Raw genomic sequence first — 72089 nt, 5'->3', positions numbered from 1 at the left:
TAAAAAAAATAAAATAAAAAAATAATGCTAAAAAAAAAAAAAAAAAAAAAGAACGTACTTCTTTGACTCCCCTGCCATGTGAGCTTTAACATACGATGAAATAAACTTTTTCTTCCTGAATTTGCATGATTTCTGCACCATTATTATTTCACAATCTTTCCCTAGTAGATGATGGAATTTTGAAATGTAGCTTTAACGCATTCGGTTTTTGAAATAGATTTTAATTTCAAGAATAGGTAACTATTAATATACAAGCTTATAGTGTTATTGCCAGTAGATATATAATGGTATGCTATAAAATTACTGGCATCTGTTATCACAGGATCTATACTGTTCGTTTTCCTGTCTGGAAAGGTATATTCTATTAAATTTTCATTTGCTGAAAGTGTGTACCTTGTGAAAATAAAGAGGGTATATCAGGGGTTCTCAACCTATTGATACTGTAAACTTTTAGTAAAGTTCTTCATTGTGTGGTGACCCCAACCATAAAATCATTTTTATTGCTATTTCATAACAATAATTTTGCTAGTGTTATAAATTATAAAGTAAATATTAGGGATTTCCAATGATCTAAGGTGACCCCTGTGAAGGAATCAGTTAACACCCAGAGGGGTTGTGGCCCACAAGTTGAGAACATCTAGATTAAATAATCACCGAATGACTCACAATATGATAATATTCAAGAAAACACTGAAACAACATGAACTCTTCTTTCTACATCTACTTTTCATAAGAATATATATATATATATTATATATTTATTTTTGAAAATCACTATAATTTTAAAATTAATATCTTTTAGATATTTTATTCTTCTTTTACATAGTATATCTCAATCTCATTTCCCCTCCCTTTCCCTCTACCACAAAACCTCTTCTCTTTCCTGGATCCAATCATCTTCCATTTCCCTTCATAAAATGGAAGGCCTTACATGGATATCAAACAAACACGGTATATCAAACTGGAATGAAACTAAATATATCCCTCTATTGTAAACTTAACTAGGAAACCAAGGAGGAGGAAATATTTCCATTAGAACTCCCAATATTGGGAGTTTCAAACCTCCCAATAAGGCAACACATAATAAAAGATTAAAGTAAACACCAGGATGCAATTTTTTTCTGCTTCCATAAAATATACCTCATCTTCAATGATAGACACCATCTTCAGATAACACAAAGAAAAACATATTTTAAGTATTCAATAAAGTGAAGATTTATTTCTGTGAAAAGATCAACAAGACTGACAAATCTTTAGCAAAATGTACCAAAAGAGAAAATAGGATCAAATTAATAAAAGCAGAGAGGAAGAGTAACATATTACAGTGACACTGAAGAAATTTAGAAAATCATACTGTTATACTTTTAAAATCCCCATTCTACTGAATTATAAAATCGGAAGGAACTGAATGAATTTTGCTCTTTTCAATTATGAAATCTGGTACAGAACTAAATAGAGGATTCTTAAGAGAGGAATTTCAAAAGTTGATAAAGCCCTTAAATGGTCAACATCTTTATCCATCAGAGAAATGTAAATCAAAATGACTTCTCTGAGATTCTATCTTATACCCATCAGAATAGCTAAGGTCAAGTATTCAAAGAACAGTGCATGCTGGTGAGGATGTGGAGAAAGGTGTACACTTTTCGGCGGCTGAGTAGAGTGCAAACTTTTACAACCACCCTGGAAATCAATTTGGTGATTTCTTAGAAAATCAGGAATAGTTGTACCTTAGACCCAGATATACCATCTTGGGCATATACCTAAAAGATGACCCAGCATCCAAAAAGGACCCTCTCTCAACCATATTAATAGCAGCTTTATTTGTTCTAGGCAGAAAATGGAAACAACATAGATGTCCCTCAAATGAATTATGAATAAAGAAAATATGTTTCACTTACACAATAGCATACTATTCAGCTACTAAAAACAAGAACAACATGAATTTTGTAGGCAAATGGATAGAACTAGAAAATATCATCCTGAGTGGGGTAGCCCAAACCCAAAAGGACATGCCTGGAATGCACTTAGTGTACTCAGTTATAAGTATCTCTTAGCTGTAAAGAACAGGAAAAACACATTGTAATCAATTGATCCACAAAAAGCCAAATAACAAGGATGATCAAAGGGAAGATGGTTGACTCTTTCACAGAAGGAGAAATAAACTAGATACCAGAGGTGGAAGGAAAGAGGGTACTATGAAGAAAAGGGATGGGGAGGAGGGCAAAGGGAAAAATGGAAATCAGTGGTGGGGGCAATCTATAGTATATGCCATGACCCAGGATGGGGAGAGGCCCTGCAGAGTCAATATGGATGACTCTAACTGAGACTCTAACAGTGGGGGACACAGATGCTGATGTTACCAGTTCCTATAGCCAGGCAGGACTCCCAATGGAGGGATAAAGACATCAACCCACCCACAATACATTCCCTACAAAATGTGTCCTGCCTAAACGATATGCAATTATAACAGAAAGAGGGAATGGCCAACCAATGCTTGCCCTAAAATGAGACTGATCCTACTGGCAAGAAGCAATAACTAACATTTTTAATGATACTCTGTTATGCTTACTGACAGGAATCTAGCATAACTCTTCTGTGAGGCTCTACTCAGCAGCCAATGCAAAGAGATGCAGGAACAAACAGCCAAATGCTTTATATAATGAAATTTTTTAATCTTCTATTTAAAAAGCAATTAGATTTAGGTGCTTTATTCATCTAGAAGATACTACAAAATTTTTAAATTCCAGGGGCTAGGAAAGATAACTCAGTTTGTAAAATGTGAAACAAACACGAGCACATGAGTTAAATTCCTAATACCCATACAAGAAGCCAACACACTTGACTTTCCATGGATCTTGGCTGATGTTATTGGTCTTGACCTCAAGAGAACTTAAGATGAGTTTTCTGGGCAGCCATAAGGAACAAGGGCATTTCACCACCTGGTTCCTGGTAGCTAACATGAGGTACAGAACACACGTGTTGAGTGTACCTCTTCCTGAGTTCTCAGCATGCTATTTGATTTGGAAACCTGGGTGTTGCCCACTGACTCATTCATTTTTAAGTGTGTATGGAGAATTTTCTCGGGAATATTATGTAATTTCTTGTCTCCTTAAGCTGGATATTCTAAACATAATTTAGCCTTTAGCCCTTCCTTATATACTCAAGGCACACTAACATGAGCATTAGCTACAGTTAACAAGCCTGTAAGACAGTATGCTCTTGAGGGCTGTTGAAGTACATAGGGCCATTTTTAACCTACATTGGGAGTGGTCCCAGTCATGCTGAATCCATGTGTCTGATTTAAGCTGGAAAGAACCTAGATGTCCCTCAACAGAAAAATGGTACATTTACACAGTGGAGTACTTGCTACTCAGCTAGTAAAAACAATGACTTCATGAAATTCATAGGCAAATGGATGGAACTAGAAAATATCGTCCTCAGTGAGGTAACCCACCCCCCCCAAAAAAACACACATGTTATGTACTCACTGACAAGTGGATATTAGTCCAAAAGGTAAGATTACCCAATGATACTATCCATAGACCACATGAAGCTCAAGAAGAAGGACAACTGAAGTGCAGATATGTCAGTCCTTCTCAGAAAGGGGAACAAAAATATTCATAGGAGGAGATATAGAGACAAAGTTTGGAGGAATGACTTAAGAAATGGCCATTCAGAGACTGTCCCACCCGGAGAACCAGTTCATATATAGCCATCAAACCCAGACAATATTGCTGATGCCAAGAGGTGCATGCTGAGAGGAGCCTGATATAGCTGTCTCCTGAGAGGCTCTGCTAGAACATGGCAAATACAGAGGCAAATGCCGGCAGCCAACCATTGAACTGAGAATGGAAAGCCCACTGGGGGAGAAATGATTGAAGAAGCTGAAGTGGTTGGCAACTCTGTAAGAACAACAATACTAACCAACTGGAACTCCCAGGGAATGAACCACCATCCAAAGAGTACACCTGGGCAGACCCATGGCTCCAGCTGCATACAAGGATGGCCTTGTTGAGCACCAATGGGAGGAGAAGCCCTTTGTTCATCCAAGGCTGGACACCCTCCCCACCCCAGTGTAGGGGAATGTCAGGTCAGGGAGGCAGGAAAGGGTGGCTGGATGGGTGGGGGAACACCCTCATAGAAGCAGGGAAGGGGATAGGGTCTTAATGGATGGGAAACTGGGAAAGGGGATAACACTGGAAATGTTAATTAACAAAAAAAATTCCAGAAAAATAAAGAAAAGCCTACAGCCAAATATTAGAGTTTGTGAAGTCATATGAAGAATTTTGGGGGAAGATTAAGGAATCCAAAGAGTACAGAGGTTCTACAGGAAGACCAATAGAGTCAACTTACTTTGGACCTTGAGGGCTTCTAGAGAATGAACCACCAAACAAAGAACAAACACTGTCTGGACTTAGGCCCCATGTCACACATGTAGCAGATGATCTGCTTGGTCTTCATGCATATTCCTCAACAACTGGAGAGGGGGATGTCCTTGAATCTGTTAACTGCCTGTCTATGGATCCCATTAAGCTAATTTGACTGCCTTGTGTGACCTTAGTGGGAGAGGTTGGGACTAACACTGCAGTGACTTGATAGGGTGAGAAGTGGGTGTGAAAGTGAGGAAGGGTGAGTGGGAAGGTTTAGGGCAGTTTAGGGTAGTAATATACTTAACAAAGGAGAGGAAAGAAAGGGAAGAGAATCTGTGTGAGGGGTTACTAAGAGAAGATAGTGGGCTGATATTGGGATATAAGGTGACTAAATAAATATACTTAATAAAAATAAAACACTAATTATAAAAAGAAAATAGATGATTCTCTTCTTTGAATTTTTACTCAATTTGTGACAGTATTTTCTTTCTTAACTAATAAACCTACCTACTAACAGAGATAACATAGTGAAAAATTTAACGTGTAATTTGATTAGTATTTTTATGAATATATTCTTACATGCTAGGCTTTTACATATCCTTTGTCATTAAAGAATTCACGTTATGAATTTTTCCTGTGAAATATGCAAAATTTAGTTTCACTTGAATTGTTTGGAAGTATTCATTTCAAGCCTTCATTTACTAACATAGTATTATATTTAATTTTTAACAATTGTGGATTATACAATAAATTTAATTGATATGACTTGAATATCAGTAATAACTATTTTTGTATTCTGAGTAAACATTTTTAGTTTTTGTATTGGTACATGCTGCCTTATCCAATTTATATTTTTATTATAATAATCTCAATTGAAATAAACAGTGCCTGTCCTTTGACAGTTTATCCTATCTTATTCTGATTTTGAATCTTTAGTCTTAAGTCACATTAGAGCAAAATCCTTTTTGACTAAATCTATCCCTAATTCAAAATAGAAAATAACATGAAACCAACTACAAATATTTATTCTTGTTAAAGTCATATTCATGGCAGTGTACCCTTTCATATTCAAATTCTGAGATGCAAGTGACTTGCAACCTATGGCAATACAAATTGAACCCTGGATTTTATAGCATGGTTCTGCCTCTGTAAAATAACTCTGATCTGCTGATCATCAGAGTTTCCTTTTTCAAAATATTCTTATTTCTATTATTTTTTCTGTTATTGGATTTTTTATTAACATTTCGAATGTTATTCCTTTTCCCGGTTTCCTGGACATAAGCCCCCTATTTCATCCACATCCTCTTCTTCTATAAGGGTGTAGCCCTCTGCATCAAGCAGCTCTTCCCTTCCCCCTGACATTCCCCTACACTGAGGGATCCAACATTGGCAGGACCAAGGGCTTCTCCTTCCATTAGTGCCCAACAAGGCCATCCTCTACTACATATGCAGTTGGAGCCATGGATCAGTCCATGTATAGACTTTGGATAATGGTTTAGTCCCTGGGAGTTCTGGTTGGTTGGCATTGTTGTTCTTATGGGGTTGCAAGCCCCTTCAGCTCTTTAAATCCTTTCTCTAATTCCTCCAATGGGGGTCTCCTTCTCAGTTCAGTGGTTTTCTGCTAGCTTCCCCTCTATATTTGACATGTTCTGGCTCTTTCTCTCAGGAGAGATCTATATCCGGTTCCTGTCAGCATGCACTTCTTAGCTTCATCAATCTTATCTAGATTTGGTGGAGGTATATATATATATATATGGGTCACATGTGGGGCAGGCTCTGAATGGTCATTTCTTCAGTCTCTGCTCCAAACTTTGCCTCCATGGGACTCCTATGAACATTTTTGTTCCCGCTATTAAGGAGTGAAGCATCTGCACTTTGGTTGTACTTCTTGAACTTCATGTGGTCTGCAGATTGCACTAGGGTAATTCGAGCTTTTGAGCTAATACCCATTATCAGTGAGTGCATTCCATGAGTGTTTTTCTGTGATTGGGTTACCTCACTCAAGATGATATTTTCTAGTTCCATCCACTTGCATATGAATTTCATATAGTCATTGTTTTTGATAGCTGAGTAGTACTCCATTGTGTAGATGTACCACATTTTCTGTATCCATTCCTCTGTTGAAGGACATCTGGGTTCTTTCCAGCTTCTGGCTATTATAAATAAGGCTGCTGTAAACATAGTGGAGCATGTGTCTTTGTTATATGTTGCAGCATCTTTTGGGTGTGTGACCAGGGGAGGTATAGCTGGGTCCTCCAGTAGTGCAATGTGTAATATTCTGAGGAATCTCCAGACTGATTGCCAGAGTTTTTGTACCAGCTTGCAATCCCACCAACAATGGATCAAGGTTCCTCTTTCTCCACATCCTGGCTGGCATCTGTTCTCATCTGAGTTTTTGATCTCAGCAATTCTGACTGGTGGGAAATGTAATCTCAGTGTTTTTTTTTTTTTTGTTTTGTTTTGTTTTTTGTTTTGAATTTCCCTGATGACTAAGGATGTTGATTGCTTCTTTAGGTGCTTCTCAGCCATTTGGTATTCCTCAGCTGAGAATTCATTGTTTAGTTTTGTACCCTATTTTTAATAGGATTTTTTGGTTCTCTGGAGTCTAACTTCTTGACTTCTTTGTATATTTTGAATATTAGCCCTCTATCAAATGTAGGATTGGTAAAGATCTTTTCCCGATCTATCGGTTGCTGTTTTGTCCTAATAAGAGTATCCTTTGCCTTATGGAAGCTTTGCAGTTTTATGACATCCCAGTTGTCGATTATTGATTTTAGAGCATACGCCATTGGTGTTCTGTTTAGGAAATTTTCCCCTGTGCCCATGTGTTTGAGGCTTTTCTCCACTTTCCCATCTATTAGTTTCAATGTATCTGGTTTTATGTGGATGTCCTTGATTCATTTGGACTTGAGCTTTGTACAAGGAGATAAGAATGGATCAATTTACATTCTTCTACATGCTGACCTCCAATTGAACCAGCACCATTTGTTGAAAATGCTATCTTTTTTTCCAATGAATGGTTTTAGCTCCTTTGTAAAAGATCAAGTGACCACAGGTGTGTGGGTTTATTTCTCGGTCTTCAGTTCTATTCTCTCGATCTTCCTGTCTGTATTTGTATCAATACCACACAGTTTTTATCACTATTATTCTGTAATGCAGCTTGAGGTTAGGAATCTTGATTCCCTCAGAGGTTCTGTTATAGTTGGGAATAGTTTTTGCTATCCTGTTTTTTTTTTTTTTTATTATTCTAAAGGAATTTGGATATTTCTCTTTGTAACTATATGAAAAAATGAGTTGGAATTTTGATGGGAATTGCATTGAATCTGTAGATTGCTTTTGGTAGGATGGACAGTTTTACTATATTAATCCTACCAATTCATGAACAGGGGTGATCACTTGATATTCTGAGGTTGTCTTCAATTTCTTGAGAGATGTGAAGTTCCTGTCTTACAGATCTTTCACTTGTTTGGTTAGCACTGATAAGTGGATATTACCCCCAAAGCTTGTAATACCCAAGATACAATTTACAGACCACATGAAGCTCAAGAAGGAAAATCACCAAAGTGTGGATTCTTCTGTAATTCTTAAAAGTGGCAACAAAATACGCACAGGAGAAAATATGAGACAAAGTATGCAGCAGAGACTAATGGCATGGCCATCTAGAGACTGAAACACACGGAGATCCATTCCCCATGCAGTTGCCACACCCAGTCATTTTTGTGGTTGCCAAGAGGTACATGCTGTCAGGAGCCTGTTATAGCTGTCTCCTGAGAGTCTCTGCCAGAGCCTGACAATTACAGAAGCAGATGCTTGCATTCTGAGAACTGTCCCCAGTGGATGAACTTGAGAAAGGACTGAGGTATCTGAGGGGGGTGTGCAACTCCCTAGGAAGAACAATAATATCAACCACCCACACACCCCAGAGCTCTCAGTGACCAAACGACCAACCAAAGAGTACACATGCATGACTCATGGCTCCAGCCATACATGTAGCAGAAGATGTCCTTGTAGGGCATCAAAGGGATGAGAGGTCCTTGGTCCTGTGAAAGCTTGATGTCCCAGTGTAGGGGAATGACAAGAGGGGAGGTGGAAGGAAGTGAGTGGGTGGGTGAAGTAATACCCTCACGGAGGCACGGGGTGGGAGATGGAATAGGTGGTTTTGGAGGGAAAACTGGGAAGGGGGATGATTTTTGAAATGTAGATAAAGACAATATCAAATTAAAATTGAGAAAAAGCTTAAACCTTACACCTTTAAGCTGCCAAAAAGTAGACTTTGTGGACTATGTTCAAAATTTTATGGCCAGTGCCTCAAACAGTATTTGGCATTGCTTGTAAGGGTTCAATAAATGGTTTCTAAAACATTAATCTACTAAGACTGACATAATAAAGTTATATTTGAAAATTAAAAAAGAAAAGAAGATAAAGAAGAAACAGAAAAGTGCAAAGTTCTATGATAGCTACAGTGAAGATTAAATGTCCCTTTTTAAGATATGGGTGTATATACCCTCAGAACACCACTCTATACCTCCCTTGTTAGACTTTCTGCTCTCTTTTCTTTCTTTCTACGTTCTTCTTTATGGTGGCTGCCATAGTGTTATCTTTCCTATTGTTACCTCTCTGGCTTTCATAAATCATTTTTGAAAACCCTTCCGTGTCAGCTTTTATTTCCTCCATCTAAGAGACCATGAACCTGTTATGAGAACCTGGTAGCCTCATAGTTACAATGCTTCCTGAAAATTTCTGATTATTCATGATGGATCACAATCCTTCATCAACTACTCTCCTCAGAAACTAAGATATTACATCCTATAATTTTTGGAAATTTTTAAACTCCAAGATATTTAAGACATTTTTGTTTCTGAGCTTTGGCTTATTCCTTTTCATAGGACAGATTAGAGAGGCAACCTTGTTACTTTGTATTAATTATTATTCTGTGTGTGGGTAGGGGCAGTGGACAATGCCACCAGTCAGAAAACCTCATTTGGTGGAGCAGATTCAGGAACCCAGCAATTCTCATAATTGAGAATGATAGGCATTTAAATCTATTCCCAACCAGGTTCCTGTCCTGGAACACATGACCAGGAATACCATTGTGAAGAATGTGACAGTCAGTCATGTTGGTACAACACCTGAATGCCTTCGTCGTGCAGATAAGGCATCCCTAACATCTCATAGTAAGCCAATTCAAAGCACCTGCCTTTTGATCACATCCATGCCCAAACTTTATAAGGTCCTACCCTGATGTAATAAAGCACATTAGTTATTTCATCAAAGACCATCTGAGAGTGCCTGTCATTTTGGTCTGTAATAGCATAGGGAAGAATGGTTCCTCTCGAAGCTTTTGTATCTCTACCTTGTCCTGGCTCAATCAGCTTGATACTTGATGGCCTTGACCTTGGCCCCTGCCAACTCTGGGACAGTGTCGCAGCAGTCTACTTTGTTCTTCCTTCTCCTCAGAGAGGGAAAGTCTTTCACCATTCCTTCCAGGTCAGAAGAGCCCTTCTGATCTCTGTAGATAGTGGATAGACTGGCATTTGTGTAGTGGTGTGCGTGTGTGTGTGTGTGTGTGTGTGTGTGTGTGTTAGGTAGCACTTGCTTGCAAGTACAACAGTGCACATGTGGAGGTCAGAGTTCATGCTTTTCTTCCATCATTATGTCCCCAAAAGTTGAAGTCAGGCTGTCAGGTTAACAACACATGAGTTTACCTGCTGAACTACCGAATCATCCATCACACCATTCCTAATAAGTTTTGCTGGTAAGAGCACCAGGTTTTGGGTGTGGAGGGTTTGTTTTTGCTTCTTTACACTGAGGCATGTATACTGCTATTGGACATGGAAGAGAGAAGAAACACATTTCTCTTTATGTCAGAATGTAGAGGGTCTGGGAAAGAGTTTCCACGTTACTTTGGTTGGTGTGTCTGGCAGCACATGTCTAGCTGTGACAAGTAAAGCTTAGTATGATCTTAAATTTTTATTATCATATTGGTTACATTCGTTATGAACCTAGAACACAGAAAATACTATTAAAAAAAATCAAATTTTAAATGTCAGAAAACAAATGGAACTTAGGGAAAGGAAGATTTTCATTACACTGACTAAATAAAATATTTGATTACAAAATAATATGAGGTGGTAAATTTGATAGTCAATTTGATTAGCTCTGAAATGAACTAGTAGACATATATCTGTGTGGGTTCATGAAGATACTTCTAAAAATATTAACTGATAAAAGAACCACTAAAGAGTGGGCAGAAGTTTGGTTGATAGTCCAAATAAAAAAATGTCTGATGTGAAAACAGTTCAGCTGTGCCAGTGTGTACTCTGCTTGCTGGTAAAAACACCAATTCTGCTGCTGCTGCCACAGGCCTTGTCATTGACACTGGGTTTCAGCTTCTTCAGCAGTTTGGCATGGATTAAAGCCCAGCAGATCTCCAGAAACCATCTAGCTCCTCAGCACCAAATTGAGACTTTTGAAGCATATGACCTTATGGACTGAATTGTTTCTGGATTTGCAGCCTCTTTTCACCATACATATAGCCACAGTTGGATTATCCAGCCTCTATTTTGTAAACTGATATAATAAATGTACATATACATATATGTGTGTGTGTCTGTGTATCTGTGTGTCTGTGTGTATTCTATTGTTTCAGTTTCCTAGAGACTGCCGATACAATAATTAACCTTTCCAAACCTTAATTTAAATTGATTTGATAGGATTAAAATGGTAAAACATAGTTGGATTAGCTGAGTGTAGGAGACATTATCTCGAAACATTAAACGAAGTCAGATATTTTAATGGGGAATATATCATTTATTTCTAAAATTGATGTCATTTATGTAAAAATAGACACAATTCTCTAAAAGTGTCAACTGATTTTTTTCTATTTTATAAGCATTTGTTAAGATTACATATTACATATGCAAAGATACAGATATAACTACCCTTTAAAGGAAGTATTCATAGTCAGGGAGCAACAAAAGGATTAAGCCAGTATAACCAAAAACTGAAATATTTAGCTATAGATGTATTCCATCCCTTAATTTGATGTGGAGATAATTAGAGTTGATTGATAATAAACAACGACCTGAAAATGCCACCTCTCTGTCAGATTTCCATGGTTCTTGGTGTGCATTTAATTAGATTATGTTGTTTGCTTATTTTTTGATGGAGAGATTACAAACTTTTCAGGTAGAAAAAATTACTATCTTGGAGGAGAAGACAAAAAGTCATAGTTCTAGAAAAACAATATTTTTCCTCAGATATGTAAAGTAAGTTTTGGTTAGTCAGATCTCGTTTTATGTGAAGGTAGAGAGTGGATAGGCCTGAAACAGCAGACCTTATTGTGCCCCAGGGTGCATGATAAAATGTTTTGATACAGAGATCTCAGAACCGCTTTCTTGTTTTTTTGCAGTTTTCATAATTCTTCAGTAAATGTAAACATGAAAGATGCCATTCACTTTATAAATATGTGATAGTCAGCTTCTATTTGGAAGTATGATGAGAAAAATCCTTTCTTCAAATAAGCTGGTGTCTCTTACAAGACCCGGTGTGGTTTTGACGCAGATTAATTTATCTGAGAAGCTTGTAAGGTAAAATATTAGAATGTCATTTTTTACAAGAAGATCTAAAGTTTCTCATGGAGGAAACTTTTTAGTTTTTTCTTATTCTGCAAGGACTCACCAGCCTTTTGGAAGTAGAGGCAGAAGGGTCACAGGTTTGAGGCAAGTCTGAACAGTGTAGACAGATTCTGAATCAAGAAGCAAGCAAAATCAAAACAAGAAGCAAGCAAGCAAACAAGAAGAAGGAAGACAAAACAAAAAACAAAGTTCCCAATTTTACGTAACTATGATATTTAAAACGCTACTTCAATTTAATTTTTAAACTGACTTTAAATGTATGAGTAGCAGCACTGATACAAACCAGCCCAAATCACAGAGAAAAGGACAGTGGAGCAACGGACAATGTTGGAACTAGAGAGAATCACCAAAACATTCAAGGACAGCTTCACAGTTTGGCCATTGCAATGTCAAGGATATCAGTTTAAAAACGGCAAATCCATAGTGCTCTGGTTCTCGTTCTTACTAAATACACTCATTGTGTGCCATTCGAGAGCCGTGGTTAGTTCTATTTTCAGTCATCATTTTCCTCTCTTACACATAATTGTGCATAGAATATTTGGCAATAAACATGAGGATTTGAAAGCAAAAATGGGAGCATCCATGAGCTCTTGGTATTAAAGTATGAAATAGGTATCCAACTGTTAAAGATAATGTGAAAAACAGCATTATCAGTTCGGTTGGTATACAGTTCAACTTCTGGAGGTGATCCAAAAAAAGTTAATGAGACTAGCTTCTGATTTTAATGGAAATGCTTCAAGTTTTCTCTGCTTTTGAAGCTGTTTATTGTGGGCTTGCTTTATATTGACCTAATTTTTAAAAGATGTGTTCCCTGTATCCCTAGATTCTCCAGGATTTTTATTATCGAGGATGTTGGATTTTTTAAAAGGTCTTTTTACATTCAATGACAGAGACACTCATATGGTTTTTGTCTGTCTTTATGGCCTATTACATTTAATAATATACATTGAACAATGCCAGAATCTCTAGGATGAAAACATTTTAGCTATTGTGGATGACTAATTTTTAAGAATTTTTGTATTTTTAGAAGTATTTTGTTTAGTCTTTAAAATAATTTTAAAACTATATTTACTTCGTGTTTAAGTGCTTTGCCTTCATATGTGTATGTATGTACAGTATATACATGTTACTTGCCCATACAAGTCAGAAAAAGACATTACATTCACTGGAACTGGAATTAGAGACAGTTTTAAGCCAACACATGGGTCCTGGGAATTGAACCTAGATCCTCTGGGATAGAAGGTGATGCTACTAAACATTAAGTCATTGTTCCAGCACTCTACTGGGAATTTTTGTGAGCATGATCAACAGAGATTTTGGCCGATAACTTTTGTTTGCGTAGGGCCTTTTTTTTCTGGTTTTGGTATCAAGATAATAGTGGATTCATAAAATATATTTGGAATATTACTTCATTTTCTATTTGACAAGATAGTTTGAGAAATGCTGGTGTTAGTTCTTCTTCATAGAACCATTAAAATTCATCTGAATCTGTCTCTGGGTCTTTTTTATTTGGTGTATTTTTAATTACTGTTTGGATTTTGTGGGATCTGGGTCCATTTAAGTTATTTATTTCATCTTGAATTAGTTTGGAAGTCAATATATATTTAGGAATTCATCAGTTTCATTTGGCTTCAGTTTGGTGGGAATTCTTTTTGCTTCATATTTTTGAGATTATATTTTAATTACAGTTCTTCCTTCCCCTTCTCTTTAAAACCTCCCATATACTACTTCCTGTTATCTTCAAATTGATGACCCCCTTTTTCAAATTTATCACATGCATATATATATGCATATATGTATATATATATATATATATTTCTAAGTATAACATGCTGAATCCAAATATTGTTGTTTGCGTGTATGCTTTTAAAGATGATTTGGTTCCTGACAACAAAATTATATGCTCTTTCCTGGAAAGAATCACTTCCTCTTCTTCCAGATACACTCAGTTGCCTACAATAATATGTGTAGGGTTGAGGCGTTGTGGTGATTTCCCTGTACAGTTTATTATGTTTTTTTTTTCTTCTGCTCAGTTCACATTGGTTGGTATGTTCATGGTGTCTCTTCAGTCTCCTCACAGCATTAAAACCCTATATGACACAGAAGTTAGTTCTAGCTCCTGGGGTACTGCTGTCATAAATCTGACCATACTTTTGTTTGGAGAAAGAAACTTTGAGTCCTTGGGTTAGGAAATCAGATTAATGGGCCATACTAGTGAAAGCACAAGACAGTGACACTGAAGGATATTTGAACTGTGGGGGCTTAGATCAAGAGGTTTCAGAGAAGAAGAATGGTAGTTTGTAGCTTAGAGATGGTTTTTATGACATTTTGGTAAGGAATATGGAAACTTTGAGCTCCTGTAAAAAAAAAAAAAAACTCAGTCTGAGCCTAAATTGAAGAGTTTGGGATTAATTGCTTTGGCAGAGAAAATTGCAATACAGTTTAGAATTGATTCTGTCCTGTGATAATTACTGTTCACTACTCTGAAGGTCTGTAATGAAAAGGAGCAAGCTGACTAAGCGAAAATATAGTTCAAGGAGAAAAGGGGTACCAGGAAGTGAAATGGAGCTAAATCCTGTGTTCAAGTAGATAGACAGATTAAAGAAAAGCCTGATGTTAAATGAAATAAAGGGAATGGTGACTCAGCGCAAGATCCCACCTAGTTAAGCTTCCAACTTATGAAAAGGCATGAAAGGAAAACTCAGAGCTGGGTATGGTAGTACATGCCTTTAATCCTAACACTGAAGAGGCAGAGGAATGTAGATCTTTGATTCCAAGGCTAGCCTGGTCTACAGACGCAGTTCCATGGAAAAAAGAAAGTTAATGAAGGTGTAATTGATTGAGCAGGGTTGTTCCAGTCTGAGCAATCAGTTGAACTAGGCAGCTTTGTCCATGTGGTTCTGGATTTAGATCCAAGGTTAGAAAAAAGGGGTAATGGAATCTTCCTCTGCAACTAAGGGAATCAACTGAGACCAGTCATGTCAAAGGCATCCCTGCATGGAAGCCTAAAAAAATCATTGTATGAATCCAGATAAAGCCTTGATTACCTTGGAGACACCAACCTATTGGAGATGTCAGAGCTGGGTCATACCTGACAATAAAAGCTGATAACAGGGAGTGTAAGCAGCCCAAGAGAAAGAAGTATGTTTTAGTCAACAAAGATAAAAGGAATTGGTATTCTGAAGACTGTTTTGACATTAGACATGGAGATGCTGAGATTGGAGTTTGCTTAGCTTGTTTTCAGTCTTGCTTTGGCTCAGTATTTTTTCCTTTTTTCCCATTTTTTGAATGGTCATATCTACCCTCTGCCATTGTATGTTGGAACTATGTGATTTACTTTTGATATTTATTTTATAGGGAATTATAGTTGACTGATTGTATGAATCTCCAAAGAGACTCAGAAGAGTTTTTAAAAAGGTTGAGCCTGTTACAGATTATGGAAATTTTAATGTTGGACTGAATGTAGTTTCCATAGGCTATGAGCCTATGGGCCCAAAATGTGGTATATCATGGTTGGAAAGAAAATGGCCCACATAGGCTCAAGGGGAATGGAATTTTAGATGATTTAACCTTATTGAAATAGGTGTGGCCTTGTTGGAGAAAGTATGTTGCAGTCAGTTCCTACTTCCTGGAGATCCAGATTTAGAAAACTGAGCACCTTTCCAGCACCGCGTCTGCCCAGAGCTAGATGTCAAACAAGCTTCTACAAGGAAGAGAGAGAGAGAGAGAGAGAGAGAGAGAGAGAGAGAGAGAGAGAGAGAGAGAGAGAGAGAGAGAGATCACCTTGGGTGGGGCCTGGAAACGAGGACTTCATTGGATCTTAATAATTGTTCTTTCTGTCCACTATCTCCAATCCTGTTATTTTCCTCCTTGTTGCCTGCCTTGATTTTTGCCCTGCCTTTTGTTTCCAAAGCTAGTTTTACTTTTTAATTGTTGTCTGCAAAAAACACATTCTATCATTCCATATTCTCTTGATTAAGAATATTATACTTACAAATTATTACTTTAAGGTAGAACGGGGTCAGAGGGGATTTCTTTTATGTATCTGTATCATAAAATTATTTTTCTCTTTGAGATTATAATTATATAAGTCATCACTTCCTTTTTTTCTCTCCAAGTCTTCCCACACACCACTCCTTGCTTTCTTTCAAATTCATGGCCTCTGATTTTTATTAATTGGTTTTTGTAAAAGATAGATCTTAAAAAGGCAAGGCAAGTTTAGGAATTCATTAAAGTCTTTGTGTACTGAATCAGTAAAAGCAAATCATTTGAACAAGCTCCCCCATCTTTTCTGTACGGTTGATAAAAAAGAAGGAGATGATACAAGTGCCTCCATGCATGTCTCTAAAATCCTCATATGATGCTCTGGAATGGAAGACTATGAACTTCAGGAAAAAATGTCCAATATATCTTAGTTCCTCTCATAAATGGATATTCATAAGCAAAGGCTCCTGTAGACTGTGTCTTTATTTATTGGAGTCTCTGAAACCCACGGGTCTCAAGAGAGTAACTCTTGATGTTTCCTAACATGGGCCTGGGCTAAATATAAACTAAAAGATTCTAAAAGAGGCTTTTAGTGAAGAATCACAATTAGAGTATGTGAAAAACCAACAGGAATAGAAAGTCTTCACAGCTATGAGCTGATCCCAGCATGAGTTGAGATCTAAATAGACTTAGTTTCTTGCTGCATAAAATTTAAAAGGTTGATTCAGGACTTTGCATTTCCCAAGCCCTTCACAATTCCTCTCAAATGTTATCTAGAAGGAAGTACTTTCAGAGCTCTCCTACAAGCAACAGAAAGGCCCATACACTGTTAATGAAATTACTCTATTCTGTAATATCAGTGGGAAACAGTGGGGATTCAGGACTGGGACTCTGGAGTCAGACTGCTGGGTTCTGAGTACCTGGGGTGATTTTCTTTCTATGTCCTTATTTTCTCTTAACCTTTCTCATGGTTAAGAGGGGGATCTTATCTACTTTTAGTTTTATGACTAAAATGGGCACTACCAGTTTATATGTCTTTAGGCTGGCTACTATGGCCAGCCAATCAGTCAGAAGATATTGCTTTTACTGACCCAAATTATCCTTATATCTTGGACCTTTCTATCCTTGGAACTATGACAATAGTTTCCTTCCCAATTAGATGTTCTTGTCTCACTAGGGCTGATTTTAAGCCTCTTCCTGTTGAAAATTTACCCTATTGTGATTGCCTTAGATATATTAAATATTTAGGTTTTGCTGAAAATAGGGCAAAACAGTGGGAAACTTGCCATGGCTCAAACGGCAGGCTCTGAACATGTCTCACAACTTTTGGAAAAGTCTAAAAGACTCTTCCAAAAGAGCTCTATGCAAACTGTTAACTGTTTAATGACAGTAAACTTTGGGCCAAATCACAAGGGTAAAATTTGCATAACCTGTAGTAGTTTTCTATCACAAAGTTTCCAGACTTTTCATTTGATAGGTACCAGAATTTAACCTGTGAGGGGTGACCAATATTGCTTGTTAGTTGTGGATGAAAAACAGAATGTTAAGTCCAGCTTGTGACATTCCAAAAGGATGTAAAGATACTATCAGTATCATGTATGTGATATTTTCAATTAAATATTTGTGATTTCTGTTCAGGTGGTGCTGAAGAATCAGATGTGATGAACAAGGGATCAGCATTAAAGTGCAAGTTTTGCTTTTCAGGGACAACTGAGGCTGTTCAGCTGGTACTGAAAAATTACTTTTGACTAAGGGAATACTGCTATGATTTAGAAGAAATCTTCTTGGAAGTTTTCTTTATGATCAGCACACAGACTTTGTGGTCTAGTGTGTGCTAATTTCACATCTTCAGCAACTAGCTACACTTGCAATGTTTCTTCCATGTGGTATTAGTTTTAGTGGCACGAAAGCTAATAGAATTGCCAGGAATTTGGGATAACCACCAGTGACAGTAGCAAGTGTTGAGTGGAGCAAGTCATTAGACAAGAATGTTCATTATGGATGTTATAAACAGAGAAGAAGAGGATCCCAAGCCATTTGGAACCCAGAAATTCATGAGATAATTTCAGACATGAAGAACTGAAATATTGTCCTATTGTGTTCAATTGTGATTTTGAATTTGCTTTATTCATACACACACACACACACACACACACACACACACACACACACACACACACACATTCATTCTGCAAATCATTAGCACTTGGAGGGTTTCACAATTGGTAGACATCCCCCCAATGAGGCAAATTCTGGACTACTTGGAGAGAAATTTCTTATGAATGTAGGAGTTCAAGATCGGCAATATACTCTTGGCCCACAGTCACAATAGCAGAATAGCCTAGAGTTTACCTGCCCCAGTTTTGCATTTGACTCTCTCTCTACCTGTTTAATCTTGAGTTCATTATTAAACATTGAATATATCCTAACCTTGTGTTATAGGATCATCTGAGGCCAGAAAAGAGTACCAGCAATCACATAGTATGCTCATCATCTAACATGTGATCAGAAGATTTGGTAAATTCAAATTCTTGCATCTTTATAGAGTTTTAATGCTTTAGATAAAAAGTGGTTCTTCTGATAAACCAAGGGCCTTGAGGAGTGGCAACATCAAATATTTTTGAATCAAAACAGAACTACTGGGGACATGGGCCTGAGTCCCTGTAAATTGGAAAAAGATTGTAATATGGACCCACAAAAAAGAATGATGAAGGAAACCAATGGAGGAAATCTTACTATATTTTCCTGCCCCTCATTGAAAAAACAACTGAAAGATGCCTATTCATATAGATGAGAGAATGTGGGTGGGGAATGATAGCTGGGACTCAGGATTTCATTCTCTTTCTCCTCCATATTATTGCAGATGAGACAAATTTGTTTCAAGATTTCTCAATGTCACTACTTAGCCATTTTCTAAAACTAGGGAAGTAGTTAAGGAAAATAAACCTTAGCTTCCTGAAATAGCAGCTTTTTGAACCAAAAGACATTGTGAGGAGAAAATGGTAGAAAACTCAGGGATGAGTAGCTAAGCATGACCAACATCCAGAGAGCAAGGGCACAGAGACCTTATAGAAAATATGGCAGCCTGAGCAAACTCTAGTCTATGGGCCTCTCTTATCCTTAAGGAAGAAATGTGTTACTCTGATTTTTCTATGGCTTGTTTATCTCTCTTTGCTAAATATTCAATTATTTTTCTGTGCCAGGGAATCAATTTGCATAACACATAAATCATAAACACTCCTATTAGCAGAGAAGGTAGAGGACTACACGTAAACTTCCCTTCAGACACAACAGAGTATATGGAAACAAAGTGATTATGATAGGATGCAGAAGACCCATGCAAGCTCAAGTCTGACAAAATTCTATCAAGAGAGGGGAAGTAGGAATAAAATCCTACCATTAGCCAAAGAACTATTGGCAATAGATAACTCTTACAACAGAAAATCATCTTTTAAGTTCTATCCTTTGTATGTTAACTACAATCTAGTAGAAGGCCATATATTAATATTATATAGTCAGCACAAATTGGACTTGGTAGGTGTAAAGAAAAAGAACATACGTGTTGGGTGGGTGAATAAACAGATATATCTGTTTATATTAGATCGGGGGACAGTGAGTATGATTAAAACATATTATGGGAATTTTCATACAACTAATATAAATGACATGAAAATGAGTGTAAGAATAATTACCACAAGAGGCCTAGATGTGAAATTAGATGTCACTTAATATGTTCCTATGTCAGGGCTACTGGATGATGTAGCACTTTAATAGGAGGAACGAGGAGAACAGATTATCTATCCAATGTCCAAGACCACAAAATGCTGCACATCAGCAAGTGACAAAATGACAGTTTAGAGTAAGTCTAGGGAAATGTGTTAGCTATTAAAAACACTTAGCTCCCTTGCAGAGGACCCTTATTTAGTTCACAGCATACATGAGAGTTAACAATGGTCTGTAATTCCAGTTACATTCCATTTTCTCCTAAGAGTCTGTTCTTATTTTGTAGTTTTATATGGAATAATATTTTAAATAAAGCAAGGTTTTACAACCTACCTAAATTGTTTTCAATATTATACTTATTTGGCAAATGTCACACTATCACAGTTCCTAAAAGCAGATGGATCACTTGTTATGTCCCCAAACATGTGGCCATATTCTTTGTTCCAAGAATTCTTGTCTGTATGATTCTCTTCTATGACAAAAAACAATGTCTGTGTTTATTGTTGTTGTTTTGAGACAGAATTTCTCCTTGTTGCCCTGACTATTCAGGAAATTGCTTTGCAGAGCAAAAAGGCTTCAAACTCAGAGATCTGCTTGCCTCTGCCTCCTGAGTGCTGGGGTTTATAGGTGTGTGTCACCACTGCATGGCATGCGTCTACTTAAATACCATTGTTATTTTCATTCTTTGTGCAGAAACCACATGCAAGGCCCATGAAGTAAAGGAGAGACCCTCTTCCTAGTTTCTTAGATCCAAACAGGCTGAAGTTCTGAGCCACGACAAAAAGATTTTGACATTTGGCACCAATTGCTATTATGCCTTTTAAACAGAGGTTGAAGAGCTAAGATGAGCCATTTGTCTTGCCTAAATACAATAGTACATACTTAAATAAATTAGACAGGTTATCTTAACACCAGTGTGTGACAGATAAAGAGAAAGTCAACCAACCAGATACCCCTGAGCTCCCAAGGACTATACCACCAAACAAAGAATACACATGGAGAGACCCACGGATCCAGCTGCATATGAATGGGTAGGAGCCCCTTTTTTCCTGTGGAGGCTCAATGACCCAGTGTAGGGAAATGCTAGGCCAGTGAGGCAAGAGTGGGTGGACGTGTCTCATGCTCCACTGTGTTCATAGTAGTATTATTTAGAAATAGCCATAACTTGGAAAGAACCCCTTCAGCAGAAGGGATACAGAAAATGTGATACATTTACTCAATGGAGAATTACTCAACTAGTAAAAACAATGACTCAAAGAAATTCTTAGGAAAATGGATGTGATTAGAAAATATCATACTGAGTGAAGTAACCCAATTTCAAAAAAAAAAAAAGAAAACACACACACACACACACACACACACACACACACACACACATGGTGTGCAGTCACTGAGAAGTGGATATTAGCCCCAAATCTCAGAGTAACTGAGTTACAATTCACAGACCACATGAAGCTCAGGAAGAAAGAAGACCAAACTGTGGGTGCATTAGTCCTTCCTAGAAGGCAGAACAAAATACTCAGGGTAGGAAATACAGAGAAAAAGTGCAGAACAGAGACTGAATGAAAAACCACCCAGAGACTGCCCCATCTGGCGACCCATCCCATATACAGATATCAAACCCAGATACTATTATAGATACCAAGAAGTACTTGCTTCAGGTGCCTAATAGAGTTGTCTCCTGTGAGGCTCTGCCACAGCCTGGCAAATACAAAGGCATTGGACTGAGCATAGGGTTTCCAATGTAGGAGTTAGAGAAACGACTGAAAGAGCTAAAAGGGATTGCAACTCCATAGGAGAACTACAATATCAACCAACCAGACTCCACCAGAGCTCCCAGGGACTAAACCATTAACCAAAGAGCACACATGGAATGATCCATATCTCCAGCCACATATGTATCAGAGGATTGCCTTGTCAGCCATCAATTGGAGGAAAAGCCCTTGATAGTATGAAGGTTAGATGTCCCCAGTGTAGGGGAATGTCAGGCAGGCAGGTTGAAGTTGGAGGGTGGGTGGGAGAGTATCCTCATTGAAGAGGGGTTTGATAGGGGTTTCTGTAGAGAAAACCAAGAAAGGGGATAATGTTTGAAATGTAAGGCAAAGGACACTGTCAATATGATAAAACTGCAACAATAGATTGGGAAAATACCTTACCAATCCTATGACAAATAGAAAGCTACTATCCATTATATACAAATAACTCAGAGAACCAAAAAATCCCCTTAAAAAATAAAAAATGGAAAAATAAAAATAAAATAAAATAGAAAAAAATAGGGTACAGAACTAAACAATGAATTCTCAACTGAGGAATATCAAATGGCTGAGAAGCACCTAAAGAAAGTAGATTCTATAAATTACCCTTAAAGAAACTTGGTAGATGTTATTGTAGAAGCAACAATTTCACTCTTACTTTAGCTATATCTACATGGATTTTCAAAAATGGTTCTCGTCTATTCTGAAAGGCTCTGATCTTGTGCACAAAATGTAGAAAATAGAGTAGGAATGTTGTATGTTGCATGCTGCTAAGTCTATGCATTATCAAAAAAAATCAGAGAACCAATACATTTTTTATGGTGCTGTCTTCAAGGTTAAAACAGGATAGGAGTAGAAGAAATATCTACTCATGAGCAACAGAAGTATCTTTCCCACAATCCTTTGCATACACATGCCTGTGTGTGTGTGTGTGTGTGTGTGTGTGTGTGTGTGTGTGTGTGTGTGTAATGTCAGGGACATACAGATTGAATTATCATTGTATGTATTGTTTTTGTCATTATCACATAAGACTCTTGCCCATATAAGTAAATTTAAATGTACAAACATGTATAGTTTAACATTAGTAGATTTAGAAAATATTTTTTAACAAAACCTTGAATAAACAAAATGGTCATTCAGCATTATTAAGGGCAAAACAACTTCAAGATAAAGTTTTTGAAAATGTGTTATGTGTTTTCAGCTTCAGAGTGCTGAACTTCTATTTATTCTTTTACTTTGTGTCTACTGTGTTTTTCTATCTAAGTGAAATTTGATACTGAAAATTTTATTTAAATTAGTAAAATAAAATGAATTACATATAATGCCCATAAAAATGACTTGGTTTCCAACTGTGTACAGTGCTTAGCTGTGCCATGGACCATGAAATAATGCACAAATAGGAGTTTTTCCACTTAGAGGGATACTTTGACAAATTAAACAATCAGAGGAACCAGAAAACTATCCATAGGTCCATAGCCTGAGTAATTTGTATAGGAGAAGACCAGCATCATTCCATTCCTTTCTCTTTGAGTGCTTCATGTATTAAAGATACATTTTGTACTTTTATTTGACACATGACACTTTTATTTGCTAATGCACCACAGTAGAGGACAGATCTTAATGGGTAATCTTTCCCAGATGTCACTGGGCACTTGTGTCAGTCACCTGTGTGGCCACACGTGCCTGCTACTCATATGAGCAGCACTGATAATTATCTTTCCTTGTTATAAGGGGTGAAACCTGAGCTTTCCTTGGCCCATACATGAGATATGTGCCAGAGCTAACCTCATTTAGAAAACAAGAGAAAGCTTTGGAATTCAAAAACTCAAATTCTGTCATTAAACACTTCTTTGATTGTTCTGAACAATAACACATAGTATTTTTAAGAAAAGTATTTTATTCATGTTTTGAAATCCTGAACATGAAAAGAATGCTAGTACAAATTTTGTGGGTATGTTTAGATAAAGATTATTGTTACATTTTCTGAGATCGATTTCCTAATCAATAATTCTGATGCTTTCCAACTGGTTATGATTTTGACCTATTTTTCTTTATTTTTGAGGGTATAGAATAATTATAGGCTTTCTCTCTTCTGCTTTTTCTCCCTTAGATGCCCCCAATATAATCATCCTTGCTGTCTATAAAATCTGTGGCTTCTTTTTTCATTATTTTTTGAAATGAATATCTGTGTGTGTATATAGATACATACTTCCAAATAAAATCTGCACAATCTGTCTAATGTTATTCTTATGTATGATCTCAGGACTGACCATTTGATTGTGAATAATCAATTATTTGAAAACATTATTTCTCCCACTATCAGCATTCCTTAGTGCTTTGTTGTAAAATGTTGATTCCTTGTGTGCTGTCCCATGTCACCATGTTTAGATCATGTTTGGGAGATTTTCTAGATGTAGTCCCAACCCTAGTAGAAGTTTCCACATATTGCATGGCCTTGTCTAGCTTCAATAGGAGAGCCTTTGCCTTGTCTTATTGTATTTTGTTTTGTTTTGCTTGGCTATAGTCTCATGGAGGCTTGCTCTTTTGTGAAAAAAAAAACAAAAAAAAATGAAAAGGGTGTGAATCTGAATCTGGGAGAAAAGGAAGCTGGGAGATCTGAGAGAAGTGAAGGGATTTTTAAATTGTGGTTAGGTGAGTGGGTACACCAGTTTGAAATCACAAAAACAATAATTATTGTACTATTTTCCCTACATCATTTCCAATATTTCTTGTTGAGTCTTCTTTTACTATTTGGAACTCTGCCTGGTGTAAATAGAAATATCAGCATTGATTTAAATTTTATTTACCTAATTTATAAGCATGATCTACAATGTTTGAGAACTTTTTGACATTCATTTTCTTCTTTTGAGAACTCCTTTACAGGTGACACGATATTTTTTTTTAAATAGAGTATTTGTTTTTATGGCTTGATGGATTGATTATTTGATTGATTTTTTATTTTTATTTTTGTTTTTCTAAGTCTGGTTTATTAATGATACTCTCCAGTTACATTTATTTTCCTGCAAATAATATGAGTCTCACTTTTCTGCGACTGAATAAAACTGTCTAGGCACACATAGCATATTTTCTTTGCTCAGTAATCTATTAAAGATAACTAGACTGAAGATGGAAATGAGAGTTTAAAATAGAGAAACTGAATCTATTCATAATATATACTATGCTTTGAAATACTTTATGTAAAAGCAGCACTATGTACAATGAACATATATAATAAAATATTAAGACAAATGTTGATTATTTTTACTATCTTTATATTTTCTCAATATTATTATGTCATATAATATATGTTATCTCATAATATAATCTATCTCTATATAGCTATATATCTATATCTATATATTTCAGAAAGTTAATCCCTTCCATTCTGTGGGAGTTCTTTTTGTATAGCTGATTATTTCTTTATCTGTGCTTTATGACATTCCATTTGACTTTAAATCCTAGGAAAATAGATTCTTTTTTACCAGTTTATTTTGAAGTTTTTTAAAAACAAATTAAAAGATAATCTGAGAAAAAATTGCATAAATAATACTCATTAAATAAGTATGGTGATTAAATCAGACAAGGATACGCTCTCTTTTGCAAATCCAGAAGTGAGTTCCGTGGTTCTGAATGTTCTTAGACTTCTGGAGTTGGGAGAGGAATCATGGCAATGAAAGCTGCTCTTAATCATGTACATCTACAGTAGCAAACAAATGTCAAATGTTCCTTTTCTTCCCAAGAATTTAATTTTGATCTTAAAACTGTGCCTTATTTCTTAAAAAATAAATGCCAGAAATTCAATGGGATTTTGTGGTCTTTCCTTTGTAAGCACAGCAAGTCCCTGTAATAAGATAGGCACAACTGTCTGGTCCAGGCAGGCATGGGTGTGCAAGGATTGTATATCTACTTTCTGTTTTGACCACTTTTCTGCATAAATCTTCCAATTTGCGTCTATTCTTTCGATACTGTATGCCAGCATGCACTCAGAGTGAATGTTTTCTGCAACCTGCATCTGTCCTTCCAGCATCTACTCTGACTCCATGGCAGACCGTACAAACCGCAATCAACCAGAGACCAGACCACGCCAATGCTGTCGGTTACTAAGTGCCCTATACAGCACCACCAACTCCCAGCAGAAACCACTTTGGCCATGAGGGGTCGGGAGGTAGATTCTTATCTTCCTTTCTATATTTCTATCATTTAGGTTACTGCCTATGTTTTCTTCTGTCAGTTTCTGTGGTTTAGACCTCACATTTGTTTTAGTCACTCACTATTTTATTGTTGTGAGGAGATACTATGGCCCAGGAAACTATTGTAAGAGAAAGCACTAAGTGGGAATCTTCTTATAGTTTCAGAGTTTTTGACAACTATGATAGAGGAAACATGATAGCATTAAGGAAAATATTGGAATCAGTAGGTATTAGCTACATACTAATGTATAATCAGAGAGAAATTTCTTATACCTGTGCTTAGCATGGACTTTAGAAATCTCAGATCCTAAACCCAATGACATACAACTTCCAAAACGCTACACCTATTCCAAACATGCCACACTTCCTATTCCTTCTAGTCTTTTCAAATAGTTCCATAATTTGGTCACTAAACATTCAAATATACACAGTGCAAAAGGCCCCTCAGTATTCTATCTTCTGTCTCCATGATGTCCCCATCACAGCTGACTGTAGTCACCTGTGAGTCACTCCACACATTTAGTTCTTTGATTCATTTGAGGTAATTTTTAGAAAAGATGATATATTAGGGTAAAATGTTATTATTCTTTATGTGAACCTTCAATATTTCTGGCACCATTTTGTTGAAGATATTTTTGCCAGCTTATGTTTTTGGCATCTCTCTTTAATATCAGATGGTTAAGGTTATGTGTACCCAAATTTGAGTTTTTAGTTTTGGTCTACATGTTAATTTGTGTACCACTACTATATTAGTTTTTATAAGTATGGCTTTGTGATATACCTTATAATATGGAAATGTAATAACTTCCAGCATTTTTATTTTTGTTTAGATTGTTTTCACTATCCAGTATCTTTTTTGCTCCATATGAATCTTCAAATAGCCTTTTCGTCTTATTTCCATGAAGAATGAGATGGGTATTTTCATTGGAATTTTGTTGATTCTGTAAAAAAATCATAAAACAGACATTTTCAAATTCTACACTGCTTTTGTTAACTTTATTTCTATAGATTTATTTTCATTGAGGGTACTGTGAATAGCAGTGGTTCCATGAGTTTCTTGTTTATGTATTTATTGGTGTATAGAAAACCTATTGCTTCCTCTCTATCTGTGCTCTGGAGTTAGCTCTGTGGCAAAGTTCTCCATACACAAATCTGCCCAGAGAGAGCTGGTCTCACAGGAGTGCTGTCAGTTGTAAGTTTACAGGTAGGACCAACACTTTTTCTCCAATAACTGTCCAAAGAGAGACCTGCAGGAGACCACAGGGCACAAAAACCTCAAAGCACCCAGGGTTATGATCCTTCAGATTTCTATCAGTTCCTGAGAGCTAACCCTGTGACACAACTCTCAAAACTTAAATCCTGCCCAGAGAAAAACTGGTCTCCCAAGCTGACAAAACTAAGATCATAGGTTCATAGGTTCACAGGAGGCACAACCTTCATTCAGAGACAGCAAGACCAAATAAGACCAGAGAAAACCAGATGGCCAGAGGCAAGGTCAGAAACGTAAGCGACAGAAAACAAGACTACTTGGTATCATCAGAACCTAGTTCTCACACTACAGCAAGTTCTGGATACTGCAACACACTGAAATAACAAGATTCTGATTTAAAATCACATCTCATGATGATGATAAAGAAATTAAAGAAGGATATAAATAACTCCTCATGAAAAGTAGGAGAACACAGGTAAATACATAGAAATTTTAAAAAAGGAAGCACAAAAATCCTTTAAAGAATTACAGGAAAACACAATCAAGTAGAGAAGGAATTGAAAAAACCACCCAGGATCTAAAAATGTAAATAGAAACAAAAAAGGAATCATAAAGGGAGACAAACCTGCAGATACAAAACCTAGGAAAGAGGTAAGAAGTCATGGATGCAAGCAACAGCAACAGAACACAAGGTATAGAAGAGAGAATCACATGTACCATAGAAAACTTTGAAACTACAGTCAAGAAAATGCAAAATTCAAAAAGATCCTAATCCAAAACAGCCAATAAATCCAGGACATGAGAAGATCAAACCTAAAGATAATATGTATAGAAGAGAGCAAAGATTCCCAACTTAGAGGGTCAGTAAATATCTTCAACAAGATTATATGTGAAAATGTCCCTAACATGAAGAAAGAGAAGCCCATGAACATACAAGAAGCTTCAGTACACCAAATAAATTGGACCAGAAAAGAAATTCTTCCCATCATATAACAGTCAAAACAGCAAATGCACAATGCAAAGAATATTAAAAGTAGCATGGGGAAAAGTTCAAGTAACATATAAAGGCAGACCTATCAGAATTATGTCAGACTTCTCACCAGAAACTCTAAAAGCCAGAAGATGGTGGGAAGAATCCAGAAGATGTCACACAGACCCTAACAGAAAACAAATGCCAGCCCATATAGTATAGCCATCAAAAATCTTAGTTAACATAGATGAAGAAACGAAGATAGTCCATGAAAAAGAAAAACACATTAATACAATATCTTTCCACAAAATGCAATCCTACAAAGGATATTAGATGGAAAACTCCAACATAAGGAGGAAAACTATACACTAGACAAAACAAAAAAGTAATATTTCAGCCAACACAAATGAAGAGATCCACACAAACATAATTTTAACTCTAACAACAAGAATATCAGGAAGCAACAATCACTTTTCCTTAATATCTCTTAATAGTAGTGGACTCAATTCCCTAATAAAAAGACATAGATACTAAAAGACAGGATACTTAAGCATTTTCCAGTATTTTGCCATGTACATGAAAGGTACCACAGTGAAAAAGGCAGATACTACCTCAGAGGAAAAGGCTAGAAAAAAGTTTCCAAACAAATGGTCCCAATAAACAACCTGATGCAGCTATTTTAATATTGAATAAAATCGACTTCCAACCAAAAGCTGTCAAAATATAAAGAAGGACACTTGAAATTGTAAAAGAGAAAATTTACCAAGAAGAAATCTTCAAATGCAAGGATACCAATATTCATAAAAGAAACTTTCCTAAAAAGAAAGTATGCATTACATCTCCCACAATAATAGTGGGAGACTTCAAAAATTGACTCTCATTAATGGACAGAGTATGGAAGCAGAAGCTAAACAGAGACACAGTAAAACTAACAAAAGTTATGAACCAAGTGGATTTAATAGATATCTATAGAAGATTTCATCTTAAAACAAAAGAATACACCTTCTTCTCAGTACCTCATGGTACATTCTCCAAAATTGACCATATATTTGGTCACAAAACAGGACTCAACAGATATAAGAAGATAGCTTGTAATATCCCTTTCATCCTATCAAATCTCCATGAAACCTAGTCTACAAAAACAACAGAGAGTCCATATACAAGTGGAAGATAATCAATGCTCTATTCGTGAAAACTTGGTCAAGGAAAAATAGAGAAAAAAATTAAAGAGTTTTTATTAAAGAGTTTTATAGTGAAAACGAAGGCACAGCATACCCAGACTTATGGGACACAATGAAAGCAGTGCTAAGAGAAACACTCATAGCTCTGAGTGCCTCCAAAATGAAACTGAGGAGAGCATACACTAGTAGCTTGACAGCACAACTAAAAGCTCTAGAAAAAAAAGAAGCAAATACATGCAAGATGGGTAGACGGCAGAAAATAATCAAATTCGGAGGTGAAATCAGCAAAGTAGAAACAAAAAGAAATATACAAAGAATCAAAAAAAGCAGGAGCTGATTCTTTGAGAATATCAACAAGATAGATAAACCCTTAGCCAGACTAACTAACCAGAGGGCACAGAGAGTGTATCCACATTAACAAAATCAGAAATGAAAAGGGAGACATAACAACAGAAACTGAGGAAATTCAAAAAATCATCAGATCCTACTATAAAAGTCTATATTCAACAAAACAGGAAAATCTGGATGAAATGCACAATTTTCTAGACAGATCCCTGGTACCAAAGTTAAATCAGGATCAGATAAACCATCTGAACAATCCATTAAACCCTCAATTAATAGAAGGAGTCATTAAAATTGTCCCAACCAAAAAAAGCCCAGAACTAGTGCAAAATTCTGGCAGACATTTCAAAGAGACCAATTACCAATACTCTTCAAACTATTCCACAAAATAAAAACAGAAGGGACCGTGCCCAATTTGTTCTAGGAAGGCACAGTTACTCTTATTCCTAAACCACACAAAGACCCAAGAAAGAAAGAGAACTTCAGACTAATTTCCCTTATGAATACAGAAACAAAAACATTAAAAAATTCTCACAAACTGAAAGGTTTAATCTATTGAAATCCATCAGTATAATCCACTATATAACCAAAATCAAAGGGGCAAAAAAAAAAAAAAACCCAAAGGATCATCTCATTAGATGCTGAGAAAACTTTTGACAAAATTCAACAATGCTTCATGATGAAAGTCTTGGAAAGATCATGAATTCAAGGCTCATAACCTAAACAGTGTAAATACACCATACAGTAAACCAATGGCCAACATCAAACAAAATGTAGAGAAATTTGAAGCAACCATACTAAAATCAGTGACTGCCACATAAAACCAGATACATTGAAACTAATAAAAGAAAAAGGTAGGGAAGACCATCAAACACATGGGCACAGGGGAAATTTTTCTGAACAGAACACCAATGGCTTATGCTCTAGGATCAACAATCAACAAATGGAACCTCTTAAATTTGAAAAGCTTTTTTAAGGGAAGGACACTGTCAATAGGACAAAACAGCAACCAACAGATTGGGAAAACATCTTTACCAATACTATAATCTGATAGAGGGCTAATATAAATATATACAAAGAACTCAAGAAGTTAGATTCCAGAGAAGAAAATAAATCTACAAAAAATGGACTACAGAGCTATACAAAGAATTCTCAGCTGAAGAATATCAAATGGCGGTGAAGCCCTTAAAGAAATGTTCAACATCCTTAGACATCAGGAAAATGCAAATCAAATTACCCTGAGATTCTACCTCTCACCAGTCAGAATGACTAAATTCAAAAATTCAGGTGACAGTATTTGCTGGCTAGGATGTGGAGAATATTGAATACCCATACATTGTTAATGGGATTGCAAGCTCTTACAACCACTGTTAAATCTGTTTGTCAGTTCTTCAGAAAATTGGACATATTAATACCATAGGACCTAGCTATACCACTCCTGGGCATATGCCAAAAATACATTCCAACATATAACAAGAGCACATGCTCTACTATGTTTTAGACCAGAACCATAGCATACCCAAGATACAATCCACAGACCACATGAAACTCGAAAAGAAGGATGACCAAAGTGTGCATGCTTTAGTCCTTCTTAAAAGGGGAACATAAAATATTCATAGGAGGAGATATGGATACAAAGTTCAGAGCCGAGACTGAAGGAATAGCCATTCAGATCCTTCCCCACCTGAGGATCCAGTTATATCTCCAAAACACTGTTTTCTTGATGTATGAACCATCCCTGGTTCTCATAATTTTTATGTGATCATTTAAACCAGTGTACCTGAGACTTGGGCATGCAGTTTTCATATGAATGACCAACTTAGGGCAACATTTTCCAAAGTTTTATATTCCTTTAATGTTGATGAGTTGGCAATCTTCATATTAATTACCATAAACTAAAAGGAGAAGCTTCCCTGAGGAAGTCTGAAAGATGTTAAGAACACAAGAGAGGTGAGAATAAGACAAACCATTAAGGAAAACAGCCATCACAATTAAGCTGTACTTTGTGCCACTCCTCCCCCCCCAGCTTCATTGTCTTTTTTCCTAAGGAGACCTGGTGGGCTCCAGGAAATTCCAGGACTGCAGGGCCTCAGAAACACCTAGAGAGATCCTGCCACACCTATTCCTTGATTGACAGATCTATCTGAGGCACAGACAGAAGAGATGACCTCAGAAAGATCCCATAATAGCAATTTAAAAGCACAAATAAAAGGTCTAGATCAAAAAGAAGCAAATACAGAGGAGTAGACAGTAGGATATAATAAAACTCAGGGCTAAAATGAATCAATTAGAAACAGATCATTACAGAGAGATTTCTAATGACTGAGAAGCATGTAATGAAATGTTCAATAACCTTCATCAATAAAAAAATGCAAATCAAAATGGCCCTGAGTTTCCATCTTATACTGGTCAAACTGGATAAGAATAAAAAAACATAAGGGACAGCACATGCTGGTACTGAAGGACCAGGAAAAATTCAGACCCCCTTGCAAACAGAGTAGAGCCAAAAATGTAGGTTAGCCAGTTCAGTGACTCTGTTCCAGGAACTTGACTGACCATAGAACTGATGATTACACCAGCTGGTTCAACAACTCTGTTCACTGCCCATAAATTAGACTAAAATCTTAAAAACCAATCTTGAGAAACAGGAAACTTCTCCCAGGAACTGGATGACCATAAAGTTAAACAATCTTGAGAAACAGGAAGCTTCTGCTTGTGATTTTTCACTGGTATTCTCGACATTTTCCAATGACACCATTTCTATCCCCTTGGGCTGTGGTTTCTTCTTTTAAATATCCCTTCTCCCAGCTACTCAGGGTCGAGCTCCTCTACCCCTTTGTGAAATACGAATCTCTACCACAGTGCACTGGTTCCTATCAATAAACCTCATGAGATTACAGCAAGGGCTCTCTCTTGTGAGTTCTTGGGGAGGTCCTGTCATCCCAAGACTTGAGTGAGAGTCTCTCTGCTTCGGGGATCTTTCAGTATAGATGTGTAGAAAGGGAAACACTCTTCTCCTGCTCCTGGGACTTCAAAGTCATGTAACCACTTTGAAGATCAACAGGTCCACTGCTTAGTAAATTGTTCTACCTAAAAATCCAGCTACACCACACCTAGGTATATATTCAAATGATGCTCTACCACACCCCAAGAACACTTCCTCAACTATGTTCATAACAGCTTTTTTTCACAATAGCCTAACATTCATAACATTCTAGATGTCACTCAGAATAATGGATACAGAAAATGTGATACTTTTACACAATAAAATACTACTTTGCTGTTCAATCATGAAATTTGCAACAAATGGATGGAACTAGGAAATGCTATGCTGAGTGCGGTAACCCAGACTCAGAAAGAAACACAGGGTATATACTGACTTATAAGTAAACACTAACAATGAAGTACAGGATAAAGATGCTACATTCCACATACTCAGAGAAGCTAAAAAAAAAAGGAAGACCACATGCTTGATTCTCACTATGAAGAGGAAATAAAAAGGACATAGAAAATGACTGAAGAGTGGTTGGAGAAGGAGTGGGGAGAAGACTATTGTGATGACCAGCTATGGAAAAACTTTGTATTTGGTTCCAGGTGAAAGGGCAGAGAGAGAGAGAAAGAGAGAGAGAGAGAGAGAGAGAGAGAGAGAGAGAGAGAGAGAGAGAGAGAGAGAGAGAGAGCGCAAATAATTGAGGGATGGCATCTCCAGGACAAGCTGAAGATCTGTGATGCAGAAAGCTCCAGGGTAAACTTAGTAGTAACTTGATCTACTCCACTAGCCAGGGAAGATGTGATTGAAAGGGGGAAACAAGAACCCACTCACATAACTTTCAACCTCAAATTTGCCCTTACTACAAATTATGTGAAGGAATAGGAAGAAGGGCTGAGGGAGCCAGAGAGTCAAGGACATCACAAGAAGACACAAAGCTAACTAACCTAGACCCATTGGGGCTCACAGACACTGAGCCACTAGCCAAAGAGCATACATGTACTGGACCTACACTGCTTACACATATGTAGCAGATGTGCAGCTTGCTTTTCTTGTGAGTTCCTCAACAATTGAGGTGTGCTGTATCTGATTTAGATTCTGTTTCTGTATTTAGATCCCTTTTCCCTTTTTCTACTACCATGTCTGGCCTCAGTGGGACAGGATCCACTGAGTCCTGGTGGGACTTGATGTGCAGAGCCAGGTAGGAAGGAGAACAGGGGAAGAGGGAGAACAGGAAGAAGAATGGGAGCAAGGCAGTGGAGGGTAGGACTGGGAAGAGAGACAAGAAGCAGGAAGACAGTTATGATTGGAATGTAAAGTGAATAAAGAAAGTAATGAAAAAGAAAGAAAATAAGTCATTAGAACTTATTTTAATATTATGCAATTTTTGCCATTTAGACAAAAATAAAATAGCCTAAAAAAGTTTTAGAATGAAAAGAAATACTCATCTATGTTTTAAAGAATTATTTATAAAACATTTATAGTAGGTGTTTACAACTTTTATTCTTTCAAAATTCCTAGCAAGTCTTTAGTCTTTTTTCTTTTGTATTTTTATAAAATATTTTATGTATTAACATTTCAAATGCTATTGCCATTCCCAATTTCCCCTCTGGAACCTCCTATCTCATCCCCCCTCTCCCTGCCTCTATGAGGGTGCTCCCCCATCTACTCACCCATTCCCAAGTCACCTCCCTGGTATTCCTCTACACTGGACCAGGGGCCTCTTCTCCTATTCATGCCAGACAAGGCTGTCCTCTGCTACATATGCAGCTGCTCTGCAGTGTCTGGTTGATCGATATTGCTTTTCTTCCTATGGGGTTGCAAAACCCTTCAGCTCCTTCAGTCCTTTCTCTAACTCTTCCAATGGTGTCACTATGCTCAGTCAGAAGGTTGGCTATGAGCATCCACATCTGGATTTGTCAGGTTCTGGCAGAGCATCTCAGGAGAGAGCTATACCGGGCTCCTGTCTGTAAATGCTTCTTAGCATCAGCAGTAGTATTTGCATTTGGTGACTGCATGTGAAATGGATCCTAAGGTGGGGCAATCTCTAAATGGCCTTTCCTTCAGTCTCTGCTCCACTCTTTGTCCCTGTATTTCCTCTAGACAGGAGCAATTCTGGGTTAAATTTTTGAGAAGGAGGATAGCCCCATCACCCAACCTGTGGCCTTGCCTAACCTCTGAATATGGTCTCTACAGGTTCTCCCTGCCCCTGTTGGTCTTTTCAGCTAGATTCATCCCATTTGGGGCCTGGGAGCCTCTTGGTTTCCTGTCATCTGGGACTCGCTGGTGGCTAATGCTTGTTCCCCATCCCCATTTCCATACACCTCTGTTCAAATTCCTGACCCTCTGTGTATCATCCCTGGCTCCTTCCATACCTAAACCTGCCCACCAATTCCCCTCCCCCTTCTTTGTTTCTCCCAAGACCCTATTACCCCCTACCTCTCAAGAAAATTTTGATCACCCTTCTAAGAAGGAATGAAGCATCAATAATTTAGACTTCCTTCTTCTTGAGTTTCATATGGTCTGGAAATTGTTTATTGGGTATTCCAAGCTTTTGGGCTAATATCTCTTTCTCAGTGAATGCATACCATGTGTGGTCTTTTGTGACTGGATTACCTAACTCGGGAAGATATTTTCTAGTTCCATCCATTTGCCTAAGAATTTCATGAAGTCATTAATTTTAATAGCCGAGTAGTACTCCATTGTGTAAATATACCACATTTTCTGCTTTCATTCCTCTGTTGAATGACATCTGTGTTCTTTCCATGTTCTGGCTATTATAAATAAGGCTGCTGTGGACATAGTGGATCATGTGTTCTTCTTATATGTTGGAGCATCTTTTGGGTGTTTGCCTAGCAGTAATATAGTTGGGTCCTCTGGTATTACTATGTCCAGTTTTCTGAGGAACATCCAGACTGATTTCCAGAGTGGTTGTACCTGCTTGCAATCACACCAAAAATGGAGGAGTGTTCATATTTCTCAACATCCTTGCCAGTATCTGCTGCCTCCTGAGTTTTTTATCTTAACAATTCTGCAGGTGTGAAGTGGAATCTCAGGGTTGTTTTAATTTGCATTTCTCTGATGACTAAGGATGTTGAAATTTCTCTGGGTGCTTCTTGGCCATTTGATAATCCTCAGTTGAGAACTCTTTGTTTAGTTCTGCATCCCATTTTTATAGGGTTATTTGGCTCTCTGCAGTCTAACTTCTTGAGTTGTTTATATATACTGGATATTAACCTTTTACTGGATATATGATTGGTAAAGATCATTTATCAGTCTGTCGTTTGCTCTTTTGTCCTATTGACAGTGTCCTTTGCCTTATAAATTCTTTGCAATTTTATGAAGTTCCATTTGTCTATTGTTGCTCTTCTGTTCAGAAAATTTTCTCCTGTTCCCATGTGTTGGATGCTTTCCTCTACTTTCTCTTCTGTTGTTTTTTTATGAATGTCCTTGACATCCTTGGACTTGAGCTTTGTTTAAGTCTATCTTGATATCCTCTCAAATCAGATAATTTTTATAGGGAAAGGGTGACAGACCTTATATGTTTACAAATGACTCTAGAGATTGTAGTAAATTATGAAAAAACAATCTCAGATATTGAGTTAGTTAATTAATAGCTATTATAGTAATTGATTTTTCATTGATTTTTTAAAGAAATTAGTCAAGGTTTGTATTATGAACTACAACCTATGTAATGCATATTTCAGGTTTAATATTAGGTTTCTATTGCATAAATCATTTTGCGGATGCATCTTTTTCATTTGCAAACTACATACAATATTATTTCTTGATGGAGATCCTTTTCATAAAGTAGACTAAAAATTTGAATAGCTCAATCAAAACACATAATAATTTGGGTTTTAGCCTATAGCTTAGGAAAAGCTAGTTGTTTTAGCCATGTTTGTAATACCTACTGTCAAAATTCTCCATAGTAAATTTAACAAAATTCATTTATAAAAATTTTAGTTACCAAGTAATTTTGAAAATAAAGTATAGCAACTGGCATACAGCTACTAAATTGTTTACTTAAAAATTAGGTTAAAAAGGGCTGGGGATTTAGCTCAGTGGTAAAGCGCTTACCTAGGAAGCGCAAGGCCCTGGGTTCGGTCCCCAGCCCCGAAAAAAAGAACCAAAAAAAAAAAAAATTAGGTAAAAATACTAAGCCAAAATTACATTTCTTTGATTTCTAATTTATTTTCTATAGTAAGGTTTTAACAAAAATTTCTCCACTTTCTCCAGATTAGTATGTTTTCTTGGGCTATGAACTTGTTACTTTTCTCATCACTAGAAGAAAACATTGGAACACAAGTTCAGAAGTGTAGGATAAAACAAACAAACAAACAAAACCCCAAACAAAAAAAGGGGAAATAGGGTAGATAGGGTTTATGCTGAGTCACAATTCTAGGCTACTGTCACTTGTGATGGGGCCATCCTGGAAAGAGAAGCCTGAATCTTGTGGTGCTCTTCACATTGCTTCTCAAGTCAGGAACCAACGGTTTATGAAATCAGGTGCTCAGTCTTAATTATGATTATTATTCATTTCAGGAGCTCAGCCTTTGGTATGGTGCAACCTGTGTTGAATGTGTGGTTTTTTTTAATGTTAAACATTTCTGAAATCATCCTCATAGAGGAATGCTAGCTACTACATCTTATCAAGTTGAAATATACAATAATCATTACAACTAAAATCTTTGTCCCATATGCTTACAGTTATCTTCTTATCCAAAATGCATTTAATTAATAGGATAAAATGTCCCAAAAGTGTTCAGTTTCTTATGAGACTTAGACAATCTCTGAACAGTGAGCTGTAGCTCAAGCAAAATTCAAAAATCATGGTATATATTTCCACATGGAGTGAATATTCTTATTTTCTAAAGAAGAATGAGAGCATACGAGGAAAGATAGGAACAGAGCAAAGCTACAATACAGAAGAAAAAATATCATATCCCTATCTTCTCCAGCTCACATATCTGGTGATAGTATGTTCTGGGCTGCAAAGATTTTATCTCTAATTTCTCCAGTAGTACATATAGCTTTCCTCTGTGACCAGCTTCATTCTGTGCTTGCAGCTTTATTTGGTTTATATTCTATGGTTCTGTTATTTGTAACATAATGGAATCCCTACTATAACTTAGGAATTATATTTACAGTGTTACAAAGTAGGTTCTTAAGGTATCCTAGAGAGTGAAACCACATAATTTACAATTTCTTGGCTTTATTGCCTTTCTAGAACCTTGGTGGACTTCATAAAACATCTATTTTTACATGTACCATTTTGTATTTTGTGGACAATATTATTAAGTTCTGTTGCCAGCTCAAGATATTCCTAATCTTCTCAGGATGACAGCTGCATCTTTGAGAGTAATGCTGGATAACACTTGCTTAGACAGTTTTTCAAGCAGAGAACCCTTTAATCAAATTCTTAGTTCAAGATCATTATTTTATTTTATTCGTTATTTTGTTTATTTACATTTCAAATGGTATCCCCCTTCCTGGTTTTCTCTCTGAAAACTCTCCATCCATCCCCTCATCCCACCCCCATTCCTCCATAAGGGTGGTCTCCCTCCGACACACCCACTCCCACCCCAATGCCCTAGCATTTCCCTATGCTGGGCCATCAAGCCTTCATAGAACCAAAGACCCCATCTCCTTTGATGCCAGACAAATTTCGTTTCTTTGAAGAGTGAGGGTTTCTCTTTGGTGGCGCTAATCCTGCCTTTTCTGTACCTTTAAACTAATTTTTTTTCTAAAATTTGCAATGTTTATATTTTTCTGTCCATCTCTTTCTGCTTTCTGTCCCTGTCCCTCTCTGTTTTTGTCTCTCTGTATCTCTCTCTCTTTCATAGTAGGGCAGCATGAGAACAGTGAGAAGTAGCTATTACAACCTGAATGCTATTTTGTCCTAAAATGTCCTTCACCCTCAAATTAATCCATTACTTTTAAATCAAGTCTTAACATGCAGTTTTAGAATGTTTTTAGAATATGGACAGATACTCTGTCACAATTTATCAGGAATGGTATCTAGCATAGTTCTAATAATCTCACAATATCTTTCAAAATCCGTGAGGCGGGCTTCCATATTGTTGTTTCCAGAAAAATGGTTTTACAAACTCCAAGCAGACTGGTACATTAAGCTCTTCAACCTCAGATGGATTTTCCAGCACAAAGTTCCAGTTATTTCTCATAATATCAAAAAACTATTCCCCAAAGGCACACAGAACCACAGGGTCCAGTTTATCACAGCAGCTGTTCCACACCACTTCTAGCTACACTTCTTTTGTATTAGTTAACCTACACCTATCTGTGACAAAATACCTGACAACAGCAACTTTAGGAAGATAGAGTTAATTTTTGCTCACATTTCAAGAGTACACTTAAGATGTTAGGAGCTTAAGGTAGCCCAGCATTTCAGTAAGGAAGCAGAGTATGATGAATATTGATGATCAACTGGCTTTGTCATTTTATTTAATCTGGGTTCCAAATCTCTAACATGGTACCATCTACAGACATGGTGTGTTCCCCCTGCTTTGTTATACCTTTCGGGAAATACCATTATAAAATTCTCTAAAATTCACAATCACCATCAATCTTATAGAATACCACACATATCACAAAATAGTGGGTCAAAATGGAATTTATTTTGACAGAGTTCTGAAGACTGAAAGTATACAACCAAGTTGACAAGAGGATCTTTCCTGGTGAGTATTTTCTTGTTAGGTCCCAATGGCCTTTCTTGAATTTATTAATGTAGAGAGGAAAAAAGGAAGGAAAATCTGTCTGCTTTCATTTTCTTCTTCTCCTCCTCCTCATCCATCCTCTAAAACCACATTACAATTGAACCTCATTCATATGCACCCATTGAACCTTAATTATGGCTCATTTATCCAGCCTATTCCACTGGGCCTGTCATTATAGAAATCTGAGGTTGTAGGAGGAGAAATTATTTCAGTTCACAGCAATGCAATTCTTTATTTTGTAATGGGATTTGGTTAATGGAAAAGAAGCCTATTTTTCTCTAGTATACTTGTTGAAAAAAACAACAAGCTTTAAGCTTTATTTTTTTGTTGATTGCCAGAGTTTCTATCATTAAGAATGTATTATTTTGTTCTTCACTCACATGGAAAATGATAGTATAATTTGTTGAATTTCTGAGCATGTAGTATCATTAAGAACCAGCTTTATGTCAAGTCATTTTAGCTTGGTAGTCCAAGCTTATGCTACTCACTGTTCAAACTGTTGGTTAAGTTGCTGCTGATTGTATAATTTCTCTATTACCAAGTTTTCAAGCAGCAAATTAAGTATGGCAAATAAGTTATGGCTAATAGAACCTGGCAAAGTTATTCTTCTTTTAGATCATTGAAATATTTAATATAAACATATACAAATTAAGTAATATTAGCACACTGCAGTAAAATTGCACCACGACATGGAGAACAACATCAATTAACCGGACCACCTAGCTCCCAGGGACTAAACCAACAACCAAAGAGTATATGTAGAGGGATCCAGGAATGCAGATACATATGTAGCAGATGATGGCCTTATCTAACATCAATAGAAGGGGAAGAAGGCTTGATACCACAGCATAGTGGGATACTAGAGTGATGAGACAGGAGTTAGTGGGTGGAAATCACCCTCACAGAGGCAAAGGGGAGAGGGGAAGGGCAATGGAATGGGGGATATGTGGAAAGGTAACCAGAAAGGGGAATATCATTTGAAATATAAGCAAATAAAAAATGTATTTTATTTTTAAAAGCTTCAACATCTGCAGTTATTTAAATCAGGCATTGATGCAATAAATATCTAGCCCTATAATGTTTAGAAAACCTATGGTGGATTATACATAAGCAAGTGCAGAGAAAAACAACCCTAAAAATGAAGAACAATAATACATTAGGATGATGATAACATGTTAAGATGTATGCTATTTTATTTTATTTTATTTTATTTTATTGGTTATATGCTTTATGTTTGGGGAACTAAAAAAAGATTTGTTCATTCCAGATGGGGCACCAGTGATGGAAGACAGAAATGATTCTATTTAAATCTATATTACTGAGCCAAGAAGAAAATTTGAGTTAATTCTAAGGGTGTGATGAAAGGGTGCTCCTATAGGAACACTGACAAAGAATCACTTACAAGAAAATGAATCAATGGTTTCTAGAAAAGTATGGATGAGTGGTAAATTGATAAAAGTATGCATAAATTGCTACCTATGGAAGCATGACTTATACAAGTGAAAAAAATCTCCCTTCCTATTAATTTTATTGATGTATCTTAATATTTACTTAAATTAGACCTCATGAGTATTGGTAGTTCCCCTATGTTGCTTTATTATACCTCTATTCCATGAGTGAAGGTTAAAAGGCTTCAATCTTGTAAGGACTTTGTGATAGAGGTTATAGCAACTCTGATTTCAAGGCTGTGGTAAACATGTCCTGTGTGGGCCACACAGTCTAGTCTTCACCATATGATGTCAAACATGCATTTCTCCTTTTTAATCCTTATTTCTCAATATATTTTCTCTTCTCTTCTCTTGTAGGTAAAAATGACTCAATATAATTTTGAATTTTGTGGTATACCAGGATGTTTATTATTTTATTGAAAGATCATCTTAATTGGGTATTTTACAATTTACAAAGCATAGAAATTCTTTGTTTGAATTTTTTATTCTTTATCTATAATTATTAGTTAAATATATTAATATACAAATAATTTTGATATTTTAGGACATTTTTAATGATTAATATTCTCTGTTTTAAAAATCCAGAATAACTTTTAAAATAATATTTACTATATGCATGTGTGTATAACTATATTCGATGTATTTCTCTAGAATAGTAGCAATTCTTAAATTTGCAAACATCTGAGTGAATGAGTCTATTGGTTTATTGAATTGGCAAATATGCTTAACTGGGTAAAAATAGATCCAAATAAATTAAGCATAAGTATTTATTGAGGGAAATGAATAATTATAGAATAAAATTATTTTAACCTCTCTTACAATATTAAAATGTACATTTCTAAAGTAGAATTGCTACTTAAAACTACAGCTCACAGTGTGCATTTAAGACAAAGGAAGTTCTCATTTCTGGACTCCATTCGTTCCTATCCTGTATCTCTGATTTAGATTGCCTCATACAAGTCTTTCACTTGAAATATATTATCCATCAAATCCTTTTCAAATCAACTGACTAAGATGAATATTGTCAATTTGTTCTCTGCACTTTGTATTTTAATCCACCTCTATTTCTATACTCCAACAGAGATGTTTGTTCAGCAAGCCTTGGTTTTGTCTGATCATCAGTCCAATTATTTACACATCATTTAAATTTTAATAACTTAAATCATAGGAATTTTAAGAATAATGGGGTTAGTAAATATTCTCTTAGAAATGTTCATACAAAATATGTTAACTCTTCACAGACCAGAACATCAGGCAAAACACTGCATCCTCTTACAGCATCATACACCTGAAAAATTAAAATTAAATTTAATTTATTGAGAATGTCAGTGGGTAAGTATACTGGCAGCAGATTTGTAATATTCAAAATCAGGAAACCAAAAGAAACATATTTACCTCTTGAAACACCAGCTATTATTGTACTATCTAATATTTTACCGTTCATGAAATCCATATAGTTCTTAGAATATCTATAAAATCCCCGAGAACTGATAAAATCTGTTTCTTTTCTGCAACTCTCTAAAGCTCTTTTACTGCTAGAACTTGTGAAATTCTTTTTGTTTTTCTATGAATAGAGAGAATATTTCATTACTCACAGCAATTGCAGAATCTAGTATGTCAGTGTGTTGTTTTTCTGTGCCTCAATCCCACATCATAATTCAAAATACATAAAAGTTATTGTGAGGGGGGGTCACATCTTAAGCCACTAACCTGAGTTTAGGGGGCCTCAATATTTCTTCCATCAAATTTATTCTTCAGAAAATTTCACACAAAAATATAATACTATTACCCTCGATATCTTTTCTCTCCTTTCTTCCCACAACAAACCCCTCTCCCATACACCTTTCTTTTTGTTTTATTACCTGCTGAGTTTAACATGTGTTATCATGGGTCTCTTATAATTGATTGGACCATAGTGAGCTTGACAGTAGGCACAAAAATGATGACAGTGTCTGGTTCTCCCACGGAATCCACCACTCCAGAATAAGAAATAGAGTCACATGGCTTCTTTCTATTCCATGATTGGCTGTTGAACTGGCCCACCTTATACAGAGCCATTGCTAGTAGCTGCTATTGCTTTGATATCATGCATTTATTATCTATGTTGCGCCTGCAGAATAGCATATTACAGCCTTTTTTTTCTATCTTTTAGCTCTTACACTCCTTTCATGCTTTTTTCCATGATGTTTCTTGAACCTTAAAGGATTGTCTTGTTGAGGACTTAACACTTGGGCTTCATTTATTCTCATTATCTGGAGCACTAATGCCTTTCTGCATTTGCTGCCTTTTATTGTGAAGAAACGTACCTTTAACTTCAATCGGGTGTAACCGTTAATATTTAGAAAACAGTTTGATGCTCTGCAAGCTTAGCTATACAACAGTAGTAACCTCTATCATGTGAACTAACACCCTCTTAGCCATTACTTTTTCTTACCCTTGCAGGCTTGGAGTCCATTTCAAAATCAGTCAGAAGCTTTATTTTAGATATAATAGGCATGCCACTTTACCTTCATAGGCACACCTTGCCTCCCAGGGGGTAGTGTAGTCAATAAGGGTTTTAGCTCTAAAAATGAAAAAAAAAATAAAACAAACTAAAAAGACCTGTTGATGCCTTCTTTCCACCAACACTTTACAGTGTCTTTTCTGAAGGAAGCATCCAATTCAGGTCCAGTTTTAATTTTATGTATCCTGAAACCACCATATGTAGTTTCTTCAGCAACAGCCTCTTATCAACTAGTTTTTGGTGCACATACAAGGTGTATGACTAGGATCTATATTGTTTGGGTGGTCTCTACAAACTACCTGACCACAAACACAATTGGATGTATCCCTAGAATATTGGTTTTGGTTTGATAGTACCTGGCTATTCCATCCATCATAATTTAGCCATAATCTATTTCATCATTCTGACCTTTTTTTTAAAAAATTGGCTTATAGAGTTGTGTTTTCAAAGCTCTCATTTTTAAATATCAACTCTCTCAATCATTTTTGAGTTTTATGAATATGAAGAACATCTCTTCCATCCCTTCAGGGACTCCCTTTCCTACTCAGTGCTTACTGAACCACTCTCACTGCTAAAACATTTTCTAGAGTAATAGAGGTCTAGAAGAAGTAGAAGGCCTTAAATATAATAATGCATTTCAACCCAAAAGAAAGTTTAATTTTTTACTCCTTTCATTCATTTTACAAAAAGAATTCACTTGACTATTTATAATACTCTCAACCATGGTGTCTCATGGTTAGTCTTAAAAAGTTTAAATAATAAATGATCATAGCACATTCATAGTTGAAGCAATTGTCATATTCAGTGAACTTCAAATGTATTATAGACTGTTATAATATTAAAACAAAATTCTCATTTGATTATAAAAATAATAGAACAACAAATGATCATTTTCATTTATATTATATAGAAATTTATCACTAAAATACGTTTTAACATTTCCTATAGTAATAGAATTGCAATTGATACTCATTTTTAATGTAGGAAAATTTCAAATCACTATAAAGCTACAGTATAGAAACTGAAACTGAAAGGTGTATGTCTTGGTGTGTACTCTGTATAAACAGTGGTAAATTATAAAACAGGACGATACCTTCAATAGGGGACCTATTCTCGGTTCAGTGGTTTGCTGCTGGCATTCGCCTCTGTATTTGCTGTATTCTGGCTGTGTCTCTCAGGAGCGATCTACATCCGGCTCCTGTCGTTCTGCACTTCTTTGCTTCATCCATCTAGTCCAATTGGGTGGCTGTATATGTATGGGCCAAATGTGGGAGGGGAATATAGGGGGGCAGTAAGGGGGATGTATGGGGGAATACCCGAATGGGGGAGGGGAGGAGTGGGGATGGGGGCACAGGAAACCGGGAAGGGGAATAACATTTAAAATGTAAGTAAAGAAATATATCTAATAAAAATTTTAAATAAAAGAAAAAAATCAGTAAAAAAATAAAAAAAAAAAGAAATGTATATAAGAAATACTCAAGTTAATAAAAAAAAAAGAAACAAAAAAAAAAAAAAACAGGACGATAAAGATAACAGACAAACATTGGAAAACTATGTGTTGTGCTGGCTGACAGATAAATCAGCATGTATTCAGAAAAATAGTCAAGGGTACTATGATTCTAAATGATATTGTCACAGGCTTCTGATAGTCCATGCTATATACATCCACTAACCCATGAGTACTTAATAAGTAGCAATGGGAATGAGGAACTGGGGGTAGCAACCAGTAAGTTCCAGATGCGAAGTAAGCAAGAGCCTCCCAGGACTCCAGGGGGATGTCATTAGCTGACATACAACACAAAGGAAACACAAAGGAAACACAAAGGAAAGGGAGAAACTGTCTACACCATATTCAGAGGTTAGGCATGTCCTCCCATTTGTGGCATGGGGCCACCCACTCATTTCCAAAATATTAACCCAGAATTGTTCCTGTCTAAAGGAAATACAGGGACAATCAGTGGAGCAGAGACTGAACTCAAGGCCATCTAGAGACTGCCCCTCTTGGGGATACATCCCACACGCAGCCTCCAAACCCAGACACTATTGCTGATGCCAAGAAGTGCTTGCTGACAGGAGCCTGATACCCCTGTCTCCTGGGAGGCTCTGCCAGATCCTACAGACACAGATGTGGATGCCCGAAGCCAACCACAGGACTGATCACAGGGACCCTGATGGAGGAGTTAGGGAAAGGGCTGAAGGAGCTTACAGGGCCTTATCTGGGATCAGGGAGAGGAGAAGCTTTGGTCCTTTGAAGGCTTGATGTCCCAATATAGAAGAATGCTAGTGCAGTGTGACAGGAGTGGATGGGTGGGTGGGGGAGAACCCTCATAGAAGCAGGGTAAGGGGGGAATCAGATAAGGGTTTTATAGGGAAAAACCTCGAACAGGGATAATATTTGAAATGTAAATGAATAAAATATCCAATTAAAAAAGAGAAAATGTCACACACACATATTCATGCAAAATATAAGCACAGAAATGCAAAAGTAAATGTACAAAAAATGGTCTTCTACAGATGAATGCACTTTAGTGGTTTTGTTCTCTGTGAATATTTTTTCTATCCTGAACAATTCTACAATAAAACCTAATTAAATTGAAAAATATAATAAGCTGAACAAGTGATGAATGTATTTTAATCCAGAGTCTACAGTTTGTGTCAACAAAATGGCAGTTCCTGTTTTTCACAAAGGATAATTATACACGTGTTACAATTTTAATAGATCACAGTATGAAATAGAACTGTTCTTGTAGGTGTTGAATAATTATGATTATGACTAATAACTCTGACTTCAGGTTAGCATTATTTCAGCAAGGAAAACATAATATGCTTTATGATTATGAGCAGACAATCATTGTGATGGTGAGTAATTTTTCAATATTCATCATTAATAGTACAATTTTACTCATGGATAATAGCTATAGAGCAAAGAAAATTTGTTCACATGCAGGCAGACATATCTATAAATACCTAAAACATAATTTTCTTACATCTATAAGTAAATTCATATATATGATTCACACAGTACTGCATTATTAATTGGAAGAGTCAACTAATAATAAATATCAAATAAGTATATAAATATGAATTTATAAACAGCCTGCCTTTTCTGTGTAACTCACCATCCAAGATTATTTTTAACCATAACAATTCATATTCACTTTCTTCTATTGAGCATAGATATTTCATTAACTAATTTAAAGTATGTGAGAGTCTTAGTTATGGTTTTACTGCTGTGAACAAGCACTATGACTAAGGCAACTCTTATAACAACAGCATTTAATTGGAGCTAACTTACAGGTTCAGAGGTTCAGTCAATTATCATCAAGGCAGGAGCATAGCAGTGCCCAGGCAGACATGGCACTGAATAAGGAGATGAGGGTTCTATATCTTGTTGCAAAGACAAACAGAAGACTGACTTCCATGTGGTTTGGAGGAGAGTCTCATTGCTCACTCCAACCCTGACACACTTCCTCCAACAAGGCCAAACCTCCAATAGTGTCACAACTGTGCCAAGCATATTCAAACTACCACTACCACTACCACACTAAGCTTTCATTTGTTTTTTTTCCTTAGTACTTTCAAAGAAAATTTAGAGGTAAACATTAAGAAAATTAAGGAAGTTATTCTATCTTATAAGTAAACATGACTAGTATATAAACCATAATTTTATATGTATAATATTTAATGGCATAAAATATTTATATCATATAAAACAATGAATTCTGAACTCAGCTCAGAAAATATGTTCCCATGGTTTTCAAATCAGCCAATACATAGAATCCTATGATTTATTAATTATTTCTAGTTTTAAAGTATTTAGTTTATTACATTAAAATTACTATACACTTTCATATATGTTTTGGGTGGATTTTATTAAATAAATCCCTAGTGTTAAAAATTATTATGTTTCCTACAACTGTTTTACAATATTGTTAATCATCACATTTCATTTCTAAAATGTTACTCTGATTCAGGAGTGCATGATTGCATATTCTCATCAGGAGTGCATGATTGCATATTCTCATCAAACTATATATAAATACAAATTCTTATAAATCACATAAAATCACAAGGAGAACAATGAGCATAGCCCATGAAAATAATAGAAAAATCAAATGGTTCCAAATGAAGGGGTAATGTGTAAACAAAGCATTCTGAAATTTCAAAACAATGCAGCCGTTCTCTCGGGCAGTGCTAATGGAATGTCATCTTGCTCACACATGTCTATAGAGACATTTAAGAATGTTTCTCAAGTCACCTAGTGTAATTCATCTTTTTGATATTTTATTTAGGAAATTAGAATTGTCAACAGACATATCTTGTTTGAGAATAATAATTATGGGAACAAGGATATATTAGTTCCTGTTTATATTATTTGTTGAAGACTAGGAGCCAAGGCAACATACAGATCTAGGAGCATACTTACCTTCAGGTTTCTGATGTAGAATCTGTAGAACTGAGAGAGGTGTAGAAGCATGTGGGTGAAGCAGAAAGATGAGTAATTCCATGTCAACCTGCAAGCATATACCAGAGAGAAAATTTGCAGTGTAGCAAGGCCTTATAATCCTATGCTTGTTCTCAGTGACTTCCTCCAACTTACATCCACAAGTAATATGTTAATTAACCTCTCCAAATAGTGTCATCAGTAGGCTACCTAGTGTTCAAATATATGCTGCCTGTAAAGGAATTATTCTTATTCAAATCGCAATAATTGAAAATGGGTAAAAATAAGTAAAATAAAATAAAACATGTAAACCTAATAATAGAAGAAATGTTTATACTATCAGTAATATATAATCTTGCTATATATTTGTCAGAACACCTCATGCATTAATTGCACTGAAATAGTATTTTTTATGAGCATTGCTTGTAGTTGCAGTTTATAAAACTAATGTCAATCTATTTGGAAATTTAGCTGTAAGTAAACGCTCAGTACCCATGTCATTAAAAGGAAGAACAGGTATTTAAGAGATTCTTATTCACACTAAATAAATGCAGGGATTATAGATAAAAAAAACCTCATGAACATGTTCTGAGTCCCAGATGATTTGGCTGACAAATACACAGTGTACTTGGACATTTTGTACAAGTTATGAACAATGAACATGTTCATACTAATCAAAGTCATTTTAGTGTCTTCTGTTACAATAGCTAAAACTACTTTGCTGATAACTAATACACATATACCGGAATAAAATGCAGCAATATAAAGGTTCCTATATTAGTTAGCTTTAATTTTCAAGCTGGAAGATCCAAGAGTCATCTGAGAAGAGGACACTCAATTGAAGATTGCCCAAATCAGACTTTTCCATGAGCATGCTTGTGAAGGACTTTCTTGATTTTAATTGAGGCAGCAGGGCAGAACCTTCTCCATAGTGAGCAGTAACAATCCATGGAAAGATGGCCCTAGGCTGTATAAAAAATGTTAGATAAGTACTTATTTTCAAGTGAGCAAAAGGCAAAGGTTTGCCATATTATCAGTGCTGACATTCCTGATTGATAGATTGTGACCAGGAAATAGAAGCTGAAATCAATCCCTTCTTTTAATAAGTTGCTCTTTTTTGTAGTGCTTTCTCAGATAAACAGAAAAGAACCTACGATAGATATGAAGAATGGAGAATAAAAACACCTAAATACATAGGGGAAATTTAAAAAGTAACATTGCAGAAATAAAACAAAATATATTGTGCTAGATAAGTGTTTTACCTATTATAGGGCATGTTTAAAATCATGACAGAAGAAAACATTTTCTGGTGGTGAGTTCAGGATGTTTAAGTCATGACTCCTATTCTAGACTATGAGATCATTAGAATATCTTGCAAGAAATTTTATGAAAATCTAACCAATGGCTTCCAACAATATGAATGACATCTTTTTTAAGAAAAATAATTACCTTTCAAATGTTAACCCTATTCCCAGTTTCCCCTCCACAAATCCCCTACCCCATGCCCTCCACTCTGCTTCTATGAGGGTGCTCACCCAGCCACCCAACCACTCCCACCTCATAGCTTTAGCTTTCCACTGGGCTGGGGCATCAAGGCTCCACAGGTCTCCATGTCCATTGATGACAGATAAGACAGTCCTCTGCTATAAATTTAGATGGAGCCGTAGATACTCTGTGTATCTCTGTATACTCTTTGTTTAGTGGTTTATCCCCTGGGAGCTCTGGCGGGTCTGGTTGGTTGATATTACTGTTCTTCCTATGGTGTTGCAAACCCCTTAAGCTTCTTCAGTCCTTCCCCTAACTCCTCCATTGTGCACCCCCTTCTTAGTCTAATGATTGGCTGCAAGCATCCATACTTTTATTGGTCAGACTCTGGCAGAACCTCTCAGGGGACAGCTATACCAGGCTCTTGTCAGCAAGCACTTCTTGGCATTAGTAATAGTGTCACGGTCTGGTGTCAGCAGATGGGAAAAATCCCTAGGTGGGGCAGCCTTTAGATGGCCTTTCCTTCGGTCTCCACTCCACTCTTTGTTCCTGTACTTTAAACAGGAGAAATTCTGGGTTCCAACCAATAGACTCACCAGAGGTCCCAGGGACTAATCCACAAACCAAAGAAGACACAAGGAGTGACCCTTGGCTCTAGCTGCATATGTTGCAGAAGATTTCTTTATCTGGCATCAGTGGGTGGGTAGGTGGTTTAATCTGCATTGGTTCTTTGGAGATGGGTGTGTGGTGTCATCTCTTAACTGGGATCCATGTCTAAACTCTGGATATGGTCTCTACAGGTTCTCTCTCCCCTTTGTTTGGTATTTCAGCTAATGTCACCCCTGTTGGGTTCTGGGAGGCTCTTGCTTTCCTGGCTTCTGGGACTTTTTAGTGGCTATTCCCAGGTCCCCATGCCCCACTGTTCTACACCTCCTTTCAATTTCCTGACCCTCTGTACTTCTCCCCTTACCCTTGTCTCCTTTCACATCTGGTCCAGTCCCCCTATTCCCTTCCACTCTTGTCTCCCTCCTAGGTCCCTCTCTGGTCTCAAAACTCATTAAGATACTAGACATAATTACCAAAAATAAGAAATCTGAAATACATATTTGAAAAATAATATATTACCAATGATAACTCACTGACTTACAACAAACATACCATAGTACTTAATAGTAGTTATGTGACATGGATATTGATAAGTCAGAATTTAGAATTATGCAAATACCTATTGGAATGTGACAGCATTAGGGGAATCAGACACCCTGGCAGATGACACATTTTGATATTGATCTTCTACCTCAACTGTGTACATTGGCCCAAGGCAACCTTGCAGATAATTCTTCAAACTTCCCTATTTTTGCTTATTTGCTGGTGATTCCTGAACATGTTCTGTTCTACAATGAAGGACATGGATTTCTCTTGCAAGCATTCCATCCTCTATGCTGGTTGCATGGAGGAAAAATCAACGAACTTCAGGTTTTCTTAATATATGCCAGATTGTCTTTTTATCCCATCTTTTGCTGAGGTGAGATGGACAAAGAAGGGCTGACATACTACCTGGTTGTATCCTGTTTAGTTCCCAGGAAGCAAGAGCTAAAAACCAGTGCAATGAATCATAAGCATGTCATTCCACTTCTGGGTTGTGTTCATTGATAACATCTCACTGTTTAGCAATTTGCTTCATTAGAACTACTTATCAAAAAAAAAAAGAAAAGAAAAGAAATGAAAAGAATGAAAGAAAGAAAGAAACTACTGAGCTTCCACTGCTTTCTATCAAGGACTAAATATCAAAGTCAGTCTTAAGCACTCTGTGGTGGTCAAGGTATCATGTCTTTGGAAACAAAGCATCGCTTTCCTCACCCTGAAAAGTTGTCATATTCTTAAAAGTATCAAGATAAATAACTACTCTTTTGATCTTTCTACCAAAGAATTAATAACTTTAATGAGATCTATCACAATCCAATCTCTATACGCTCTCCCTCATTTCTAGTTTCAAATTTATTGCATCTGTAATGAAAATAAAAGGTATTTTTAGTATTCAGAAGACATAGCATGATTAATCACATGTCCACTAATGATATTTTAAAAGGACTTCAACTCAGAACTGTGACACACAATCATGAAAAATCAGATTCCATGTTTAAAGATACTAATCTCAAACATTATGCTGCTGCAGACACATAAATTTATACCAAGTAACCTCAGGTCCGAAAGACAATGCAAACGTGCAGCTCCGTGGTACTGCTGGAACAGAATCTGTTCTGCAAGCTGAGTAGGGGTAGAGCTGATTGGTTTATGACAAAGTGATGTTGCAATTTGTTAAAACAGAAAAACGCCAGATACAAAGTTTCTGAGACATGGATCGAGGTCCAAGAGCAGCATAATGGTACCAAATGGATAAGAAACAACAATAAAGTCACTTCTCATGCATAATGCATCGGCATTCGCTATTGGAACTGGTATCACCATCTGGTATCTAATTATTCTCTCCTCACACCACACGGTGTTGTGCACCTAATGGATTGACTGTATGTTATAACAACTCAGCACACAGACTCTGCTGCTAATTATAAAGTACTGGTTATTGTTTGAGTTAAAGAAATTCTGAAAAAGTTGAAGCATGTTGCTTATAATAAATATTTTTTAGGGTAAACTAACAGAAGGGACTCTAGTTAGCTCTTTTCTAAGTGATCTATTGTTCTTTTCGATGTAATTTTTCTAATATTTGTACCATGAAAATTAATTGAGGTCCTAATTGCCTATTCCTCGCACTTGATCACCATCATTGTTTTTTAAGTCAATGTTCTTATATTTATTAATTAATGTTGATTTCAAATTGCGAGGTGAATGTGATAACCACTACACTGTAGAACCCTGCAATTTCAAGTTCCAGTAAATGTGTTCACCTTCTCTTTACTCATAAAAAGTAACAAATACAGTAATTCCTATGGAATCTTTATATTTGTACCAAATTTGGAAGAAATCTGAATGTATTTGGCAACTGAGTGAAACAGATCTCTGGAGATGGATCCAGTTAAGTAACAAAAATAGCTGTTGGTAAATGATTACAATAAAAATTTGCAGAGGATTTAATAAAAGTATTTGTGAGTTCTTGTTCAAAATAGGAAACTGGCAATCCTATTACAGTATGTAAACACCAAAGGAATGGATTGCTTTGTAAACTGGGGTTTTAGTTACCTAAAGCTAAGTAAAATTTTAATTAGGCTGTATATTAAACAGCCCCCAAAGGTAGTTGGTTAAAGTGTCATTCATCTTTAGTCATAGATGTGGTGACTTAATTAGAGCTTGTAAACAAGCTCCTCATTTTTATCACAGGAGCCTCAGAACTGCAGCTCTAGTTTCAGAGTGAAAGGAGCTTAATTTTGTAGGAACAACTCTGACTCGGAAGATGGTTTGGTAAGATGGTCCATTATTTCTTTGTCTTCAATGGGCCCCTGGCACCTGCCCAGTCTTCTTTGTAGAAAGTCCTCTAAATTTAAAGAGAGGGAGGCAACTAATGATGGCAATATCCCTAGAGTTTATACAGAGCAAGCACAAAATCACACCAAAAAATTACAACTTAGAAATTAGAGGCCCACACAAGATTTGGTATGATAAAGAGTATGAACAGCACTATAATGAATCACAACACCTTAGAAGTATTTGAAAGATCATGTGAAAGCTTATTTTACTTAAATCCAGTTTGTTTGATCTAAAACTAAATTTACAACAGGAGCTGAGAATAACATTGTATTCCAATGGAGCACAGAGAGGGTTTAATTCTAGATTTTCTTGACAACTTTTCACATCAATAAAAATGTTATCCAGAGGATAAAATAGATACATTTAAATATCATTGAAATGGCATATGACTTTATATCTAACGTTCAGAGAAAATTTATTGTTAACCCATTAGGTGAGATACAGTCTTTTATTTACTAATCACAACCAAAATTTCTGTTAGAACAGCCATCTTCATTTTACATGTGACAAAACAGAGGCTAAGGAAATGCCAGAACCTAAGTGAGCAGAGCTCGTATTAGACAGAAGGCTTGTCTTCAAGCCCAAGTTGTCCTTCTCTGGTCTAAATATTATGTAGTCCTTCCCAATTGTTCACCTCTTAATACTGAAATTTACAATTCTTACCTTCACCTGCTTTTCTATCATTGTAGTCTAGCTTCACTAACAAATAAAAGCAGCTTGTTTTTATTATAAAGGTTTTGGAGGGTGAAGTAGTACAGATGTTTTGTTCCTTACACCTAAATAATAAATTAGTCAACTAAATTTTATTCTTCAAAAACTTATGAAATATAATGAAAGATTTATGGCTACATGAGTTCACATAAGTGTATTAAAATCAATACTTAGAAGCAGCAAATAATTAAGAAAGTAAAATTATATTTTGAAACAACAAAGCCAGACTGATCATTTCATTGGTTCATTGGGTTGCTTAATGTTTATAATTTTATACCTTGATTTTTCTGTTCCCTAAGGTTCATAATAGACTGTAATAGATATGCCACATTCTACATTAGATTAGCAACCTGGTATGGATAGAAAGGAGTAAAGGAATATAAAAGTTCTTTATGGGAAATTTATAAAAACAATTAATTAGAAGTAAAATGAGTCAATCAGAAAGCCCAAATCCATAATACAAGTCAACTGTAATTATACTGAAAATTACATTGTGAGCTTTTTTTCTCTTCATTATCTGTTATGCCAAGAGAAAATTACATGAAAGAAGATTACAGTTATATTTTCAGACAATTATTTCAAGACCATTTGATAGTCGAGAAGTACAGAAGAGCTTTTTGAAAAATTGCAGTGGCATTTTCTAGAAGGTTTCTCCATTAACGTTAATTATGCTCTCCCCAGAGTCTGTGAGCTTAAGCAGCTTTTGGAAAGACAAATTCTCTAACCAGCAGGTGGAATTTAATTTTTCATTTCAATTCCATTTAACTTAAAACATTTAGAGTTGCTTCTTTTTCATAGCTTTATTGAGATATAATTTGCCACCATAACATTCATCCTATTAAAGGTCACAATATCGTGGTTTCAATATACCTAGTGAATTGGACAATCCTTATCATATTACATCGTTACCACCCCGAAAGAATCATCTTGGCTGTCCACAGTCTCTCTGCATCTTTTGACACCTATACATATGCAAACCTGGACTAGTGTTATTAATCTTCATCAGAAATAGAGAAGTGAATGAAACACAGACCTGTAATTTACTTTATTAAGATTCTTCACGCTGTCATTCTTAATCGACTTGTGTGTTTCCTCTTTACCTCAGTTTATATCAATACATCACATCTCCAATCCAAGAATATCCTCTTGCTTTTCATAGCCTTCAATCACATATGTAATATGTACCTTCATATGGGCTTTAGATTTTTACTACAGTATACCTTCTCCTTAATGCCAGAATTACTATTGAAATGAAATAAGTATGTATGAAGTTTCTTCCATTTTCACATGTTGCTGTATATTCTTACATAAGACAATAAGGAAGAGACATTTGGCATCAATGGAAAGGCATGGATTTATGCCTTTCGCTGCTTGCAAGACAGAAAAATTTATTAAATTGTCAAAATGGAAATTTTATTTTTTTGTAAAGTGGGGATGGTAGCAATTACTCCCGTATGTAATAGCAAAAAGAATAGTAAAACTTAGCCGTGATGACAAAAGTGTTCATTACCACTAATAATTTATATTGCTGTTACTAGTTTTGGACACACAAAATTCATCACCAGGAGATTTTTGCTTAATGTAAACAAATTCCATTCAGCAATGCAGTTTCTATGGGAATAATCCAAATACTGAACTGACTTTAGTGGTTACCTCACCATCATAATTTCCTTGAATATTTGAGGACTCCCTGTATGCATTAGCAAATTCTCTTCTTGATATGACAAACCATCAGACAGATGCAGCTTCAGGGAAGAAGGACTTACCTTGCTCAGGATTTCACTTGCTCATGTTGGGGAAAACATACTAGCAGGGGTTTGTTGCATGGTATGTTTACATCCTCTGGATCAGCAGTGACTGACAGGAATGACCCAGCAGCAATATTCATACCACAGGACCTAGCTATACACTGAGCTCCACCTACTTCAGATTCCACATCCTCACCAACAGCTCTTCTACTGTAAGAGCATGTATTGAAGCACATGAGCCAGTATCATATTGAAACCACATATGTGATAGCAGAGACCAACATCTTAAATTTCCTCAGTGAATGTGATGTAAAATTTTAGACTGAAATACCTATTTTATTTTTTATTTACAATCCAACCATTGTTCCCATCCAATCTTCATCCCATTCCTCCACTCTCTTGCAAAATAACTGTTCATTAAGATCAATAAACACTAATAGTTTTAATTTTTTATAGAAAAATATGGAATATACAACTGAGGCACTCTTAAGAAAGTAGAGCATCTGAAAACCATTTCTGTAGTGACCGAAATCCACTATGATTGGTTGATATTGTTGTTCTTCCCATGGAGTTGCAAGCCTCTCCAACTCTCTGAGTCCATCCCCTAACTCCTCCATTGGGGTCCCTGTTCTCGGTCTGATGGTTGGTTGTAAGTGTATGCCTCTGTATTGGTCAGGCTCTGTTGGGGCCTCTCAGGGGACAGCTATACCATGCTCCTCCCACCAAGGACTTCTTGGCATCAGCAATAGTGTGTAGGTTTGGTGTCTGTAGATGGGATGGATCCCCAAGTGGGGAAGTCTCTGAATGGTCTTTCCTTCAATCTCTGCTTCACTCTTTGTTTCTTCCTTTGTTTTAAACAGAAGCAATTCTGGGTTCCAAAAGAACCAGACACCACCAACCAAAGAGTTCAAATGAAGTAATCCATGGTTCTAGTCACATAAATAAAAGAGGATTGCCTTATCTGGCATCAATGGGAGGGGAGGTCTTTGGTCTTGTGGAGGCTTTATGGTCCATTGTAGGGTAATGCTAGGGCGTTGAAGCTGGAGTGGGTGGGTGGGGGAGCACACTCATAGAGGAAGGGGAGGGGAAATGGGATATGAGGTTTGAGGAGGGGAAATCACAAAGGGGGATAACATTTCAAATGTAAATAAATAAAATAATCAATAAAACAAAAGAAAAACATAACAACATCAACAAATCCAATAGATTCATGCCAAAAGTGAGGGGTTGGTAGTATAAAAAGAATACAATCAAATAATTATGAAAATAAATAATAATTCAAAACGTTAAAATTATGGTTAACCTATTAATAGATTGAAATGATATAGGAAATATATTTATTTAGAAATAATTATTTAAAACCAAGTTCTTTGAAAAACTCATAAGGATTAAGTATTGGGAACAAAAATATATTTTAGTAGAGCATTTTTATTTAGAAAGTATCTGACAACATTAAATTCAAGTGTGTGTGTGTGTGTGTGTGTGTGTGTGTGTGTGTGTGTGTGTGTGTGTGTATGGGTGCGTATGAATTGGAAAGGTTGAATTGGCATTATGATGTCTGATCTAGGTATGTGTTGCCCTATAGAATGTGGAATAAAGACATTGTTATCTCAAAATATTCTAAGGTACAGGAGCCTTATTCCTGAGCTTTAAAGTGTACAAATTGCCATATTTTTACAAAAAAAGCTTTTGTTAAGTTAAATATATCAAGATTGTGGTTAATGTTATTAAAATCTGTGATCTACATATAAAACAAAAGTTCAATGCATGATAATATATTTATAAAGTGAAAGATCTCCAAAACTGGAAAACAACCTAATATTTCCTACATTCATCCCATTGAGTGGAAGTATACAAGATATCTTTTCAACCTTTTCATTAAAAACATACATATTTCTTCAAATTTAGTACTTTACCATGATTTCTATTCTAGAATCTTCTATGAAGTAAGTCAAATGGCAAGACGAAGTTTGGAGTTGTACATGGATCAACAGGAGACATTGAAAAAGCTGACACTGGTAAACACATCAGTCCCAGTTTTCCTTCGGATTTAATTTGCACCAAAGTGACATAACTCTAAGTATTTTATGTAATTGTTTGTCTTTGAGAGATTCAGGAACATAGCCCTTACCTGACTCCAAGTAGTGTTACCCTGGCTCACCTCAGAATTTTGGAATCACAGGTAGATGCAACCTGTATTTCTGAACTGATATGTATTTTATACTAGGACAGTTAAGTTTAAATTTTTAGTATGAAATATAACACTAAATTTCAATGAGACAATCCAAAATTGACGAAGAATAAAAAACATCTGATGTAATTCATGTTACCTATCACTAACACTATCTGAGATTTAGAGGGTCATAGAATGATACCATATGCATATTGGTTTCAGCCTAATACCTGAATTAAGGCATTACCGATATATCTTCCTTCTGCTCCCTCAGTCAACAAGGCTAGCAGGAATGTTGCATTTTCAATTCTAAATCTATTGGGAAAGCTGAACCCAAATGAACAGATTTTTACTTAGTATCTCTGAGAGAAAGGGAAGAAGGGGGCTTAAATACTGTGAATGTAAATTTAGTTATCTTCACTGTATTTGTGTTCGTTTTCTTAAAAAAATCAACCTTCTATATTTCAGCCAATTTTCCTTTTTTTTCTTTTCTTAATTTTTATTGTATTTTTTATTTACATTTCAAATGTTATCCCCTTTCTCAATTTCCCCTTTATAAACCCCTTATCCGATCCCTCTCCCGATCCACCCACCCCTTCCCGCCTGCCTGCCCTGACATTTCCCTTATACTGGGGGTTTGAGCATTTGGCAGGACCAACGGCTGGCTTCTCCTTCCATTGGTGCCCAACAAGGTCATTCATTCTCTGCTACGTATGCAGCTGGAACCATGGGTCTGTTCATGTGTAGTCTTTGGGTAATAGTTTAGTCCCTTGGAGCTCTGGTTGGTTGCTATAGTCCTTATGAGGTTGCAAACTCCTTTAGCTCTTTGATCTTTTCTCTAATACCTCCAATGGGGACCCCATTCTCTGTTCAATGGTTGGCTGCGAGCATTTGCCCTCATGCTATGGCTGAGCCTCTCAGGAAACAGCTATATCAGGCTCCTGTCAGCATGCACTTCTTGGCATTAGAAATGTTGTCTGGGTTTGGTGGCTGTATGTTTATGTGCTGGATCCCCAAATGAGGAAGTCCCTCGATGGTCTTTCCTTCAGTCTCTGCTCCAAACTTTGTGTCCATATTTCTTCCTATCATTAGTTTTGATCCCCACATCTAGGAAGGACTGAAGCATTCAGACTTTGGTTGTCATTCTTCTTCAGCTTCATGTGGTCTGTGGATTATGTCTTGGGCAATTTGATCTTTTGGGCTAATATCAGTGAGTGCATACCATGTGTGTTTTTCTGTGATTGGGTTACTTCACGCAGGATGATATTTTCTAGTTCCATCAATTTGCCTATGAATTTCATGAAGGCGTTGTTTTTGATAGCTGAGTAATATTCCATTGTGTATATGTACCACATTTTCCGTATCCATTCCTTTGTGGAGGAACATCTGGGTTCTTTACAGATTCTAGGTACTATAAATAAGGCTGCGATGAACATTGTTTTCTAATGACAAACTTTACTTGTATAGGTAGGTGTAGAACAAATATTTCACCAGAGAAGTACTTTTATTTTCAGCAGTAGAAGACTACTGCAAAGACCCAATTAGTGAAAAATGACCATAGCATGCCCAGCCCCAACTAAAATATCTACAACTCATGTCCTATACTCCATCTCAGGGAATATAATGGAATACAGGGCAGAAACTTTGTGAAAGCCAGAGGACAAGGAAGTCTGCTGTGCGATTATGCCTTTTAGTGACAGGGAGGTTACACCTGTAAAATTTAAACAACATGGATGCCTAAACAAGGCCTGAGCCATTACATCAGTTGACATGTGTCATGGTTTGAATGAAAACGGCTCCCATAGTCTAATAAAGCAGGGTGCTATTAGTAGATATGGAATAAGTGTGACTTGCTGGAGCAGATTTGACAGTAGGCAGGCTTTTTTTCTTGACAAATTTTTGACAGGAGCATAAATTGACTCTTCAAAGCATGACCGTGTTTTCTAGCAACCCCTTAAGCAGTGGCTTTTGCAGAAGTCAAGAAATCCAGACTAGACTCATATACAATCATCAGCTGATACCCCATCAAAGCCTCAGAGGGTACAGTTTGACCAATGGCCTCAGTGTTTTGGGAATGAACATAAGACGTTCCTCAGGACCTACCATGTTTAACACATCGTAAGTGATATTGTGGGAAAATTAGACTAACACAGCTTTTCTTACTCAGGCATTTGTTTGTCAAAACCACTTCTCCATGGCAATACCCACACCCTAAGTGTTAATAAACTGTAAAATCTTTCCTGGCCAGCCCAAGCTCTTGTTTTACTCTAAATAATTCCTTGGCATCACAGTCCTTTCTGTGAACCAGACTGAATTTTACAAATAGCCTTATTCTTAGAATCAATGACTTTAGTCATTTTACATTTGTGTGTGTGTGTGTGCCTTTCTCCTATGTTTCCTATCATGCAAGCATACTCTGTGTTTATGAACAACAGATAAGATTCTTAAAGCATCAGTAGTGAGTTTGATTTAAGAGCAGAGATAGAATATAAAAATCTGTGTAAATAAATAGCCTATTTATTTGCATAAATATCTCATGTATAAATTATTTGAGGATATTTCAGACATAACTACTCTCTAGATATAATGACCTAATCAGAGATTAGAATGATTAATCATCTTAATACATTAAAGGACCAAATGCTGTAACTTAATATGGAGTGCATTATACTTAAATGTGTGCATCTCTACCCTCTAACAACAGGGTCATGCTGATCTACCAGACAGAAAGACTCCTTCTTTTCTATATGCTTGCAAAGGCCTTCAATATGACTCAGTCTTTCATTAAAAAAAAATCCTACTTTGAGCATGAGGAGAGTAGTAGCTAATTAATCTCTAGATACCATCAGCTATCTTCCGTCATTTAAAATTTGCAGATTTCATCAGAATAACATTTTTAAAGACATAGACCAATTATTCCTGCAGACCTTCATTTCTTATTTTAAAACTTAAATTAAAACCCAAATATTTTGTAGGTTTTACCTGATAATGTTTCAAAGTTAATGCCTAGTATCTAATAAACACTACATATTTTAAATAAATAAAAATACTCGCATTAGTTTGCAAGTGAGATTGTTCATCAAATGCATTATCAGTGTTTGGGTTAATTTTCCAAGGGTCACTGAATCTCCATTAGTGACCTTTATGTCTTTGTTTCATTGTAAACTCACATTACTGGAATTAGAATGCAAATTTATAACAGAGAAATATCAAAATGATATGCCCACAATAAGACCATTAAAATACTTTAAATTCTTATATTTTACAGTTATAGTATAGATTCAAGAAATAAATCTTTAACATTTAGCTATTTTACAAAGCTGAAATTTGGCCTTAAATACAAACATTGATATGATTCTTTTAGGATAATTCTATTTATTCATTTGTTTTATGCTTTCTTCCAATTTATTTCTACATTAATTTTTTCTAAGTATTTGTGCATGGAGGATGTTTTTCTTTAAAATTTTATGACCTAGTAAGTTTGGTGATATTATTTAGGAAATAGTATCCTTGGAAATTTTTACATTCTCAAAATGGGAAATTATAGGATTCTTTTCTGATTTTCCTTCCTGGTCTGAGAATATATTTTATTCTGTAATGAGTATCAGAGAGTACAGAATATCGGGATTATCATAAAATGTCCATAACAACAATGCAATGTTTTTCAGGATAATTTTCCCCAAAGGTAAAAGTCTGACTCTGGTAATCTTAATCATTTAAGTTAATGACTGCAAGCTTAATGCTCAAATTCAAATGATTAAAAGACTATTAGAAAAAAGACTATATCCATACATATTTTAAAGTGAATTCATTCTTCAAAACTGGATTGAGTCTGCATTGAAAATTTCTATTTACTTTTTTCATTATAACTAAATCAGATGATATCCATCCCAGATAACCTCAAGAATATATTAAAAGTTTATGTTCAGTTAGTTATTTAATGTATGTTCTTATAGTATTAGGAACCATAAGCACCACAATGACCATTTACTCTGTTTCACAACTGTGATATTTAACAGTGAACTCCTACAAGTGTATAAAAGTATTTTTTATTCTTCTGACATAATTGTTTTCTATGAGACTTGCTGCTTCTATTGGCTCACTTGTGCCATGCTCTGGAAGCATCTATCTCCAACTTAAAGCTGAATAAGCTCACCCTTTCTAGCTCTTCCTGAACTCTCTACCTGGCTGATCACTCAACTGTTCTGGCTCAAACTCCTCCAAGCTGACTGATTCAATCTGCTTTTCTCAGTTTCCTACAGAATTGCTCTGCTTGGCTTCATAATACATTTGGAAACATGATCTAATCTTCTGGTTCCTTTTCATTCTCTGTCTCATTCTGTCTTCACTTGTTCTCTCTCTGTAACCTGACCTTGTCCTTTCTCTCTCTTCCGTTTACTTTCTCTGCACTGTTTTCTAAGGTAGCCTCCCTTCCTTCTCTCTACTCTCAGAGTTGGGTATATCCTATTTTGTTAAATCTTTCTCTGATTTGTCACTTTGTCAGCAACTCAGTTAGAAATCAATTTCAAACATGGCTGCTTCCTTGTACAACATATTTTTACTTTCATTGTTTGGAATTAAAGGTGTGTAGTAAGGGTATGTCTTTTTATTTACTGCAATTTTTTTATTTTATTGAATTTTTTATTTATATTTTAAATATAAATCTCTTTCCTGATTTCCATTCCCAAAACCCACTATCCCATCCTTCCTCCCCCTGCTTCTATGAGGGTGCTCCCTCATCCACTCCCTCCCACCTCCCAACACTGACATTCCCCTATACTGGGCATACAGCCTTGAAAGGACCAAGAGACTCTCCTCCCATGGATGACCAACAAGACCATCCTCTGCAACATATGCAGATGGAACCATAGGTACATCCCAGTGTTCACTTGGAATGATGGTTAAGTCCCTGGGAGCTCTGAGGGGTCTGGTTGGTAGAGATTGTTTTTCTTCATATGGGGTTGCAAACCCCTTCAGTTACTTCAGTCCTTTCTTTAGCTCCTCCCTGAGGACTTCTTAGCTCAATAGTTGGGTGTGAGCATACACCTCTGTATTTGTTAGGTTCTGGCAGAGTCTCTCAGAAGATAGCTGCATCAGGCTCATATCAACACGCATTTACTGGGATCTGTAATTTTGTCTAGGTTGGGTGTCTGTGTATGGGATGGATCTCCCACATGGGGCAATTCATGGAAGGCCTTTCCTTCAGTCTCTGCTCCATGCTTTGTCTCCAGATTTCCTTCTATGATTATTTTTGTTTTCCCTTCTGAGGAGGTCTGATGCATCCAAACTTTGGTCTTCCATTTTCTTGATCTTCATGTGGTTTGTGAATTGGATCTTGGGTATTGAGCTAATACCTGCTTATCAGTGAGTGTATACTATGTTTTTGTGTGTGTGTGTGTGTGTGTGTGTGTGTGTGTGTGTGTGTGTGTGTGTGTGTGTGCGTTTGTGTGTGTGATTGAGTTACCACATTCAGGATGATATTTTCTAATTCTATCCATTTGCCTAAGAATTTCATGAAGCCATTGTTTTTAATAGCTGAATAGTACACCATTATGTAGATTTACCACATTTTCTGTATCCTTTTCTCTGTTGAAAGACATCTGGGTTCTGTCCAGCTTCTGGCTATAATAAATAAGGCTGCTATGGACATAGTAGATTATGTGTCTTTGTTATATATTGGAGCATCTTGTGGGTATATACCCAGGTGTGGCATATCTAGGTCTTCAGGTAATACTATGTCCAATTTATTAAGGGACCACCCGACTCATTTCTAGAGTGGCTGTACCAGCTTGAAACCCACCAACAATTGAGGAGTGTTCCTATTTCTCCACATCCTTGCCAGCATTTGTTATCACCTGAGTCTTTGATCTTAGCTATTCTGATTGGTGTGTGGTAGAATCTCAGGGTTGTTTTTATTTGCATATCCCTGATGACTAAAGATGTTGAGTATGAATATTTGTTTAGGTGCTTCTCAGCCATTCCATATTCCTCAGTTGATAATTATTTGTTTAGCTCTATAGCCTATTTTTTAAAGGGTTATTTGATTCTCTGGTGTCTACCTTCTTGAATACTTTTTATATATTAGATATTAGCACTCTATCAGATAAACGATTGATAAAGATCTTTCCCAATCTGTTGGTTGCCATTTTGTGATATTGACAGTGTTCTTTCCATTACAGAAAATTTACATTTTTTTTCGAGGTCCCATTTGTCGATTTGTAATCTTAGAGCATAAGCCATTGATGTTCTGTTCAGCAAATTTTCCCCAGTGTCCATGTGTTTGAGATTCTTCCTCAAGTTTTCTTCTATTAGTTCAGTGTATATATGTAAAACATCCATTTTTTCACATACTAAGTAACAATTATTTTAGATGTAATTCTTTCAAATGATATATATATATATATATATATATATATATATTAGAATATTATTTAGGGTGGAAGTAATGTTTTCCTATTGTTCATGAGTGAGTTGTTATTTTAATGCCCTTTGTTCTTTTATGGAAATATATCCTCAAACAATTCTTTGAATTATTCCATTAATATTGAGAATTAGGCGATTTCAGATGTTTGTAATATTTCTAAGATGTATGTTATCCTCATATATTTTTAACATTATCTTTCAAAGAATATTAATTTTAGACTGGAAAACATTTATTTCTTTAATTAATAGATTTGGTAATAGTTCAAAATATAAAAAAATGTCTTCTTAACCCAAGACCTAAAAGATATTCTTTCACAAATCTTGAAATAAATTAGTGTAGGCTCTCTAAATTGTTGCTTAAAAACACTCTTTGACCACTTTTTAGCCTGAATAACTTTTTAATTACATATTTTGTTAAAAATAAAATGAAACAGAACAACTAAACAAGGGACTCGAGGTGGGAGAGGGTGGGTAGGAGTGGGAACATCCTCAAAGAAGCAGGGAGAGGTGGGAGGGTGTATGGAAGAGAAGGGGAAAGGAGATAACTTTTGAAATGTTAGTACATAAAACATGCAAAAAAATTAAATTAAAAAGGATTTAATTTAGTTTACAAATAAATGAGGAGAAATTATTTAAAAAAATTATCATGAACCCACTATATAAATTCAGGATATTCCTCCACACTATTTTTGTATAAACAATATTTTGAAATTTATAGTTTTCAGCTCACATATGCATATATTTTAAATCAAATTTATAGACAAGTATATCATGTTTGTGATGTTATACAAAAAATTATAAGTAATTTCATTTTTAGTGGTTTTAATATTCATTAATATAATTGAGGTTTTGAAAATGCTCTTTTTAATCTGATAATTTCTAAACTCCTACTAATACAAGCAAGTATTAATGGCGCATGACTTTGACTCAGTCATTCAAGAACCCAAGGAAGAATGAATGCACAAATCTAGGACATTGAGACCGTAATCTGATCTGCCAAAGTTGTTTATGTATAACAGTCACTTAATAGTGTTTTAATTCCTTAAACAGTTTTCTTCCCACTCTTCATATTGAGCTTTGGTTTCTCACTCTATTTTTTCTTTAAGTTTTTATTGAATGTCAGCCTCAGAATTGATAAAAATATTTCAGAGTTACTCTTTCTAGCCCGTGTTTTCAGATACTTCACATGATTTCTGAAAGTAGCTTTAAAGATATACCAGTTTTATATATGTTAAAATCTGGTAATTTTTCCAATTCTTTTTCTCAATGCCCAGAGTTAAAAGTTTACATATTGAAAATTTAGGATCTTAGTAGGGTGGCCACCACAATAAAAAGAGAAAAAAAAAGTTATATATCCTTTTTAAAAATAATATTTTTATATTTTTCTTGGCAAATAGAATTATTTTATGTATTTACATTTTAAATGTGATCCCATTCCCCCCTTCTACATATAACCCTCTCCAATACCCACCCCCCCCACTTCTATGAGGATACTCCCATTCCCACCTACCCATTCCAAACTCAATGCTCTGGCATTAACCTACATTGGGGAACCAAACCTTCACAGGACCAAGGGCTTCTTCTCCCATTTGATATTGGACAATACCATCCTCTGCTACATATGTGGCTGGAGTTGTAGGTTCCTCCATGTGTACACATTTGTTGGTTGTTTATTCCCTGGGAGCTCTGGTGAGCATTGGTTGGTTAATACTGCTGTTTTTCCTATGGTGTTGCAAACCACTTCAGCTTCTTCGGTCTTTTTCTACTTCCTCTTTTTGGGGTATCCATGTTCAGTACAATGGATAGCAGCAACGATCTTCATCTGTATCAGTAGGGCTCTGGTAGAACTTCTCAAGAGACACCCATAATTGGCTCCTGTGAGCAAGCACTTCTTGGCATCAGCAATAATGACTGAGTTTGGTGGTTGCATAAGGGAGTAATCCCTCAGTTGGGCAGTCTCTGGATGACCTTTTCTTCAGTCCCTGCTCCACTCTTTGTCACTATATTTTCTCCCATGAGTATTTTGTTCTCTCTTCTAAGGAGGAATGAAGCACCTGCACATTAATTGTCCTTCTTCTTGAGCTTCATGTGATCTGTGATGGTATCTTTGGTATTTCAAGATTTTGGGCTAATATCCCCTTATAAGTGAGTGCATACCATTGGTGTTCTTTGTCACTGGGTTACTTCATTCAGGATATTTTCTAATTCTATCTATTTGCCTAAGTATTTCATATTGTTGTTGTCTATAATAGTTGGGTAGTACTCCATTATATAAATGTACCACACTTTCTATATCCATCCCTCTGTAGAGGGACATCTGGGTCCTTTCCAGCTTCAGGCTACTATAAATAAGACTGCTATGAACATGGTGGAGCATGTGTCCTTTTTATATACTGTAGCATTGTTTGGGTATATGCCTTGGGGTGGTATAACTGGGTCCTCAGATAGTACTATGTCCAATTTTCTGAGAAATCTCCAGACTGATTTCCAGAGGGGTTGTACCAGCTTGCAATCCCACCAATAATGGAAGAGTGTTCCTCTTTCTCCACATCCTCATCAGCATTTGTTGTCACATGAGTTTTTTGTCCTTAGCCATTCTGACTGATGTGAGGTAGTATCTCAGGGTTGTGTTGATTTCTATTTCACTGATGACTAAGGATGTTGAACATTTCTTTAAGTGCTTCTTAGCCATTCAGTATTCTTTAGCTGAGAATTCTCTGTTTAACTCTGTACCCCATTTTTAATAAGGTTATTTAATTCTCTGAAGTCTAACTTCTTGAGCTCGTTGCACATATTGAATATCAGCCCTCTATTGGAAGTAGCATAGGTAAAGATTTTTCCCAATATTTTGTTTGACCTTTGGCCATATTGAAATGGTCCTGTGCCTTTCAGAAGCTTTGTAATTTTATAAGGTCCCTTTTGTCTATTGTTGATCTTAAAACATCAACCATTGGTGTTTTTTCATGAAATTTCCCCCTGTGCCCATGTGTTCAAGGCTCTTCTCCACTTATTCTTGTATAAGTTTCATGCTTCTGGTTTTATGTGGCAGTCCTTCATCCACTTGGACTTGAGCTTTGTACAAGAAGATAAGAATGGATTTATTTGCATTCTTCTATATGGTGACCTCTGGTTGAACCAGCACCATTTGTTGAAAATGCTCTTTTTTTCCCCACTGGATGGTTTTAGGAACTTTGTCAAAGATCAAGTAACCATATGTATGTGAGGTCATTTCTGGGTCTTCAGTTCTATTCCACTGATCTATATGCCTGTCCTTATGCCAATACCATAGAATGATTATTTCTATTGCTCTGTAATATAGTGGGAGGTTAGGGATAATGATTGCCCCAGAAATTCTTTTATTGTTTAGGATAGTTTTTGCTAGCCTGGGTTTTTTGTTATTCCAAATGATTTTACATATTTCTCTTTTTAACTCTGTAAAGAATTGACTTGGGATTTTGATGGGGATTCTATTGAATCTTTAGATTTCTTTTGGCACAATGACCAATTTTACTATATCAATTCTGCCAATCCATGAGCATGAGGGGTCTTTCCATCTTCTGAGATCTTCAATATCTTTCTTCAGAGACTTGAAGTTCTTGTCATACAGATCTTTCACTTGATTGGTTAGAGTCACACCGAGGTATTTTATATTTTTGTGACTATTGCGAAGGGTACCATTTTCTTAATTCCTTCCTCGCCTTTGGTTATCGTTTAAGTAGTAGAAGGCTACTGATTTGTTTGAGTTAACTTCACTTCCAGCCACTTTGCTGAAATTGTTTATCAGCTGTGAGAGTTCTCTGGTAGAATTTCTGTGGTCACTTAATTATACTATCCCATCATCTGCAAATAGTGATATTTTGACTTCTTCGTTTCCAATTTTTGTCCCTTGACCTCCTTTTGATGTCTGATATCTCTGGCTAGGACTACAAGTACTCTATTGATTAGGTAGGGAGAGAGTGGACAGCCTTGTCTAGTCCTTGATTTTAGTGGGATTGATTCAAGTTTCTCTCCATTTAGTTTGATGTTGGCTATTGGTTTGCTGTATATGGCTTTTACTATGTTTGGGTATGGACCTTGAATTCCTGACCTTTCCAAGACTTTTGAATTTTGTCAAATGCTTTCTCAGCAACTAATAAGATGATCATGTGTTTTTTTTCTTTTGAATTTGTTTATATAGTGGATTTCATTGGTGGATTTCCATATATTGAACCATCCCTTCATCTCTGGGATGAAGCCTACTTGATCAAGCCTACTTGATATTTTTCTCTTGGATTTGGTATTCGATAATCTTGATTATTTTGGCATTGATATTCATAATTCAAATTGGTCTGAAATTCTCTTTCTTTATTGGGTCTTTTTTGTAGTTTAGGTAGAAGTATAATTTTCACTTTACAGAACAAATTGGATAGTGCTGCTTTGGTTTTTATATTATAGAATAATTTGGAGAGTATTGGGATTAGGTGTTCTATGAAGGTCTGATAGACTTCACGCCTAAACCCATCTGCTCCTGGGCTTTTTTTTCTTTTGGTTGGAAGATTTTTAATGAGATATGAGACTGTTCAGATCATTTATCTGATCCTCAGTTAATTTTGGTACCTGATATCTGTCTAGAAAATTGTCCATTTCATCCCAGTTTTCCAGTTTGTTTTAGGGAAACTACCCTCTAGAAAATGCAAAAAATTAATCTTCTTTCAACTAACCCAAAAGAAGATAGCCACACAAACATAATTCCACCTCCAGCAACAAAAATAATAGGAAACAAATATCATTGGTTCCTAATATCTCGCATCATCAATGGACTCAATTCCCCAATAAACAGACATAGACTAACATATTGGATAGGTCAAGAAGACCCAGCATTTTGTTGCATATAGATAATGCATTTCAGTGTCAAAGACAGACACTTATTCATGATAAAAGCCTTGGAAATTTTTCCAGGTAAATTGTCTCAAGAAACAAGCTGGAATGGCCACTCTAATATCGAATAAAATTGACTTTCACCCTAAATTTACCGAAAATTAAAAGGCACGACACTTCATACTTATCAAAGGAAAAATCGACCAAGATTCTGAACATCTATGCTCCAATTCAAGAACACCCACATTCATAAAAGGAATTTTATTTAAGCTCAAAGCATACATTGCACCTCATACAATAATAGTGAAAGACTTGAACACCCCACTCTCATCAATGGACAGATCATGATAACAGAAACTCAAGAAAGACAGAGTGAAACTTGCAGACGTTATAGTACATTTACACAACAGGGTGTTACTCAGCAATGAAAAATTGAAATCATAAAATTTACAGGCAAATGGATGGTTCTAGAAAAACGTCATCTTGAAGGAGGTATTCCAGCCACAGAAAGGCAAATACGGTTGATTTCTGTTTATATGTAAATATTTCCTGTTAAGTAAATATTAATGAAGCTACAGTACCTAGGGCTACAAAGATTAGGTATAGAGAAAGGAATAGAGCTGACAGATAGATCTCCTTAGGAGGGGGAGATAGAATATATAATTATGTTTGAACTGGGGACCTTTAATGGGAAGGTCACCTGGAGAGAGGTAGGGAAGAGACAGGTTAGTTAGGAAACAAACACAAAGAGGGAGAGGGAGAGGGAGAGGGAGAGGGAGAGGGAGAGGGAGAGGGAGAGGGAGAGGGAGAGGGAGAGAGAGAGAGAGAGAGAGAGAGAGAGAGAGAGAGAGAGAGAGAACACTAAAAACCAAGGGTCGAAATAGAGTAGACGCTTCCTAATATATAAGCACATGAAGGCAATTTAACTTAAGTCACCGAATAGTGAGGACTACCTGGTCTGGCCTCAGTGAGAGAAGATTCTCTCACCCTCGAGAGACTTGAGGACCCAGGGAGTGTGTAGGTCTGGTGGTGTGTGTTTGTGAAGGAGTTCAGGACATCCTCTTGGAAATGGCGGAGGAGGTTTGGAATGGGAATCAGTTGGTGGGGGAAGTGGGGCAGACAGGTAGTTGGTAGTGACTGAGTTCTAAAGGAAGATTAAAGAATAATAATAATAAAATCCCCCTAAAACGCAGACTGTTGCCAACAATAAGGTTTTTTTTCCCCACAAACTGAGATAAATTGCTGACGATAACATTGTATTACTCATTTGTTGAATGTGGAACAATGCCTAATACAGTATTCATCCCTCTCAACTAGTGTCTTTGGTATAAGAAGGTACTTTTGCATTCTACCAGAAAAGAAATGAACACCAAGCCAGGAAGAACTTCTCGATCAACAGTGGTGTCTTGTTTTTAAGATATGCTGTGGCTACTTTGTCCCAAAGCTTGTGGTAGCAACCAACAAATATTTTATTTGATTTAAGGTACACTGCTAAAATGGAACCCACCACAGACACTGCTTGGGTTAAGAAGAAACAAATACTACTTTTCTGATAAAAAGAAGGAAGGAAGGAAAATATAAAGAAAAATGAGATAAAAATGACTCCTTGGGATATTCTCCTGCACTTATAGATCAGTTCCTAGCTCAAGCATTATCAGAAAAGCTCTCTTCTGCAACAGAGGGGAAAAATACAGAGACCCATAATCAGACATAAGTGAAGACTAGGAGACTTAGGAACACCTTACTTAAATGAGAGACCTCTATCACACCTTGGCTCTTGGGGCTTAGAAAGCCATGTGAAAGCAGAGAAGGAAAGAGCCAAAGGTAATGGAAGACACTAAACAAACAAGGCCATTTAAACCAGAATGATCAAAACTCATATGAACTCACAGAGATTGCAACAGCATATATAGGGCCTGCATCAAGACTCCTTCTTCCTCTCCGTCTCCTTCTCCCTCTCTGTCACTCTCTCATTTTCTCACTTTCTCAGTCTCACTCTCTCACACTTTCTTTCAGTGTAGATAGAAATAGAGATAGAGATTATATAGAGAGATACATACGTTTGTATATATAGATATGCAGATAGATATGGATATATAGATACACATATGTACAAAGACATACATATATAAATATATCAATATATGTGCATATGTGTGTAGATATATTGTTATATAGATAGTATAGATATGTAGATATATAGATACACACACATATTATGGTTTCGAGTTAAGTGATTTTATGGGATTCATGAGAGTGTGAGCAAGTGCATCTGAAGTGGAAGTTTCTGATTGGGTCATGTGATACAGACTCACATAGTCAGACAAGATCCGTGGAAGGACATGTAATGTTTGGAGCAAGTATAAATAGCACTTCAATGGTCAGTGATGTCATACCTGAGTAGCTAGCTCCCCCTCCCAACCCCAGAGTACCTAGCTTTTAAGGCTTCATTGTGTCTTCCTCTTTCCTGATCTTGACTTCCTTGAGAGAGGCATAGCAGAGAACTTCTCCCAGCTGGCCCTGGTTACTCTCATTGACTAGTGCTGCTGACTCCTCCTGATTCTCTTGATGCCTGGTGGATTCTGCTAGATCGTGCCACCTCTGCTGATTCATGTTTGCTATCCTAACAAAACTGAACTGGGCTGCTACTACCCTGACAAAAGGAGATTGAAATCACCTCCAAGGAGCTACTTCTAAATAGGTCCACATTCCCTTGTCCTATTTGCTATATTCTTTTTCCTACCTTTGGGCTTTAGGGTAGAAGCAGGGTTGAAATATTTGAAAATCTTAAAAGCAAGATTTTTTAATTTTGTTTTTCTTTGATATTTTATGCATGTAATTTTCAAATGTTACCCATTTCCCCCTCTCCCATAACCTCTCCCCCCTCCCCATCCTTCCATGAGGATGCTCCCACTTTTCCCACCTACTTCCACCTCAATGCCCTGGCATTCCCCTACATTGAGGAAAAGAGACTGCACTGGACAAAGGGCTTTTCCTCCTGCTGATGTTTGACAATGACATTCTCTTTAAAAGCAAGTTTTAAAATATCTAACCCTACATGAGTCTCTGATTTTTATGTCTTCTCTCAGTCACTTTTTATTTATTTTGTTTGCTGTGTCCTATAGTAGTGTGCTATATTTTATTATTATACCTGAAAAGTCCCTTTGCTTTCTTTTGAGAGACAGAAATGGAGTAGATCTGGGTAGGAGGGGAAATTAAAAATTCCAAAAAAGGAAAAGAAATAGAAAAGCTTTGTTCCAGGGAAATTCTTTAATTTTCATAGAGCTGATCTCTGACATAACTGATCTAGTCCCAGAAGCCTAGAAGAAGCCAGCTTTTTCCGTTAACTATGGACAACTGAGCATGGAGCTGTGAATCTTCCTCTTCCTTAGCCTCAATTTCTCACTCAGTTTTTCCTGAACAACCTACTTCCAAAGAATTCCAGACAAAGAATGAGAAACTGAAGACTGTTGTATAGAAGTTTTAGAGTCTAGTCAGGAAAATGCTTGTCATAGCCAATTTAACCTTTTCCTACAATGACACCTCCCCAATGTTTGAAATACTTACTACAGGAAGTTTTGTTTTAAGGTATATCATACAATGTCTTTCTTCATATACTCAACTTGAGGGATCTCATTCCTACTGTCCAAGGAAACTGTAAACTTTTTTCCTATATTATTATTCATATATTAATATGCTGTTCTACTTGAATTTCCCTCTTGCTCGT

General features: G+C 36.3%; 1 pseudogene; it reads right to left on the bottom strand.

The window, feature by feature from the left end:
* Window positions 1-25243: 25243 nt before the first annotated feature.
* On the bottom strand, window positions 25244-25510 carry Dpy30-ps2 (dpy-30 histone methyltransferase complex regulatory subunit, pseudogene 2; annotated as a pseudogene).
* Window positions 25511-72089: the final 46579 nt, after the last annotated feature.

The sequence above is a fragment of the Rattus norvegicus genome, chromosome 5, assembly GCF_036323735.1.
Source record: "Rattus norvegicus strain BN/NHsdMcwi chromosome 5, GRCr8, whole genome shotgun sequence".
NCBI lineage: Eukaryota > Metazoa > Chordata > Mammalia > Rodentia > Muridae > Rattus > Rattus norvegicus.
The sequence above is the reverse complement of the archived record's forward strand: the minus strand, read 5'-3'. Positions and strand labels throughout refer to the sequence as shown.